Source organism: Halichoerus grypus, chromosome 1 (assembly GCF_964656455.1).
Source record: "Halichoerus grypus chromosome 1, mHalGry1.hap1.1, whole genome shotgun sequence".
NCBI classification, from domain to species: domain Eukaryota; kingdom Metazoa; phylum Chordata; class Mammalia; order Carnivora; family Phocidae; genus Halichoerus; species Halichoerus grypus.
The window spans coordinates 2,133,367-2,189,751 of record NC_135712.1 but is presented as its reverse complement, the minus strand read 5'-3'; the positions used below and the strand labels follow the sequence as shown (position 1 = coordinate 2,189,751).

The 56,385-nt window shown below is 61.8% G+C and overlaps 2 protein-coding genes across 4 annotated transcripts; both read left to right on the top strand.

Moving 5' to 3' along the window:
- The first annotated feature begins 8,921 nt into the window (after nt 1-8,921).
- On the top strand, nt 8,922-20,025 carry AIRE (autoimmune regulator). The gene is made up of 13 exons (XM_036097231.2): nt 8,922-9,167; nt 9,611-9,785; nt 10,041-10,196; nt 11,790-11,903; nt 12,887-13,029; nt 13,139-13,219; nt 14,006-14,121; nt 15,218-15,317; nt 15,844-16,026; nt 16,561-16,679; nt 16,786-16,888; nt 18,537-18,605; nt 19,634-20,025. The coding sequence occupies exons 1-13, from the start codon at nt 8,922-8,924 to the stop codon at nt 19,712-19,714; spliced, it is 1,686 nt and encodes a 561-aa protein (XP_035953124.1). The 3' UTR covers nt 19,715-20,025.
- A 9,676-nt stretch (nt 20,026-29,701) lies between these two features.
- Nucleotides 29,702-54,128, top strand: PFKL (phosphofructokinase, liver type). 3 transcript variants are annotated; one of them, XM_036097234.2, is made up of 22 exons: nt 29,702-29,859; nt 35,158-35,231; nt 37,953-38,030; nt 39,584-39,773; nt 40,346-40,511; nt 41,012-41,056; nt 41,291-41,399; nt 43,291-43,386; nt 44,219-44,311; nt 45,964-46,089; nt 46,998-47,062; nt 47,504-47,567; nt 48,866-49,012; nt 49,362-49,432; nt 49,923-50,010; nt 50,707-50,859; nt 51,748-51,912; nt 52,197-52,258; nt 52,505-52,616; nt 53,172-53,271; nt 53,366-53,471; nt 53,658-54,128. In XM_036097234.2, exons 1-22 carry the CDS (start codon nt 29,775-29,777, stop codon nt 53,803-53,805), a joined length of 2,343 nt encoding a protein of 780 aa, XP_035953127.1. In that variant the 5' UTR covers nt 29,702-29,774; the 3' UTR covers nt 53,806-54,128. The 3 variants fall into 3 exon arrangements, with proteins under 3 accessions (XP_035953127.1, XP_077923689.1, XP_077923765.1); XM_078067563.1 differs by having other exon boundaries at nt 52,487-52,616; XM_078067639.1 differs by lacking the exon at nt 35,158-35,231 and having other exon boundaries at nt 29,727-29,859; nt 52,487-52,616.
- Nucleotides 54,129-56,385: the final 2,257 nt, after the last annotated feature.

The window sequence follows — 56,385 nt, the reverse complement described above, 5'->3', positions numbered from 1 at the left end:
AAAAACCAAAAGAAGAGTAGAACAGATCAACAAAACTAAAAGCTAGTTCTTTGAAAGAATTAATAAGATTGATAAATCCCTGGCCATACTTATCAAAAAGAAAAGAGAAAGGACCCAAATAAATAAAATCATGAATGAAAGAGGAGAGATCACAACCAACACCGAAGAAATACAAACAATTTTAAGAACATATTATGAGCAACTATATCCCAACAAATTAGGCAATCTGGAAGAAATGGATGCATCCCTAGAAACATATAAACTACCAAAACTGAAACAGGAAGAAATAGAAAACCTGAACAGACCCAGAACCAGCAAGAAAACTGAAGCAGTAATCAAAAATCTCCCAACAAACAAGAGTCCAGGGCCAGATGGTTTCCCAGGGGAATTCTACCAAATATTTAAAGAAGAATTAATACCTGTTCTTCTGAAGCTGTTTCAAAAAATAGAAATGGAATGAAAACTTCCAAATTCTTTCTATGAGGCCAGCATTACCTTGATCCCAAAACCAGACAAAGACTCCATCAAAAAGGAGAATTACAGACCAATATCCCCGACGAACATGGATGCAAAAATTCTCACCAAGATACTAGCCAATAGGATCCAACAGTACATTAAAAGGATTATTCACCACGACCAAGTGGGATTTGTTCCTGGGCTGCAAGAGTGGTTCAACATTTGCAAATCAATCAATGTGATACACTACATTAATAGAAGAAAGGACACGAACCATATGATCCTCTCAATAGATTCAGAAAAAGCATTTGACAAAATACAGCATCCTTTCTTGATTAAAACTCTTCACAGTGTAGGGATAGAGGGAACATACCTCAATATCATAAAAGCCATATATGAAAAGCCCACAGCGAATATCATTCTCACTGGGGAAAAACTGAGAGCTTTCCCCCTAAGGTCAGGAACATGGCAGGGATGTCCACTATCACCACTGCTATTCCACTAGTACTAGAAGTCCTAGCCTCAGCAATCAGACAACAAAAAGAAAGAAAAGGTATCCAAATAGCAAAGAAGAAGTCAAACTCTCACTCTTCACAGATGACATGATACTTTATGTGAAAAACCAAAAAGACTCCACCCCAAAATTGCTAGAACTCATATAGGAATTTAGTGAAGTGGCAGGATACAAAATCAATGCACAGAAATCAGTTGCATTTCTATACACTAATGATGAGACAGAAGAAAGAGAAATTAAGGAATTGATCCCATTTACAATTGCACCAAAAACCATAAGATACCTAGGAATAAATCTAACCAAAAAGACAAAGGATCTGTACTCAGAAAACTATAGAATACTCGTGAAAGAAATTGAGGCAGACACAAAGAAATGGAAAAATGTTCCATGCTCATGGATTGGAAGAATAAATATTGTTAATATGTCTATGCCACCCAGAACAATCTATACATTTGGTGCAATCCCAATCAAAATACCATCAACATTTTTCACAGAGCTGGAACAAATAATCCTAAAATTTGTATGGAACCAGAAAAGACCCCAGATAGCCAAAGGAAAGTTGAAAAAGAAAATCAAAGCTGGTGGTATCAGAATTCCAGACTTCAAGCTCTATTACAAAGCTGTAATAATCAAGACAGTATGGTACTGGCACAAAAACAGGCACATAGATCAATGGAACAGAATAGAAAACCCAGAAATGGACCTTCAACTCTATGGTCAACTAATCTTTGGCAAAGCAGGAAAGAATGTCCAATGGAAAAAAGACAGTCTCTTCAACAAATGGTGTTGGTAAAATTGGACAGCCACATGCAGAAGAATGGGAACTGGACCAATTTCTTATACCATACACAAAAATAAACTCAAAATAGATGAAATGTGAGACAGGAATCCATCAAAATCCTAGAAGAGAGCACAGGCAGCAATGTCTTTGACCTTGGCTGCAGCAACTTCTGGCTAGACACGTCTCCAAAGGCAAGGGAAACAAAGGTAAAAATGAACTATTGGAACTTCATCAAGATAAAAAGCTTTTGCACCACAAAGGAAACAGTTGACAAAACCAAAAGACAACCGACAGAATGGGAGAAGATATTTGCAAATGTTTTATCAGATAAAGGGCTAGTATCCGAGATCCATAAAGAATTTAACAAACTCAACACCCAAGGAACAAATAATCCAATCAAGAAATGGGCAGAAGACATGAACGGACATTTCTCCAAAGAAGATATACAAATGGCCAACAGACACATGAAAAAATGCTCAATATCATTCAGCATCAGGGAAATACAAATCAAACCCACAATGAGATACCACCTCACACCAGTCAGAATGGCTAAAATTAATAAGCCAGGAAACGACAGATGTTGGTGAGGATGCAGAGAAAGGGGAACCCTCCTACACTTTTGGTGGGATGTCAACTGGTGCAGCCACTCTGGAGAACAGTGTGGAGGTTCTTCAAAAAGTTGAAAATAGAGCTACCCTACGACCCAGCAATTGCACTACTGGGTATTTATACAAAGGATACAAACACAGTGATCTGAAGGGGCACCTGCACCTCAGTGTTTATAGCAGTGATGTCCAAACTATGGAAAGCGCCTAGATGTCCATCGACAGATAAATGGATAAAGAAGATGTGGGGTGTGTGTGTGTGTGTGTGTGTGTGTGTGTATACATACAATGGAGTATTACTCAGCCATCAGAAAATGAAATCTTGCCATTTGCAACGATGTGGATGGAACTAGAGGGTATATGTTAAGCTAAATAAGTCAGAGAAAGACAGGTACCACATGATTTCACTCATATGTAGAATTTAAGAAATAAAACAGGAACATAGGGGAAGGGAAGGAAGAGTAAAATACAATAAAAACAGAGAGAGAGAGACAAACCATAAGAGACCCTTAACCATAGGAAACAAACTGAGGGTTGCTGGAGGGGAGGGCGGCAGGGGGTTGGGGTAACTGGGTGATGGGCATGAAGGAGGGCACATGATGTAATGAGCACTGGATATTATATAAGACTGATGAATCACTGACCTCTACCTCTGAAACTAATAATACACTGTGTTAATTAATTGAATTTAAATTAAATTAAATTAAAAACAAAGAACCTAGAAGAAAAAGAGCAAAATAAGTCCAAAGCAAGCAGAAGAAAAGGAATAGTAAAAATAAGAGCAAAAATCAATACAAGTGGTAACAGGAAAATAATAGAGAACATCAATGAAACAGAGCTGGTTCTTTGAGAAATTTTTTGAAAAATCAACACATATCAGGGCATCTGGGCAGTGCAACCAGTTGAATATCCGACTCTTGGTTTCAGCTCAAGTCATGATCCCAGGGTCCTGGGATCGAACTCCATGTCTGTGCTCAGGGGGGAGTCTGCTTGAGATTCTCTCTCCCTCTCCCTCTGCCCTTGCCCCTGCCCCTGCAGCTAATATAATTCTGATACCAAAACCATACAAAGATCATAAAAATAAGGCAAACAAACCAACAAAATCGTATAGTCTGATATACCTCGTGAAAATCCTTAAGAAAATATTAGCAAAAAATTCAACAATATATGAAAGTAATTATACACTGTGGCCAAGTGGAGTTTGTTCAAGGGATTCAAGACTGGTTCAATATTCAAAAATCAATCTGTGTAACCTACCGTGTTAACAGACTAAAGAAGAAAAATCACATGATCATATTGATCAATGCAGAAAAAGCATCTGACAAAATTTAACACACATTCATAATAAAAACTCTCATAAAGATAGGATTAGAAAAGGGCTTTTTAAAATTGATAAAGAAAACTTACAAAAAACCTGCAGCTAACATTATACTTAATCTGCAAGAGGTTGCTTTTCCCCTGAGATCAGGAACAAGGCAAGGATGTCCACTCTCATTACTTCTATTCAACATAGTGCTGGAAGTCCTAGGCAGTGCAATAAGGCAAGGCAAGGCAATTTAACAGTCATATAGATCAGGAAGGAAGAGATCAAACTGTTTCTATTTACAGATGACATGATTGTATTTGTAGAAAATCCCAAAGATTCTATAACAAAACAAAACAAAATAAAAACACTTCTAGACCAATAAAGCAAGTTCAGCAAGGTTGTGGGATATAAGATGAACATGCAAAAAATCATTTGTATTTCTATATACTAACAATGCACAAACATGTGGACATCAAAAGTAGAATCACAAAACTATTTACACTTGCTCAAAAAATTAACTGCCTAGGTGTAAGTCTAACAAAACATGTATAGGACTTGTATGCTGAAAACAACAGAACACTGATGAAGGAAATCAATGAAGCTCTAAATAAATGGAGAAACATACCATGTTCATGGATTGCAACACTCAACATAATAATGATGTTAATTTTCCTCAAATTGGTATATAGGTTTAATGTAATTCCTGTCAAAATCATGGCAAGATTTTTTATAAGTAGAATTATTCTAAAATTTATATGGAAAATCAAAGGAATTAGAGTAACAGAAACAATTTTGAAAAAGAAGAATAAAATGGGAGGAGATGGGGGCACGTGAGTGGCTCAGTCAGTTAAGCGTCTGCCTTCGGCTCAGGTCATGATCCCAGGGTCTTGGGATGGAGCCCCACATTGGGCTCCTTGCTCAGTGAGGAGTCTGCTTCTCCCTCTCCCTCTGCCCTCCACTCTCCCTGCTTGGGCTCTCTCTCCCTCTCTGTCAAATAAATAAATAAAATATTTTTTTAAAAAATGGGAGTACATGGTCTACTGGATTTCAAGATTTGTTATATAGTTTTGGTAGTCAAGACTTTGTGGTACTGGTGCATGGATAGACGCACAGATCAATGGAACAGAATAGAGAACCCAAAAACAGATCCACACAAATATGCCCGACTGATTTTTAGAATGAATTTTTATTTGCGGTAAGATAAACATATCATAAAATTTACAATTTTTATCATTTGAAAGTTCAAAATGCAGTAGTAATTAGTATATCGTAATGTTGTGGAACCCTCACTGTCAATTTCCAGAACTTCTTCATCACCCCAAATGGACACTCCATACCCATTAGCAGTCACCCCCTCCTTCCCCCAGCTCCTGCAAACCACTAATCTGTTTACTGTCTCTATGCATTTGCCTATTCTGGGTATTTCATATAAATGGAACTGTACAATGAGTGGTCTTTTAGGTCTGGCTTATTTCAGTTAGCATCATGTTTTTGAGGTTTATCCACATTGTAGCAGGTGTCTGTAATTCATCTTTTTTCATGGCTAAATAATTTTATTGTATGAATAGGCCACATTTGATTTATCCATTCTCCTGCAGATGAACATTTTAGTTGTTTCCACCCTTTAGCTGTTGTGAATAGTGCTGCTATGAACATTTGTGTACAAGTTTTTGTTTGAACATCTCCTTTCAGTTCTTTTGGGGGTATACCTGGGAGTGGAATGGCTGGGTAATACGGTAATTCTTATTGAAGAATTTAGCATACTGGGGCACCTGGCTGACTCAGTCGGTGGAGCATGTGACTCTTGATCTTGGATTTGTGGGTTCGAGCCCCACGTTGGGTGTGGAGATTACTTAAAAATAAAATCTTTAAAGAAAAAAGAATTTAACTTACAAAGGAACTTACTGAGGAACCACCAAACATTTTCCTCAGTGGGTGCACCATTTTGTATTCCACCAACAATGTAGGAGTATTCCGATTTCTCCATATCTTCGCCAACACATTACTTTCTATTTTTTGATGATAGCCATCCTGGTGGGTGCGAGGTGGTATCTCATTTGGCTTTCATTTGCATTTCTCTAATAATTAGTGATGTTGAGCATCTTTCATGGGCAAACTGAGGCTCAGAAAGGGTCACTCAGCTAGCTGGTGGCTGATACAGCTCTAAAGTCCTGGCAAAGTGTTACCAGGAGACTGAGCCTCCCCTGATGCCCTACCAGCTGGGAAGTCCCCAGCGGGCAGGGCCCAGGCCCCTCCTGCCCTAGTCCCCGAGCTGAGGCCTACATCCCCGGAAGCGCTCCGTACCTCCTATAACCGCTGGGAGCCCAGCCCCTTCCGGGGGCCACACGTTCTGAAGCCTCCATCCGCGGCAAGGCAGAAGATCACCCAGTCCAGGCTTCTTTGAGGGAACCAAGGCCAAGCAGCCAAGGAGCAGGCCCCCTCCGGTCCCTGCCCTACCCTGCCCCACCCCGATCTCTGGGCATGTCACATGGGAAGCATTTCCCCCTCTTTGTACCTGACATGGCCTGGGCACATGAACAGTGTCCTGTGTGCTGAGAGTGTGGACCCGGACACTATCCATCCAAGGCCATTTACTCGCAGTGTGACTTTGGTCAAGTTCCTTAGCCTCCCTGTGCCTCAGTCTCCTTATCTGTAGAATGGGATAATAATAACGCTGACCTAGCGGGGCAGTTGTGAGATGCAGTGTAATTGCAAAGTACTCAGAACAGGGCCTGGAGCGTAGTGGGCTAGACGTGTCTGACGTAAAATAACCACGCTGGAGGAAGAGATCCCTTGCAGGTGAGGACAGAGGCTTGGAGATGGCCGACCAAGCGGCAGGCATATTGCTGTGCCCGGTGCCTCGTGGAGGAACTGAGTGAGCTCAGCCCTACAACGGCAGTGGGCGGCTGATGGAGGGCTGGGCCCCTTGCCCTGGCTCCTCTCTGGGTGTCACAGGCCACCCCCACCATCCCTGGCGGCTCCAGGTCACCTGCAGCAAGGGGCCGCCAGGGAAACCCCCCACATGGTGGAAAGTCCAGAATTCTCCAAGGAGCCTCGTTGCTGATCTCTAAGTGAGAAGCTGGGTGGTGCCTGCAGGCCAGGCTGGGCTGCTGACCCAGGTGCACCCACAAGGCTTTCGTAGCTTGAGAAAAGTGAAGTGAAGACTTGATCTTCTTGGCTATTTTTAATCCCCTGGACCGTTGTCTTGTGGTTAAAGTGTCCCTTGATGAGCAGCCACTGGGGGAAAACTGCTGAGTGTGGAGTGGCGTTGGAGGACAGCTTGGCCCAAAGGGGAGGGACACTGAGCTGCCGGAGAGGTGGCTGCTGGTCACCCTAACGCCACAAGCACGGGTCCCCAGCACCCCCGGGGCCACTATGTGGAACCCTGCAGCTTGCTGGCCCAGCGGGTGCCGTTACATGTGGCACGAAGTGGCTCCGCTCCCTGAGACCTGACCCACATGAGCGAGGGGACGCGGGGCGCTCTAGGGGACCCTAGGTTCAGGAGTGACTTTGACTTCTGCTTTCTTTCAGATGCCACGGTGGATACATAGACATAGAGGGGACGGGGTTTGGCGGGGGCTGCGGGGGTGCTTCCTCTGGGCATCTGTGGATGGCACAGGGCGGGACAGCCTGGCGCTGCCCCAAGTCCCACTCCTCCACGGCCACCCCCCAGCATTGCAGCCGCTGGGCTCGGAGCCCCAGAGGTGGGCAGCTCGAGGGCCCTGCTCCCAGGTCAGAGGCCCCAGAACATTCCACAGCCGCACCCATCTGTCCTGACCCTCACTGCTCTCCGGGTCCTCACACAGGTCCCGGCTCTCTGGGTGACAACCCCCACCGCCCGAGCTCAGGCTTGTTCCCGAACACCCCAGAAGCCCTGCCCAGCAGCAATCTCAGCTTGTGTGGGACTGAACTCCCAGGGACCCAGGCCCGGAGAGGGTGAGAAACGCACACAGGACTCCGTGGTAGGAGGAGGGGGCCCTCAGCAGCCCCCCACCCCACAACCCCCACCTCAGTAGAGAACATAGCGACCTAAACTCGTGAGAAATCTTGGCGACACCCCCATGGAATCTGTCTGGGCCCCCCTCCCCCTGCCCAGGCGACCCCACCCAGCCCAGCACTGCCCAGACCCCAGGCTTCCTGGCACCCGCACTCACCTCCAGCCCCATCCAAACCTGACCAGGTTCTTCTTCCAAAGACCTCCCGCAGCTCTGAAGCCTGGCTGCCCGGACGGGCCTTTCCTCTGTGGCCCTTGTCCACACTGGGCCACTATGGGTCCCGCAATTTGCCAGGCCCCTGTCCCCTGCGCTCGCCCACCATAGCCTGGGATGCGGGTCCCTCTTCTGCTGCAACCCCCCTGGGACCGCTTCCCCACTTTCCTACACCATCCTCCAGCCTCTGTCGCCAGCCCTAGGAAGGCTCCTGGGGCATCCCTCCCCTGGGCTGTGAGCAGGACAGGACAGGAGCTCCCGGGACCCATACTCAGGGGCATCAGTCCACAGGGTCAGCTGCCTTCTCCAAGCTTTTTTTGAACACACCTGCAGGAAGGGGACGGTAGGTTGCAGCTGGGTCCCCCAGGGTGATGTGCTCATGTTAAAGATGAGGGGGCTGAGTCTCAGAGAGGGAAAGCGATTGGCCCAGCATCACACAGCCTCCGGGCAATGCCCAGCGCTGTACCCCCTGGCACAGACTCAGTCCTCCATCAGACAAGCACTCCTCCATCTGACCGTCCTACAGCCCAGGCCCAGGGCCCTGAGCAGTGGGGGTGGTCATGCCCATTCCCCACCAGCGGCCCTGCCCCAATCAGCCCTGTGGTCCCAGCCTGAGAGCCGGAGCCCCTGGGCAGCCCCGTGGGTCTCGGGTGAGGCGGAGGGCACCTGTGCTGGCTGTCGCGTCCCATCTGAACAGAACCGCAGTTCTGGAACCGAGAGCCTCCCAGCCCTCTCACAGAGGGGCTGGGCCCTGGTCCCGAAGCCTCCTTTACAAAGGAGAGAGACGCCACCAGCTTCCTGGCAGGTGTGGAATTGGGGTGGCTGGGGCCTTGTCTTTACTGGATTACAGAGAAGTTTCCATTCCTGCCCCTCCCTCCGGTCCTGATTGGCTCTGGGGAAACACAGGCTTTGCTCTTTCGGGGCGGGGGGGGGGGTCTTGCTATAATAGAGACTGGGCTCCGGCTGGGCTCAGCCCTGCACAGGTGCTCGCCCAGGTGCACCGCCCAGGTGCCCGGCAGGGTAGGGGCTGTGCAAGGGCCAGGAGGCGGAGATGGCCCAGACGCCCCACAAGTCCAGCGGCACCCCAAGGCCGCGGGACCCCAGGCGGGGAGAGGGGGCTCCCAGCCCCGTGCCCCCGGGCCCCGCGAGGGTGGGCGAGGCCCAGGCAGGGGGGGACGCCATTCTGCGCCGTCTCCTGAGGCTGCACCGCACGGAGATCGCCGTGGCGGTGGACAGCGCCTTCCCGCTGCTGCACGCGCTGGCCGACCACGACGTGGTGCCCGAGGACAAGTTCCAGGTGGGCCCCAACCCAGGCCCCCAGTGCCCCCCAGCCCTCCCCAAGCCCTGCTGTCCAGCCAGGGGCAGTGTCTGGGAGGACGAGCTCCAGATGGACCCTAGCTGCCCCCACGAGTGGGGGCCAGGGGGGGTGGGATGGGGGCTGCTGATGTGAAGAGGGGATGGGGCCCGGTCTCCAGGACAAGTTCCTGTCCTCCCCAACGCCCCCTCCCAGCCCTCCGGAAGCTGCCCTCCAAGCCAGGGGCGTGGTCCCCTAAGGTGAGTTCTAGGGGGGCCTCCCTCGCCCCCAGCACCCCGGGCACCCCCACGCCCACCTCAACCCAAGGGCATGGACACGGTGCCCGGGTCTCCTGCAGCACCCTCTGGGGGCGGTGGCAGGAAGTGGGGGTGCTGGGGAGGCAGGAGGCAGGAGGCAGGGCCTCCCACTCCCCACTCCTGCTTCAGGAGACGCTGCGTCTGAAGGAGAAGGAAGGCTGCCCGCAGGCCTTCCACGCCCTCCTCTCGTGGCTCCTGACCCAAGACACAGCTGCCATCCTGGGCTTCTGGAAAGTTCTCTTTAAGGACTACAACCTGGAGAGATACGCCCGGCTGCAGCCCATCCTAGACAGCTTCCCCAAAGGTGGGGAGGGCACTGTGGTGGCGGAGGGCCGGGGGCTGGGATCCCACGGGGCTCAGCACCCACCCCCGCTGGGGGCCTGGGGCCGCTGGAGTCAGCCCAGCTGGACTGAAGAGGGAGGGTCGGGGCGTGGTTGGGGGGCCCCTGGACATCACCGAGGACCGTCCTGGCTTCTGCATGCCAAAGGGCCGAGGTCTCGCCCACCTTGCCAAGGTGTGGGTCCGGTCTTGAGGCTTGGCCCCCACTTGCACCCTGCAGATGTGGACCTCAGCCAGCCCCGGAAGGGGAGGAAGCCCCCGCCGGGCCCCAAGGCCCCAGTGCCGCTGCCCAGACCCCCCACCAAGAGGAAGGCCCTGGAGGAGCCGAGGGCCACCCCGCCGGCGGCACTGTCTCCACGGGGCACCTCCAGCCCAGGTACTTAGTTTGAGGAGCTAGTTGGCCACAGGTTGCCCTGGGGAGCCCGACACCCCCTGAGTGCACCCTCCCCACCCCCCCACCCCCCCACCCCGGCTCCGGAGCACCAGCCGCCTGGCCCGGAGCCAGCCTGGCAGGGACTGCAGAGGTCCCCTCTGGATGTTCGGATGGATGAGCCTAGCTGTCCCTTGTCCCAGGGCCCCGGGAAGCAGGCAGGTGGGTGTTATGTCCTTTTACAGGTGTAGACACCAGAGCATGGTAAAGCGAGGGGACCCCGGGAGTTGGGGAGGCCCCAGCTGGGTGCTCTCCCGCCCCCGCCCTCGGCCGCTGGCTTTGGCCCCAGCGGGGAGACCAGGGCCAGGCTGGTGCGCTCCCCCTGCAGGCCCCCAAGCAAAGGCCAAGCCGGCCGAGAAGGCCTCCCGCCGGGAACGGTGGGCCAGGCCCCCAGGCCTCCCAGCTCCTGGGCCGGGGTCAAGGGATCAAGGGCCTGGGCGGGGTGCTGCCCTCCGAGGGCCTGTCCTGGGGGCGGGACCATGCTGGCCTGGCGTCTCCTCCCAAAGCCTCCGCTGGACGGACGCACCAGGGGCAGGGGGGAGCGTCTCAGGTCACCCCACGTGTGCCCGGTCCGCGTCCCCGTCCTACAGGCCCGGCTCAGACTGTGCTTCTGCCAGAGTCCTGCTTGGTCCGTCAGCTGAATGACGCCGGGCCCCCGTCTGTCCCCTCCTTGCCCCTTCCCCGGGGTACCCCAGAGACCTCCTGTGGTCGCCTGACCTCCGGGCGGCCCTGAACTCGGCCTCCTTCCCAGCACATCCCAGGGCCAGGTCTGGGGGCCCTGTTCACCCCGCCCGCCGTGTGCAGTGAGCTCCCACACGCACAGCGTGCATCCCACACCGCATCCTCACACCACACACACACACACACACACACACACACACACTCCACACAGCGTGCATCCCACACCGCATCCTCACACCACACACACACACACACACACTCCACACAGCGTGCATCCCGCACCCTACAGCACATCCATACCACACAGCACACATCCCACATCGTACACACACACACACACACACACACACTCCACACAGCGTGCATCCCGCACCGCATCCTCACACCACACACACACACACACACACTCGACACACTCCACACAGCGTGCATCCCACACCGCAGCCTCACACCACACACACACACACACACACACTCCACACAGCGTGCATCCCACACCGCATCCTCACACCACACACACACACACACTCGACACACTCCACACAGCGTGCATCCCGCACCCTATAGCACATCCATACCACACAGCACACATCCCACATCGTACACACACACACACACACACATGCACACAGATACATACCACACGTACCCATGGCCTCTCTCTGCAGTTTCACACGGGCTGTCTGTCTGTCTGTCTGTGTGTGGAGGGGCTGGGCCCCCTCCAAGGCCTGCCCTGGGCAGAAGGAAATAAAGATCCCACAGCCCGGGCACCTCTCACTCCCCACTGCCTGCAGGAAAGAGGTGTTCAGGGGTCCTCTTTCCAACTGATGACCCCCCATCTGGGACTCCCTTCCCCAGGAATTCAGACCATGTCCACTTCGGTCCAGAGAGCCGTGACGGTGTCGTCTGGGGACGTCCCAGGAGCCTGTGGGGCAGTGGAGGGGATTCTCATCCAGCAGGTGTTTGAGTCAGGTAGATGGATGGCACCACCAGAGGGGCCGCGAGGGGGGATGCAGGCCCCCTCGATCCATGTCCCTCCTTTGCACCTGGCGGCCCCAGCGCAGGTGGGACCGTGGCTCTGCTACCTCGGGAGGGGCGGGATGGGCACCGAGGGCTGCCCTCAGGGCTGGGGGACTCCTGGACTTCTGCAGGGCCGGCAGTCCAGGGCCACATCCTGGGTCACCTCTGTGTGCTCAGATGGGCCCCTGAGAGTCCTGGGCTCACCCCCCCACCCCCAGGAGGCTCTCTGCAGGACAGCCTTCAGCACCTGCCCCGCCCCCACACACCTCCCTCCCTTCCCTCTGGGCTGGGCACCTGCCGGCGGGGATGCCAAGGACAGCCAGGGCCCACGCTGGCCCTGGGGCCAATGCGGGCCCCGGTCTCACCCCCCAGGGAGGGCCCCGAGGACCCTGCAGTAGTTCGCTACGGCAGTTATAACTAATGGCCACAAACTGGGCAGCTTAGAACAATAGGAGTTCCAAAATCAAGGTGTTGGTAGGGCCTTGCTCCCTCCGGAGGCTCGAGGCTGGTTGCTGGCAGGCCTGTGCCCGCCCCATCACTGCAGCCTCTGCCCCCAAGTCACAGGGTCTCCTCCCTGTGTCTGTCTGTGTCCTCTCCGCTCTTCTTGGGGACACCCGTCATTGGACCCAGTGTCCCTCGGGAGCCCATCTTAACTAATCCTTAACTAATCCCACCTATAAAGACCCTACTCCCCAGTAAGTCTGCGCTCTGAGATTCCAGGCAGATGCGAATCTGGTGGACACGCTTCACCCAGTACAGTCCCCGCAGGAGACCCCTCCTGTGCCCAGGACCCTGGTCACAGAGCTGAGCGGGGCTGAGTGCAGTGGGGGAGAAGCAGGGGAAAGCTGCAGAGCGCCCAGCCTCTGCACCCAGCCACCCACGGCGCCCAGGCCAGGAGTGCAGCTGTGCAGGGCCCAGTCAGCCTCTCCTCCCAGGTGGCTCCAAGAAGTGCCTCCAGGTTGGGGGGGAGTTTTATACTCCCAGCAAGTTCGAAGACCCCAGTGGGGGGAAGAACAAGACCCGGAGCAGCAGCCTGAAGACCCTGGTCCGAGCCAAGGGGACCCAGGCTTCTGCCCCTGTAAGCACCCCACTTGACACCCCTCGCCCAGCACCCACAGAGCTCAGCTGGGGCTGGGCCTGCATGCGGGGGCTCCTCACTGTGGTGACCCCCCTCTCCCCCGCAGCAGGGTGCAGGTGAGCTGAGAACAGGCCAACAGGGCAGGGTGCAGGCCCCTCCTGCCCTCCCCAGCGAGCCCCAGCTGCACCAGGTAATGCCCGGACCTCGGATGGAACTCCTCCCTCCCCACAAACCCGAGGGCGGCCTTCTGCCGCTCTGTCCCTCGGCCAGGCCACTCACTCAGGTGAGGAGGACAGAGGCCTGAGCTCCTGTTCACAGAGTAGAGCTTTTGTTTAATACGATTTTTTCTGATAACACAACTGTAAAAATTCAAATAAGTCAGAGAAAGTGAGTCCTACCAGGCTTTGAACACCACGGGTCTGGTCGAGGCACCAGCTGCCCCTTGTCTCACCGGGGGCCGGCGGGTGGGGAGGTGGCCCCTGCTGGGAGCCAGGGAGCTGAGCGTCAAGCACGTCCTTGGGCTCTGAGCACAAGGCAGAACCCATCCCAGATCTGACCGCCCCTCTCCCATGCCAGGCGCGGGCGGGGCCCCAGGCACCCAGGAATGAGCAGGATCCCTGCCTGCCCCCAGGGGCTCCCCCGATGGCAGGATCGGGGGGATTATTACAATGAGTGTGCTCGTTGCTGTGCAGGGCTGCCCGGTCTGCTGGGCTTCTGAAGAGGTGGCACCCCGGAGGGGACCGTGGCACCGTCAGGCAGGGTTGTGCCGTGGGGCCTAGAGCCTCAGAGATGGAGGGCATCTTGGGGGAGGGCAGCGAGCCGGGGCAGAATTTTAGGCATGGGCCAGCAGGGAGCAGGCAGGGGACTAGGGTGCCCCTGGGGAACGCTGCAGTGGAGCTATTCTGAGGGGCTCTCGGGGAGGGCGCTGCCCCGTCCCGGGATCTTCCAGAGGACGCGTGTGTCTTGCCCGCGTCAGAAGAACGAGGATGAGTGTGCCGTATGCCGGGATGGCGGGGAGCTCATCTGCTGCGACGGCTGCCCCCGGGCCTTCCACCTGGCCTGCCTGTCGCCGCCGCTCCGCGACATTCCCAGGTGAGCCACCCAGGCCGCCCCCCACCTGGCTTCATGGCTACTTCTACCCAGCTGACCCTGAGCACAAAGCTGCCCAGAAGACTCTCTGTTCCACAGAGGGAAGTGGGGCCCACCTGGGAGGGAGGCCTTGGTCCACATCACTGGGCAGTGGGGCTGGGGCCTGGGTCCTCGCACCCCCCCTCCCCGTGTGGCCGCACTGCCCGCCCCCCCCCCAAGCCTGGCCAGCAGGGCCCCAGAGGGCAGAGAAGCAGGATGAAGGCTCCCGGTGAAGAACGGCCATTCTGTCCCATCTCATCACACACCCCCAGCCCAAACTCCCAAGAGCAGCCAGTCCCCCCTCTCCAAGCAAGAAGTCAGGCTGAATGGGTGCCCGTCCCTGGCAGGGCACGAGTCCTCTGGAGTCTGCCTCCTGGCGCTCCCTTCCCCCACCCTCCCAGCCCTGCCCTCTCCCACCAGCTCCCGCGGGACACCGCAGCCGTGGGGAAGAGTCTGGGTGGGAGAAGTGAGCCCCCTTCTACTCTGGCCCTGCCCGGCTCCCTGAGTGACCTTGACTAGGCTGCTTGTCTCTGAGCCCCAGATGCTTGTCACTAAAATGAAAGGTTTCGGCCAGGGTCATCCCTCAGCTCCAGCGATGGGGCTGCTGTCTTCCTTCCTGCCCTTGACCATGTCCCCTTCTGCTGGGCACCACCCCCCTTGTGGAAACGTGGGCCTGGGGGGTATAAACACCCCAGTTCAGAGAGGTCCCACTGACGGGGCGGGGCCCATGAGAGCCACACACAGGCCACTCCAGGTTAGCAGGTGTCCGGGATTCTCGGGACTCATCAGAGAAGCTCTCAGACGGGACACTGACCAGGCTAGCGAGGGCCACCCCACCAGGGGTAAATTTCCCAGTATCCTGGGCTCTCCTGCTGACTGGCCAAGGCAGCGCTTCCATCGTGGCTCTGCCCACTGTCCTGCCCGGGCCTCAGTTTCCCCATCTGTAAAGGGAAAGGGCTGACTTAGAGGAACCCTCGGGTCTCCCCTGCCCTATGTGTTTGGGAGTCTACTGTCCCTTCTGCTCACCTTGCATGCGTCTGGCTGGTGACCACGTGAGCAGCGGGACCTGGAGGTGCTCCAGCTGCCTTCAGGGAAGAGCCCAGCGGGACCTGCCCCGGGCTGAGGAGCCCCGGCCCCAGGAGCCGCCTGTGGAGACCCCGGTGCGCACAGGTCCCCTGCAGGGCCCCCTGTCCAGCATCCTGGCTGCTCCTGTAGGTCAGACCGGCCCCAGCCCTAGAACCGTGCGCCCCCACCCCTGGCCGGGCCTCACCGGCTTGGCTTTCTACACTGGGAAGTGGCCTTTACGATGGCCCGGTTTCTCAGGGCTGACTCGGGGCCTCAGCTCTGCCGGTCCAGCACAGGGGATGCACTTTGGCTACTGAGAACATTCTCTAAAAATGTTTTAAGCATTCCGTTGCAGCAAAGACATGAGTGGTACAAGCCATGCCCGGGTCTATACTGAGTGATCACTGACAGCCCGTGAGGGCCACAGACACCCAGTCTTAAGGGGGGAAAGGCTCAAGGACCTTGCTGAGCCAGGAACTGTACTCAAACCTTTCCAACCCAGTGTGGGGTTCCCCCCACACCAGCCCCCCGGGTTGCCAGGGTCCCGGCGATCACTGACTCCCTGGGTGGTGCCGTGCAGGTCCCCTGTGGCCTCTCCAAGCACTGACCCTCTGGTTCCAGGTCCTTCTGGGACTGAGGTTGGCAGGAGAAGAGGCGAAGGGACTGTCCAGGGAGCCCCCAGCCGGGATAGATGCTGCTGTCCCCTACAAGCACCTGCTGGCCCCACCTTCGGCAGCCCCCTTGCCGGTGCTGGACCCCTCAGCCCTGCGCCCGCTACTGTGTGTGGGCCCTGAGGGGCAGCAGGTGAGGGGTGTGGGGGTTGGGGTGGCTGTCTGCGGGGGGGGGGGGGGGGGGGGAAGGCTCAGGGTCTGCGGAGCAGCCAGATGGAGCTCTGACGTGCAGGGGGACACGGGGCAGTAGTCAGATGGGGGGTTGGGGTCAGGGCTGAGGGAGGCCTTTGCCAAGAGCAGCCAGACTGGCCGTGGAGAGGGCGGCCCAGGGGCGCCCAGAACAAGGACGGAGCGCTGTGAAGAGCTGGGGCAGGGGAAGCAAACTTGCCGAGGGATTCCAGCACCAGTGAGATTCTGTCCCTGATCCTGAAACCCCTCCCCACCAGGCACCACAATAAGGGGGATGGCCCATCACCCACACCCTCCCGCCTCTCCTGGGGGGGGCGGTTCTGGGGTCCCCTTGACCAGCCCTAAAGGGGGTCCGGGCCCACCAAGGGGGAGCGAGGTCTCTCAGGGCTGCAGTCCAAAGGCGCCGGGTGTCCCTGAGCTCCCAGGGGCCGGGGTGCGCCCCTCTCCCCGCCGCAGTCACGGCGCTGCTCCCCTCCAGGGCCCGGCGGCCGCGCGGTGCGGCGTGTGCGGGGACGGCACGGACGCACTGCGGTGCGCGCACTGCGCCGCCGCCTTCCACTGGCGCTGCCACTTTCCCGGGGGCGCCGCCCGGCCAGGGTGAGTGCGGCGGCTGGGGCGCCGGGCCGGGGAGGGACACCGGGGTCGCCGGCGCGCCCCCCCTCCCCCGCCCACACACACCGACACCCTCGTCCGCTGTGCGCAGGGCGGTCCCGCGCTGCCGATCCTGCTCCGGAGATGCCGCCCCTGCCCCCGAGGAGGGGGCCCCCGCCCCGAACCCCGCCCGCGCTGCGCCGGGGCCTGCCAAGGTCAGTGCTACCCGGGGAGGCGCGGACCCCTCGGGGTTGGGGGGCCAGCACACCTCCAGGTCCCCTCCAGGCGCCAGCTTCGCGGGTGTGCACCAATGAACCCCTTGTTCGTTGTTTTTATACAATACAGTTGTTCAAATAGACTCCTTTTTGGTAACATCTGTTTGAAAGGGAAACCCACTAAGCAATAGTGGAATGAGATGCCAGTTGGATGCATCTGTTTCACGATGACCGAGCCCAGCCCCAAGTCCCCCCTCTCCCAGCCCCTGGGGTCACCTATCCCCCGGTGGGGTGGGGGTGAGGCGGAAGCAGCAAGGAGGCTCCACACCTGGGATGAGCAAGCATACTGGACTGCCCGGTGTGACCCGGCTCTGTACTGGGCTCCTAGTCCTCCAGCAGTGGCGGGCTGGGACCCTCTCCGGCCCCATCCTGCAGCCAGCCGGAGCCCTTGGGGACAAGCTGTCTGTGGTCATTACTCTGCCTTCCTGCTGAGCCGCAGTGGTCCTGGGAACCTGGGGGGTGGGAGTCCTGGGCGCTCCTACAGGAGCCTCTCCCGCAGCAGGGGCCTTCCTGACCATGTCCCTGCCCCCAGGACAACCTCTGAGGGCCCTGGGGGAGGTGATAAGTCCTACCCCCATCTATGGCCCACCCTCCTTCCCAGCTGCACCGCGTACTCCCCCGAACACGCTGCGTGGGTACCAGGCCAGCCCAGGCACTGGGGGCCGAGGCCCTGCCCACGAGGGGGCTCGGTGCAACCCCGTGGCTTGGCCCGGCCCACACCCGCCTGCGTGCAGTGTGCAGATCGGCCTGGAAGCCTCCCATCATCCCCACCCTTCTGCACTGAGTGTGCGCAAGCCCTCTGGGGGGGGGGGCACCTCCACCCCCGCCAGGAGGGGGTCCTGCCCTCCAGAAGATGCTTCCTCATTGACACCTGGGGTCTTTGCTTTTAAAAGACCTTGTCCTTGTGATGTAAAATGTAATGACCTTGGAGAGTGACTTGTCCCAGCCCCCTTGACCCCTCCCCTAGCCCCACCTTTCCCAGGTGCAGACACAAGAATGTGGGTGTGGCCCCGGATCTTTTCCCCGGGGCCCCTGCACACCCTGGAGGCTGTGCTCCTCCTTCCCGCCCTGGAGCTGCTGCTGCCCCCGGGCCGGTGTTGATGAGCTGAGACTTGGCTATTTTGAGCCAGAACCTGGCAGTATCCTGGGTGGTTCACCCCTTGCCCAGGGGCACCGTGGGCCCTGGCAGCCTTTGTTGGATGGTTGAATGGCTGGCATCGGACCAGGAACTTTCCTCTCTGGGCCTCAGTTTCCCCATCCATGACAGGGTCCCTGCTAGCTGGTTCTCTTAAGTTGCCTGGCTTTCCCCAGAAGGAGGCGTGTAGCATGCAGAGGCCGGCAGACTCGGAGGCCTCGGGGAACCAGCTTCCAGCGGTGCCAGGACCCTGCCTGCCTGTGCCCACCACCCTGGGAGGAGCCGGGTGTTAGAATTCAGATCCTGGGGCCCTGGGCGGGGCAGCACCCCCACTGCCCTGGCATGAGCCTCTGCCCCCAGGCCCCTGTTGCCTCTGCAGGGAGTCCTGCTTTGTTTCGGCCGTCCCTAGCAGGGGTGCGGAAGTCAGGCTGACCTCCCTTTCCTGGGCTCCAGGCAGGAGACGGTTCTGCTGGTCACGAGCCGGTTCTGCACAGGGATGACCTGGAGTCCCTGCTAAGCGAGGTAATGCATCACCCCGCAGGCCTTCCACCAGCCTCTCCTCCTCCAGGCTGGTCTCCAGGCTGGGCTTCCACCAGCCCCTCCTCCTCCAGGCTGGGCTTCCACCAGCCCCTCTTCCTCCAGGCACCCAAGCCTTGGGGCGGCTGGGGGATCCCTGTCTCTGGGTGCACTGAGCACCACAGGCCCATGCTGGCCCCTCCCCGCATATGCGGGAGCCCTGAGCACACAAAGGAACCCAAAGGGGGCCCTGAGCCCTTCCTGCGTCTAGCCCTGTCCGGAGGTCCTAAACCCCCCGGGGCCATGGGCTGCAGAACCTCAGCACCAGCACTGTGGAAGCCTGATGTCCCCGAGGGGTGGGGCGGGCAGCCCGGAACCTCTCAGTGGACCACCTTCAGTGGGCCTCTCACGGCCCCCTATCAACCCAGGCCTCTCTGCCCTAAGATGAACAGCTACAGTCACTGGGAAGAAAATGGGGCTTTTAGGGATTCCGTCTTCTTTTGACAGGAGGTCAGACTCCTCCAGCCATACCCAGAGCCAGGCGGCCCACATGTGTCCTCCTTGGGACGTGGGGCCCTGCCCTGTGCGGTGGGCTGGGCACAGGGGTTCCCACACAGTGCAGGTGTCTTTGTGGGGGAGCCCAGACCCCATAGCTCTGGCTGGGGTGGCCGCCTGAGACCGTTGGAGAGAGGGGCAGACTCACCAGCCCCTTCTGGTGCGGTCACCCCACTCTGCTGGAATATTGGGCCTCCTCATGACCCCTCCATCCTGGGGGAGCGTCAGGCCCCCGAGCACAGTGAGGGAGAGAGCCCCAGAAGAAGGAGGCAAAACAGCCGCAGTGGCCATGCCCTGTGCTTACAGGACGCTATGACGGAGCACTGGATGAGGAGCCCTCCCTCGACTGACATGTCTTGTGCCTCGGGCCTCAGTTTCCCTACCTCTGAGTAGGAGGGTGACCCTGGAGGCCTGGGTATACACACCTGTCCCCTGGGGCTCTGGCAGGTCCCCGAGGCCTCTGCTCTGCTGTCTTGCAGCACTCCTTTGACGGCATCCTGCAGTGGGCCATCCAGAGCATGTCCCGCCCGCTGGCCGAGGCGCCCACCTTCCCCTCCTGATCCAGGATGGCCGGGGTCTGCGGGGCAGCACTGGGGGAGGGGAGGCCCCAGGAGACGCGGCCTCAGCTGAGCGCGGACCCCCTCTCCCATCTCCGAATCAAGAGATGCCAGTGAGCTCCCACTTGTGCTCGTGGTGGCCTGCTCTGAGAAGGACCAGCAGGACACACTCCCCACCCCGGGAAGCCAGGTTAGGACCAAGAGAAACGGAAAGGTCCCCGCGTTGTCCACACTCGGCTTGTAGCCTGCTTGTCTTCGTGGACACACGAGCCATTGCGTATACTCAAATAAACGCCACTCCTGTGGGGGTTTGACATGCTCTCCAGGGGGCTGTGGGTCCTGCATTTCCGGTGCCCCAAGTGTAGGCCGTGCTGGTGGGAAGGGAGAGGCCCATGCGCGGGAATGGCCCCGAGAAGTGGACGGCGCGCTCCTTTCTCTGCTGGCTCCCCTCCGCCCCCAGTGAGATCCAAGCCCGAGGTCTGGGCCCGCCCGCCTCTGCTGCCCCCTCGTGCCCCCACGGCCTCCGTCCCTCCCAGAGCCTCCAGGGCCCAGAGCTTCCTTCCCTCGGTGCTCCACGTCCCACACGTCTGCCCCAGCGCCACCTCCTTGTTCAGTGAGACATTTATCCAAGAAATGATCTTCCTTATCGTGCATATTTGTCCAGGCACGGGGGTCCAAGAGGGATATTCCAGCTGGAGGGACAGATCGCGCGCGCAAGAGGCAGGTGACCACTGTGAGGCATGAAGCAGGACCGGGGCCGGGGCGGGAGGATGCTGGGGGTGGAGGTGGAGATGGCAGGTGCAGGGACAGACACCAGGTCAGGTGGTCGGAGTGCAGGGGGCTTCACGGACAGCGCCGCCCCTTACTTTCCTCACGGGCAGATGCTGGCCCACGGCTGGGGGCCCCGGGCCCCAGGACGCTGTCTAGGACACAGCTGCTGGGTCACTTGTGGTGGAAGGAGACGTCGGACTGCCAGAGCCCCCCACCCGCAGGGCCCCTGTGGTGGAACGCCCTGATGGGGAGGGGGGATGGCCACAGGCCGTGTGTGGGCAGCAGAGCTGTGGGACGTGCGCTGACTTGGATGGCGGCTTGCATCCCCACCCCGGGCAGCCCAGGCAGGGAGCAACGTCAGAAATAGGACTCATGGGCTCTGGCTGGCTCACCCCGCTCCTCCGGATACCTCCAGGGCACCCCGGTCCACACACGGGCTTCTTAGGCAGCCCCTTGGGAATGGGGCAGGGAGGGATGGGCCCACCTAGGACAGCTGTGCTTTAGGGTCAAATCAGGGCTGGGGAGGCCAAACCAACGCCCAGTGGTCGGGGTAAGAGTCCCACGATCCTTGGTTGAGTTGCTTGTTCAAACAAGGACGCCCACCGAGGTGGACATTGCTGTTTTGGGAGCAAGCAGGCAGCTGGCCCGGCCAGGCCATGTGGGCAGCAGTGGGACAGACAGACAGTGGGACAGCAAGGCCAGGAGGGGCGCCCACCACATGGATGCAGCTCAGAGGGTGGATGGCTTTTCTGGACTGGGACAGACAGAGACAGGCTTTGGGAGGGAGTGCCTACAAGCAGGCCCAGGCTGGCTCGCCCAGAGCGGGGTGGGGGCACAGAGGGGGAGCCCTCCCCTACTCACAGCACCCTGCTTCCCGAGAGCCCTCTCTTCCCCCGCAGATGGAGCGCCGCTGGGCCCTGAGCCCACCTGTCCCGGCCCCCAGCCCTCACTGACGGGATGGAGTGGGGCTGGACCTTGAGCAGCCGATGGGGTGGCTGTGCTGGGGGAGGGGTTGTGTCGGGGAGCTGACAGGGCGAACCCATGTGCCTCCAACACCATGCCCAAATGTGTCCACATCACTCCCCCCCCCCCCACGAATGCACCCCGACCACAAATCCCTGCTGCACAGACGTGGGCTGGCCTGCCTCTCAGCTCAGGGCAGCCCTGGCACCACTGGGTTGACCCCTGGGGGCTCCGGGGCCTGGAGAGCCCAGCTCGATCAGAATCCCTCTATAGACGGGTCCATGGAGGCCCCCTGGGGGCTCAGGGCTCCCGCTGGTGGCCCACCCTGGCTCATCTCCTCCTGGGGACTTGAGCCCCTGAGTGCCTGAGCCCCCCTTACCCGACCACACCGTGGGCCACACGGCTTCGTGGGTGCCTCTGCCAGGCGGCACTTCCATCCTTGCGAATCCGCGAGTCCTGTCTGTGGTGAGCGCGCCGAGATGCAGAAGGACCCCCGGCCCCGCCCCCAGCCGCAGGGCAGGGACGGCGAGGCCAGGAGGGGGCTCATGTGCCCGCGTCTTCGGTGGCTCACTCCTGGCCGTGAGCCTGCACTCGCGTGGCCGTCGTGTGCCTCGGGCATCTCAGACAGGAATACAGGCGGGCCCTGCGGCTCTGACGGACATCCCACCCGCTGTGGTGCGTCCGCTTGCTCTCGTCCGTCTGTCTGTGGGTTTGGAAGTTTGTCTTGCTCATCCAGCATGGGAACAATGTCCGTCTCTGTAACAGCCTGAAGTGCGTGGCTGCCAAGCGAGCGAGCAGGTGCACGCGGGACTGAGCCGGCCCTTCTGCCCCAGCGCCCGCCACACGGGTTTCCCACGGCGTGGCTCCCGAGGCCCCTCCCGAGGACCCCGTGTCCTCACCTGCTGGGCCCTCTGCGTGGCCCTCTGGCCCTCATCCCCTCGACGCACAGGCCCCAGCAGATTGGGTTAGGACCCACCCCCGTGACCTCGCTTTAACCGAAGCATCTCTGTAGGGGCCTGTGTCCAAATGCCGTCCCACTCTGAGGTGCTGAGGGCCGCCCTCTGTAGGAGCCCTGGTGGGGGCTTGGCCCCAGTGCCCCCACCTTGGTGTTTCTTCTCCTCCATCCACCCTGAAGTGCCCCACCTGCTCCTTGGCCTTAAATCCCACGTCTGGGGCTGTGTTCGGACTTGAGCCCGAGCCCTCTGCCCTGCTGCTGTGGTCCCGGGAGAAGTCCCTTACCGTTGTTAGCAAGCGCCCTGAGTATTTTTTTCTTTAGCGAGGACACGGCAGGGCCAGAATACCAACATCAGCTCTTCCAATCCAAAGAGTCAGCAGAAGCCTGTGGACAGGCCAGCACTTGGTTGGAAGCTCAGTTGTCACTGTTTCGAAATTAACAATTTATGGGCAAGGGGTCTGAGTTTCATTTTGGGCCGGGCCCTGCAGCCAGTCCTGCCCTGAGGTGCCCGGTCCTGTTCGGTGGACTGAGTGGGACGGACTGGTTCAGGGTCAGAGACATGGCTCACTAGTGGGTGAAGAGCCTGGTGCCTGTGGACATGCCCTGTGGGCTCAGGAAAAGGCAGTATTTCTGGACAAGACTCAAGATAGCAAAGCAGGGCTGGAGCTCCTGCCCGTAACCTGAACTGGACGGAACTCATGCCTCATACATGCACCCTGGGCAGGAACTTTGGAGTCACCCAGCGGTGAACCCTGTGCTTTAAAGACAGTTTTGAGGGCCACGCCTCTGCCGATTTTCACTGGGCTCTGAAAGCCCTTCTGGGAGGGGTCTCACAGGGGCTGCAGGGACGGGCCACTCTGCTCCAGCTGCAGAATTTCCTTCAGCTGCCCACCCGCAAACCAGCTCAAAGCTGCCTGATAACTGGCGAGTCCACGTGATGTGCCCCACGCAGCCCAGCCAGAGGGCCTCAGCCCCCTGGCAGAGACATACCGACCAGAGGAAGCCCGTTCCTGTGTGTGATGAGGACACAGCTGCACCCCCGTCCCACGGAAGCCCCTCGTCCTTGTCCACACCCGCCTCTCCGTCCCTCAGCCCACACTCCCGTTGTGACTGTCTTTTGTCTAGTTACTTGCTCACTGCCTGTCCCCTCCAGACCGTGTGTGCCGAGGGCAGTCTGTGTTGTAGACGGTGCAGAGACCAGGCTGACCAGGGCCAGTGCAGGGCTGGTCGGCAGATACTTGCAGAATTAGTGAATACTTTGAAAATGAACCAAACATTCAGTATTCAGGGAATATTTTGAGAAATAGTGTTATATCCACAGATTGGGATATTATCCAGATACTAGAAAGGCTGAGTACAAGCCTGGTAGGGAAACAGATGAGTATTAATTTAAATTAAATGTATTTACTTACATATTTATATATTTTTATTTACATATATCTATGTGTGCACACATACGTACATAGAATACATGTATGTATAAAGAGAGAAGGTATATAGAGTGTAAATGTACAGGATATATACAAAAAGAGAATATACATATGTGGATAAATATATGTACATATGTGCATATGTGAATGTGCAAGTGTGTGTGCACACGCACAGGGAGAGAGAAATACTAGGAGGAAACACTAAACAACGAACACAGGTTGTTACAGCAGGGATTATGGATGATTTTTCCTTTGTAAGTTGTTCTCATTCAGATTGTTTTTAAATAACTGCAAGAGTATGATTTCTGAAAGGCACATCCACCTCATGCCGGACACGTGAGCCCCCGTGGGTGGGTGGTCGCCCACCACTGCCCCAGCCCAGGCCTGCCAATCTCGACAGAGCCTGTGCACAAGTGAGTGAATAAGTGAATGAATGAGCACCACCTTGCACTCCCCATTTCAGCATGGTGCTTCCTACGGCGGAGCTGGGGCTCCCGCTACCTGTTCTCTGAACAGCCCTCATGATGCCCACAGGAGCTGCCTTTACACAGAGATGAGGGGCAGCCGCGGGATGAGGCAGAGCAATAGCCCTGCCACAGCTGAAGGGCCTCACGGGAGGGCGGGGTGGGTCTCCCAAGTGGACCTCCAGCAAGGTTGGCACCAACACTGTCCCACCCTGTGTCCCCAGGCTTTCTGGTTGGGCCTCCTAAACACCCCATAGATCCGCCCCCTTCTCTGCCATCACCACCATAGAACCAGCCAACACTGCTGGTGCCTGCAGGGATAGCCACCTGCCCCCACTGCCTCTACCCCTAGAATCGTCCCTCCCCTCCGTCCTCCACCCAGAGAGGCCTTCCTGAAGACCCTTCAGAGGAGGGGATGGGGTGAGGGGCATAGGGGGCCATTCTACTGCTCTCTCTACTCAAGTGCGTGCTTGAAACCCAACGCAGCAAAATGGGAAATGAAGCCCACGAGCAAAGACAAAACCCCAACGACAGACCCTCAGGTCCTTTCCAAGCAGCCAGAAGGTGATCACAGTCCCCAGTTCAGCCCGTAGCCAAGTCAGCTGCCCATCTTCCCAGAGAAGCCTCCCAGCACTCACTGTTGACCCGCGCCACCTCCCCGGGCAGGTCCCTGCCCTGCTCCTCTCTCAGGCTCTGGACTGCATTTGTAGCACCTGTTGTCTCCCCATGGCCCACGGACCATCAGCCAGGGACAGGCAGACGAGGCTTGTGTTAGGAGCCCTGGCTTAACCTACCTTAACCACGATGGTCAACATTCCCCATACACTCCTCTAACATGACCAAGAGCAAGAAACAAAAAGAAATAAAGCCGAGTGGATGAAAGAAGAGACTTGGAATGGAGGAGAGGATGTTAAAAAAATTAAATGAAACGAGCAAGATCCTTAGGGAGATGGGTCCTCTATTTATGAGATAAGAACAGGACTCTGTTAAAAGGAACGTTCCGAGAACAACAACTCTTGAAAGTCAAAACCATGCCAGCAGAAAAAGAGAACTTCACACAAGGTTGAGATATCAAGTGAAAGAAATCTCTGAAAGTAGAGCAGAAACGAGTTAGAACATAGGAAAGTACAGACAATACACAGAGGTGATCAGCCCAGGATCCAAGCTGTAAAGGGCGGGAGCTCCTGGAAGAGGGAAGGGGAGAGCAGAGCAGAAGAAGTCCTTGGTCAAACAACTCAAGAACTTGTCCCAGACGGAAAACATGCACCGCTGCATTGGGAGGATGCAGCGCGTGCCCAGCCCCGCCGTGGGAAGCAGACCTGCTGAGGCACTTCATCGTGGAATTCCACAACACCTGGGAAAGGAAGATTCTACAAGCTTCTGGAGAGAGAATATTGGGTTGTGTGCAAATGGTGAGGAGTCAGAGTGGCTTTGACTTCTCAATAGCAACTTTGGAAGCCATAGAACAATGGAATGCACCTCCCCAATTCTGTAGGAAGATGCTTTCTAACTAAAATTCTATATACAGCAAATCTCCATTTGGGTGTCAGGGTAGAGCAATGTCAATTCAAACACGTGCAGAGCCTCAAAAAATGCCTCCCATGAGCACTTCATCAGGAAGGAGCATGTGCCCCATCCAGATTTGGGAACAGGTAGACATGAGATGCACAAAGGACACTGATGATGACAGAGATCCTAGGGCTGACAGGTGCACACCTGATGGGGATGGCCGCCATCCACACTGGGGCAGCAGACCTCAGGGCACAGTTTGAGGGCTGCCTTTCCCCCAGAAAGACATTGTCCCCACCATCGTTCCATCTTCATAGTCTGAGGGCAGACGGCCAGGTGAGTGGCCCAGATTATCTGTGCCTGACTTGGTGTCACTGTGACCGATGAGGCTCTTTTTTCCCTTCTGTGATAATAGGAAATATATATTTGTCCTTTTTCTCCCAGATTCCCGACACAAGAGCTTCTAAAACCCTGGGGATTTCCTGATGTATAGGGCCGAGAGGAGCACCTTGTGTTACTCAAAACAAGCCCCATTCAACCACACCTGAGGATATGTCAATGAGGTGACTCTTGGAGGATGGGAGACTGGTCACCAGAAGCAACCAGTGATCAGAGAGTGGGAGCTTTCAGCCACCCCCAACCTCAGAGAGAGGCGAGGGGCAGAGATTGAGTTAATTACCAATGGCTGGCGATGTAATCAATTGTGCTAGCATGATGGAACCCCCATAAAAACCCTAAGCACAGGGGTTTGGAGTGCTCCTGGGTTGGTGAACACACGCACCTGCCAGGAGGGTGGTGCACCAACTCCTTGAGGACAGAAAGCTTCTGCACTTGGGACCCTTCTGGACCTTGCCCTATGGACTTCTTCATCTGGCTGTTCATCCGCATCCCTTATCATATCCTTTCTAATAAACCAGCAATAGTAAGTAAAGTGCTTTCCTGAGTTCTGTGAGCTGTTCTAGCAAATTATCAAACCCGAGGAGGGGGAGTTGTGGGAACCCCCAAAATGTGGCCAAGTCAGACAGAAGTGTGGGTGACCTGGGGCCCCACCACTTATGACTGGCATCTGAGGTGGAGACAGTCTTGTGGGGCTGAGCCCTTAACCTGTGGAGTCTGACCCTAACTGGGTAATTAGGGTCAGAATTGAATTAAATCATTGCCCACCCAGTTGGTGTTGGAGAATTGGTTGGTGTGGGAAAAACTTCCAGACACACTCCATGTCAGAAAACATTCGATGTTTTCTGTGCAATTGGGACATGCATTTCATCTTCTGAGAGCCAGGAGGGGGCTCTCAGTTTGCTTGGCAGCAGGAAAAACCAGCCCATTCCCCAATTATATGCCTGCCTAATGTCTAGGACCTGCCCACACCACAGCCCTGCTGACTTGTCTCCCTGGAAGGGACTGGTGGTGGCTTTAAATCATGTCACCACATTCTTTGATCTCCATTTCTTCAAGAGGGGGAGCTCTCCCCTTGAGTGCGGGCTGAACTTAGCAACTTGTTTCTAAAGGACAGAATGTGCTGGAAGTGCCATGTGGGACTCCGGAGTTTAGGTCATTGAAAGCACTGTGGTTTTCCCCTTGGATCGCTTTCTCTGGGGCGAGCCAGCACCATGTTTGAGGACACTGAAGCGACCACAGCCACGTGCGGGTGCCGTAGCAGAAGCAGCCGCTCCAGCCCCAGTCGAGCCTGCAGATGATGCAGCCACCCTCACGGGAGATCCTGAACCAGAACCATGCAGTGGAGCCACGCTCTAAGCCCTGGCTCTCAGAAACCATGAGATCATAAATGGGTGTCGCTTTACAGGCCTCCAAGTTTCGGGGTACTTTGTCACGCAGCAACAGTATCTGATGCTGCAGCTCTCAGGGAGATGGGCGGACTGTGGCCCAGAGAGCATTCCGTTTCTGCGAGAGCTTCAATCCAACAGCGGTTACAGTGGCCTTTCCTTGCCCAGGGACCTTTGTGTTTGCCACTTAGCTTTGCACAGCTAAACCATGCGTTTTTAAGCACACACACACACACACACACACACACAGGCATACATACACACGTGTAAAACTAGAAGAAAAGCAAGAAAATGGTGAACAAAAACATCAGCATATTGGTTACCCTGGAGGGAACATCCGGTGTGTGGTTCACACTCTCTATCCTGGACATAGCGCTTGCTGTGTTCGTACTTTCTGCGGTTAAATAAGATGCGCGGTGGTCTCTGTTCACACTCACCACTCCCCCGGCCCCCTGCCCCCTGCCAATCCCAAACCTCTACTCTTTCCCAATATTCCACACAATGGAATGGTTTTCTTGGAACAAAATTTTTTTAAATGCTGTTAGTTACCCTCTTTATTCATTATTATCATCATTATTTGTGATAAAAAGACTTAGCATGAGGTTTTTTTTTTTTTTTTTAAAGATTTTATTTATTTATTTGACAGAAAGAGAGACAGCGAGAGAGGGAACACAAGCAGGGGGAGTGGGAGAGGGAGAAGCAGGCTTCCCGCGGAGCAGGGAGCCCGATGCGGGGCTCGATCCCAGGACCCTGGGATCATGACCTGAGCCGAAGGCAGACGCTTAACGACTGAGCCACCCAGGCGCCCCAGCATGAGGTTTTTAAAAAAGATTTTATTTGTTGGAGAGAAAGTATGCACAGGGGTGGGGGAGAGGGGCAGAGGGGGAGGCAGAGGGAGAGGAAGAATCTCAAACAGACTCCGAGCTGAGCATGGAGCCCGGTGTGGGGCTCAATCCCGCCACCCTGAGATCATGATCTGAGCTAAAACCAAGAGTTGGATGCTCAACCAACTGAGCCACCAGGCGCCCCAGCATGAGCTTTAAGGGTACACTGCAGAATTGTGAACAGGTGCCGGGCAGGACCGTGGAGCTCCAGGACTCATTCATCCTGCAGAACGGATCTCTGCCCCCCTTTGACTAATACCTCCCCGTTTCTCCTACCACAACAATGGAATCTCTTTAGGCAAACCTTTTATCAGAACATAACACATAAAGAAAATGCACAAATCATAGGTGATCAGCATGCGGCATTTTCATAAAGCAACCACGCCCTGTCACCACTCAGCTCAGGAGACCCAATGTTACCTGCATCCCAAGACTCCTCGTGGCTGTCTGGGCCTTCCCAATCGCCAGTCCTGGGTAAGGGCTCCTGCAGGATGGGCGCTTTTCTGGGGAGCCCCTTATTTGGTTCACAGGGATTCTCGGGACAAGTCTCCCTGAGGGTGGGGGCCAGGCTGTTTCGCGTTCTGGCTGGTCCCCACTCCTGGGGTCCTGGCTCACAAGAAGGGCTCCATCATTCCACCTGGCTGACCCCTGGACCATGCAAGGTGGAGGTCATTGTCCTGATCCAGGTCCCGGCCCCCATATGACTTAGGTGTGCAAGTTTTCCAAGGGTCCAGCAGGTGTTTCCTGAAGCAGGAATGAACAAGTGAAGGCTGGCTGGTTTTGCTCTAACTTCCAGTCGGCATCCTAATCAAGCAGCCGCACCCTCTCGGCGGGCCTGAGCTACAGCCTGAAGGCGCTCCCTGGGTGCCCGAATAGGACGGAGGGGTACTTGGGCTCCTGCAACCAACTTCTTGACAAGCAAAGTTGAAACAGACCGGGCCTAGAACTGCAAATACCTCGCAGGGTTGGGCAGGGGACCGGCCGTCTGTAAGGCACTTGGAAAGCCTGGCTGCAGGTCGGGGTTAATAGCCCCTGGACTCGTGGCACGGACTGCGCATCAACGCGCCGCGTCTGCCAAATTGAAACACCGTGGCCCACTCGGTCAGAGGTCGCGGTGGGGATGCCGCCCCGTGTCGTCGGACCGGGGCCCGGGGACCGCCTCGCGACCGCACTCCCCGCCCCTGCCCGCGCCCCCGGCCGGTGACCTCACACGTGGCGCGGGGCGGGGACAGCGGCGCGGGGGCGGGCCCGGCGACAGTGCGCGGCCCCGGCGGGAGCGAGCGTGGCCCGTCTCGGCGCCGCCATGGCCACCGTGGACCTGGAGAAGCTGCGAATGTCCGGGGCGGGCAAGGCCATCGGCGTGCTGACCAGCGGCGGAGATGCGCAAGGTGGGCGGGGGCGCGGGGCCCGTCGCCGCGGCGGGGGGGTGGTTTCTGCCTGTCCCTGGGCCCCTCCGGCCGCGCTCGCCCCCTCCCCCCCCGGCTGCGACCCGGGGGCGCGCGGCCGCCGACCCCGCGCTGCAGCCTGCGCCCCCAGGGCCGCTCTCCCGGGCCCGCTGCGGGTCCCCCTGTCGGCGCCCGCGCCCGCCCCCCTCCCCGCCAGACGCGCCCGAGCTGCCGGCGGACGTGCCGCCCGCCACGGCGTCCGCGCCCCGCCTCCCGGCCGCCCGGGGGTGTGTCTGCGCGGCGCGGTGGCCCCGGGACGCGCGCGAGTGGCGGCGTCACACTGGCGCCCTCGCCCCTCCGGCCGGCCCGGCCGCTCCCCGCGCCCCTTTCCGGGCAGCACGTGTCCGGACCCCGTTTCCTGGAGGTCACGCTGAGCGGAGGTCGCCCGGGGCTGGGCAGGTCGCCCCTCGGGCCCCGGAGCCCTGCTCTTCCTGGTTCAGACACGCTACCTGGGGCCGTCGTGCTGCCCCGAACCACCGCCTCCCCTTCGGGGCCGCTCAGACGCTGCACCCCTTCCCTGTCCCCTCCTCCATCCGGGCTGGCCGGGCTGGGAGTGGCAGACGGACCAGAACAGCCGTTCGGGTGGAGGCCTAGGTGGGGAAGAGCGGCGGGTGGGAGCGGCGCTGGCTGGGCTTGGGGACTTTTCTTGCGCGCAGACCCGTTCTCACCCCTCCGTGCAGGGGAAGCCAGCTTCCTGGTGGCCTGCTCCCTGGGCGGCCCCGCGGCGGGGGTCTGGTAGAGCGCGTCGGTGTGTGTCCCCGCAGCCTGGTCTCGTCCTGACTGTTGCTGTCCAGGGCCTCGGGCCTGGGGGGCCGGTGTGGCACCTCCCCTGCTCAGCCAGCCAGCCCCATGCCTGCCCGGAACCCCGGGAGGGACCTCAAGTAGACCAGGACGCAGACTGCTGCAGGGATGGGCCGGGTCTGCCTCCTTGCACGTCAGGGGCTGCAGACACGCTCTCTGCTTCCCTCCCCCCCCCCCGCCCCCGGCTCCCCATTCCCCCTTCAGAAGCAGGGAAGAGGTAGGAGGAGGAGGCCTTCAGGAGCCCAGGAGGGCAGAATCAGCCGCCCTTGGCGTGCTGCCCTGCGCAGGGGCCCTCCTGCAGCTGGTGCTGAGCCCTCTGGGCCTGGCCCTTGTTGCCTGTTGGCTGGGCAGTGGGGGCGGCCTGAAGCACGCAGGGTGAGGGGCGCAGCCGTGGAGCGTGGCCTTGGGGAGGCATCGTCCCCGATCAGACCGTGGGAGAGGCCGGGTGTAGGCGGGGAGAGGCACATCCCCAGACTCCCTTGGTTCCTGCTGGCGCAGAGCTGCCCCCCCTGCCCCCCACGCTGCCGTCTGCACAAGGAGACAGGAGACCTGAGGGGCTGGAGAAGGTGAAGCGGCACGCATTAGGGACGGGTGCAAAGCCCTGTGGGTGGCATGCCCCTGCCCTCTCCTGGCGCAGACTAAGCCGAGGATGGGGCATCAGGGCGGGCGGCTGAAGGGCCAGGGAGGAAGGGGCCCTGGGCGCGAGGGAGCTGTCAGCCCGGACGGGTGGGCCAGATGAGAGCAAAGCCTGTGTGCGTTGCTGGTCTCCACGCGGCCAGCCTGGCCCTGGCTCTCACCCAGAACGGGCAGGGCCTCTCGGATGCGGCTGGAGTGTGGCCGGCCCTCGCCGCCTTGCCTCATGCCCTTCTCTGCGAGTGTCCTCACTTCCCAAGAGCACGGGCGCTCTCTCTGACGTGGAGACAGGGTAACCTGGGGTCCGATGCTTGGAGCTGCCACGGGGGGTGACTCCACACCCTTCCCAGTTCGGGGCTCAGGGCCGATGCTGGAAGGAAGATGCAGGGGCCAGCAGGTATTCCAGGGGGAGAATGGAGCCTTTCTGGTGTGTAATTCCTGAGACCAGTCCGTGGGTGCAGGCCCTGGGCTGGCTCGCCCTCCTGCCTGCTCTGCCCCCACGATCTGGCTCCAGAGGATGGGTTCTCTTAAGTTTAGGGGGCCCCGTTGCCTTCCAAATAAAGGCTGAGCTCACAGGGCCCCGATGACGCACCCGATGACACATGCCCTCCGGTGCGGGTGCCGGGCTGACAGCAGCCATGGAGAGTGGGGACCTTGGGGTGCACTTTCCTCCTGGATGCAAAATTCTGCATTTGTTGGAATGCGTGAAAGCCACCAGCCTCATGGAGTAGAGGGCCAGACCTGGTGGTGGTTGGGCTGTGTCGATGTGACCCAAGCATGGCCCTTTGTAAATGGGGGAGGGGGCAGAGCATCCTCTGCAGGCTCCAGCCTCTCCTTTCCTTTTTTTTTTTTTTAATTTTATTTATTTGACAGAGAGAGACACAGCGAGAGAGGGAACACAGCAGGGGGAGTGGGAGAGGGAGAAGCAGGCTTCCCGCGGAGCAGGGAGCCCGATGCGGGGCTCGATCCCAGGACCCTGGGATCATGACCTGAGCCGAAGGCAGACGCTTAACTGAGCCACCCAGGCGCCCCAAGCCTCCGCCTTCCTGCCCGCCGATTGAGAGAAGGCGGGGGCGGGGGGGGGCAGACTTGGTGCGAAAGTAAGAAGACTAGGAAAGAGTGGGACCTGCCCCCCCCCGCCCCCGTCCCTGCAGGCGGGACTTAGCTCCCCCCCTACCGCCCCCCACCTTGTGTCGTCCCAGCCAGGCCCCCAGCCTACAATTAAAGTTGTTCCTCCGAGCCCAGTGTCACCACATGGCCACTTTCTCACACATTTATTTTTCGGGGATCGGATGAGGAAAGGTCACGTGAGGAACAGCTGCGTGGACTTCAGACTGCGGTTTGGTTGCTGTGTCCGTGGCCCATTGCAGGGCCGAGGGTCGGAGGCCGAAGCTGCTCTCCTGACCCCGCCCGGGGCTTGGGGCTTGGGCTGCTGCCTAGGGTTTATTTTGAGAAAGAAAAGCAGATTAAAGGACAATGAAAAGGCTCTTTTGAGAAGCAGCTTACAGTGAGGTGTGCAGGGAAAGCCAGCCCTCGGGCCGCGTCCCCACGGCAGCTGGCCCAGTCCTGTTCTGAAATTCACGCCGTCCCATAATATGGTCTGAACGGGGTAGCATGAGCCCGGGGACCCTCCGCTGTCCGGGGCCCCAGGCAAGCCCACCGGCGGGCTCGGGAGATGATCATGACCCCGTGACGGTGGGCCTGGGTCCCTGGCCACTGCCCTCCTGCTCCACCAGTCCCCACCTGTGCTCTGTGTCCTCACCTCCCGGGCCAGAGGTGGGGCTTGGACCTTGAGCCTGCAGTGGGCCCACAGTGGCCTCGCCTCAAGATAGGAGGGAGTGGAAAGGCTGGGCTGGCCGGGGCCTGGGGCAGGGTGGGGGTGCAGGGGTGGGGCGGGGGGGAAGGTTTGCTGCTATCTCATCTCCCTCCCCACCCCCACACACCGGCTGGCGGGTGTGTGGTGCCCTCCGGGATCCTGCCTGAACTTCATTCTCTGCAACCCCACTTCTCCCCCTTTGGGGTCGTGAGACATTTATGATTTCTTCAGCAATGGGATTCTCTTGCTAAAGTCAAAAGCGTAAGCAGCGAGTGTGGCCAGCTCCGGTCCCGGCTGGCCTCTGCTCTGTCCCCGGGTCGTCCGGGTGCCCCTGCCCCTGGAACCCCTGGCATTGGACCTCAGCAGCAGAACCCTCGGCTGCTGGGTGGGGACAAGGAGAAGTCAGGGTCCATCCTGCCACTGCCCTTACCCGCTGGGGCTCCAGCAGGCCCCCTACCCCCCTTCCGGAACCTCAGCTTCTCGTCTGTGGAGTGGGAATAGTGGCTCTCCTGGGAGCCCTGTGCCCAGAGCCTACGCATGGGAGGGGCTGTCTGCTGGGTTCCTCCTCAAGTGCTCTGTGCAGCCCTGGGCCCTGCTTCCAGGCTGCAGACCTGGGAGACTTGTGTAACCAGGGTAGAGGCCCAGAGTCCTCACGCCGGGGTCGCCAGGTGGAGCACACACGCGGTGAGGGACCCCGGAAGCCAGTAGGCCCAGCTGGGGGTGGCCAGAGGGCAGGGGCTTGGGGTGGGGGGGTCTGCCTTCCAGGGAGAGGGCTCCCTAAGCTTGGGACAGAGCACAGGATGTGCGTGTGCGCTCGCAGGCCGGGACTGGCAGGAAGGAAGGAGGAGGAGGCGGTGGTCTCTGGGGGGCACCGACACAGGGCACCTCTGCGATCTGGCCCCCAGACCCGGCGTCAGAGGATAGGACCCAGGGTGCGTGGCACTGGGGCCACTGGCCAGGGTACGTGACCTGCCCATCCGGCCGCCTGGAGGCTCGCTCACTGGGCAAGACCCCATCCCCCCCCATCAGCAGCAGCAGGGGGCCGCTCTGCAGGCCGCCCCGGAGGGCTTGGTTCAGCTTCACCTCGTGAGCGCCCACTGTGCCCCGGTCCCCGAGGACATGGAGGGGACCTCAAGCAGACACCTTTCTGTCTGTGGGCTGCAGTCTCAGAAGCAGCCGTGAAGAGGGGGGCTGAGGGTCCTCTGGGCGTGGAGCATTTCCCACACGCTGCCCCTTCTCCTGCCCCGGGAGGGCTCATCTTTCCAGGGTAGCTGCTAGGGCCAGGGGGCTGGGGCTGGGCGGCCTGCTGGAGTCTGGTGGCTTCTGTTGGCGTGTGTGGGCTGGAGGGCAAGAGCCGGAGCCCAGCCCAGCTGCACTGCCTGAGGCTGCCGCACCCCCCCGTAGATGCTGGCCAGCGGGGCACCGTCCTGTCCTGCCTCACAGCGCCCTCCCTCCAGGACAGGGGGCAGGGGGCTCAGACCTCGGGGCCAGTGGGCACTGCCCTCGGTGGGCTCCCTGAGCTGCGCCCTGCTGTCGTGGCCTGGGAGTCGGCAGCAGAGCAGGAGAGGTGGGTTTGGAAGGTGCCCCCGTGGGCGCCCCCTTTCTATCTTGGGCCAAGCACTCAGCTGCTCGTTCTCACCCCCCGAGGGCGGGGCCTGGCCCTGTGGGGCGGGGGGTGGGGGCTCTGCTGAGCAGCCCGTGTGGGACTGGATGCGGCCCGTAAAGGGTCTGGAGCGTTTGCACCCACCTGGTCCCCGGCTCAGGCCGAATCAGGCCGGGCGCGGGTTCTCCTGGTTTAACCCTAGGGGCACCTTATTTCTGAATGCTCAGAAGCTGAAACAGCCCTGCAGTGGTTCACCCTGTGCCTGACCGGGCCCCCAGGGTTGACCTTGAACTCCTGGCTCGGTACCCCCTGAGATGCAGGGGACGATGGTCCCGGGTCCCGACATGTGTGCGCCTCCACTGATGGGTGTTGCCCCGCCCCCTCGCAGGTATGAACGCGGCTGTCAGAGCTGTGACGCGCATGGGCATTTACGTGGGAGCCAAAGTCTTCCTCATCTACGAGGTAAGGCACGGGCCAGGGTCCCGGGCCCCCCCCACGGCGGCTAGGCGGGCTGTGTGCTGGGGCCAGCACGTGGGGAGGAAGGACAGACCCCTGACCACCACTCATGGTTCAAAGAGCAGGGATGGGGACGTGGAGGCCGGTCAGAATGTGTTGGGTCGGGAGGCGCTGGGCCCCGGCTCTGGGGTGTAGGTGGGGAGCCCACCCTGGGTGCTTGTGGGGCGGGCCATGGCCCTTGAGGTGCAGGGTGGGGGGGGAGCTGTGGCCCTCAGAGGCCCAGGACCTCATCCCCACCCACTGTCCTTCCAGCCCCGTCCTCCTTGGACCCCAGCCCTCCTGCACCCTTCAGCACGCACAGGGCAAATGGTGTCCAAAGTACCCATAGTAACAGTGGGGGCGACAGAGCATTCTTGCTCTATCTCTTTCTGGCTGAATGCGGCCCCCTTTGCCTTGCCCCCCCCACCCCATCCCTGTTTCAGATTTGAGGCTGACCCTCCAGCCTGCGGGTTCCCACACCCACGCACGGGCACCAGCTCACACACCCTTGTGGAATGTTGCCTTGTGGTGTTTTGGCTGTTGTGTTATTTTGTTTTCACTTTTTGCATAGACTGTAGCGAACCCCAGCCAGTTCCGTCTCCCCAGCTCTCCTCCTCTGCCTGTGGGCTGTCCCTGTCCCTGCACCTTGGCCCCAGCTCAGGCCGGTCCACACGCAGCCCTTGGCTGCGCGGGGATGTCTGAGTAGGTGAGCCAGTGAGCAGGTGGGCAGGCCCTCCCCTCAGACCAGGCTTGCAGAGTCTCAGGAGCTGGGCAGGGGGCGCACACCTGGTAATGGTCTAGAACCTTCTGGGTGACAGGGGAAGAGTCTCCAGGGACTGGCTGGTTCCATGCACAGGGAGGGGTGGGTCCCGCCCGGGCTCCCTGAGCTTGTGTGCCTGTGACAGGTGTGTCCTTACCTCCATGACTGTGACCTGTTTCTTCGGTTAAGCAGGGATGTTAGGGCAAGCTATTGCAACATCGTGAATGAATGTGCTTTTCACAGTCCTGACACCGGAGGGTCGGGAAGCGGGCCTGCTCATACAGAAATGGCCCGGGAGCCAACACTGGACCTCGGGGCTCAGAGGTGACGCAGGGAGCTGCCGCAGGGCTGGAGAGGGAGAAGGGGTGGGGGGAGGGCGGGGTGACACACCGTGGGTCGAGGTATGCAAAGACATTCTAGAAGTTTCCAAGGCTAGGAAAGGAGGGCTGTGTCTGTCAGACTTCGACTGTAGCTGAACTGACCGGCCACGGCCAGGTCTCCGGGGTGCTGGGTGCACAGCGGGGCAGGGGGGCCAGGCCGGCACTGTGCTTGGGCCCTGCGCCCGGTCCTGGGCTCCTGTGGGCGCAGAGCTGCCTGTTCGTAGCTGCTTGCTCTGGGCGGTGTCAGCTGTGGGTTTTCAGGTCATTTTCTTGCTTTTTCTGGAGCCTGGGTGGGGGGGAGGGGCTGGCTTGTGTCCTAGTGGCAGAAAATTCCTGAGGGAGATGGGGGGAGGGGGGAGGGTCCCGACCAGACCTAAGCGGGAGAAAGCAGCCTGGTGGTCCCTCAGGCCCCCCTGCGACCCTGGCAGGGTGGGCACCTGCCCCCCCACCCCCACCGCCAGGAGCCTTTGCCCTGCCTGCCCCAGGGCCTCGCCGCCCAGGCCCCTGCAGGCCCAGGTGATGGACGACAGGGTGAACTGGCCCGAGGGGAGGAGGCGGGGAGGGCTGCAGGGAGGAGGCAGCCCTGCTCCTCTCAGCGCGGTGGTGCCGCGTCTTTTTGCTGCTCATAAACACACATGCGCTGTGTCCAGACCATATGAAGAACCCCGACAGTTAAGAAAGGGGTAGGCCACATGATGGCAGAATGGGCAAGACGCTGGAGCCCGCCTCCTCCCAGGCCCCCCCGGTGGCTTCTGTCCTAGGAACTTCCAGTTAGAACCACCTGCAGGGACCGACACACCGTCGGAACGGAGACTAGGCCGCGGGGCGGCGGCGCGCACCCGACGTCCGGCCGTGTTGCCCGTTGGCGAGGAGGTGGCCACGAGCACGGGGGGCTCCGTGTGGGCGTGCCGTCAGCCTGGCCACACACCCGGTGACTATGGGGCCCCTGCTCGGACACGTGTGCGTTCTTGGCAGCATGATCTGTGAGCCTCAAGCTGGAGAGCGCCCAGACGTCCATCAGCAGGGGACAGATCACAAGCCCGTGGGGCCGCGGGATGACGGTGGTGCAGGAGCGGACACGCACCCCGGCACTGGCGGTGTGGGTCCCCCAGACGCAAAGGGCAGACACTGTGGCCGTCGGTACCCGGAGGGGGCAGGACAGCAGCTTCCTCGGCGGGAGGCTCCGGGTCAGCGGGCCGCTGGGCGCTGGGCTGCTGAGGTTTCTGGTCTCGGACGTGGCGTGCGGGGCTCGGGAGCTCGTCAGGCCGGCCGCCGGCGAGCCTCTGCCGCGTGTCAGCTCTAGTCAATAGGCTCCCCAGCCCGGCAGGAGGGCTTCTGGAGGGGCCAGCTGGGCGCCCTGGGCTGCTCCCTCTGATAGCCCGAGACCGCCGGCCAAGCCCAGCTTTATGTCCCCAGGCCCCGGGCGTGGGGGAGCCTCGGCGGTCAGGACCCTGCCAGCCACATGGGGTTTGGGCGCCACGTCCCAGCGCCCTGTCCGGCCGACGTGCCGTGGGCGCCTGGCTCACGCGGGCCCCCCTCTGGTTTCAGGGTTACGAGGGCCTCGTGGAAGGAGGCGAGAACATCAAGCAGGCCAGCTGGCTCAGCGTCTCCAACATCATCCAGCTGGTAAGGCCTCAGTGGGGCGACCCCTTGGTGCCCGTGAGCATGCCCATGCACGCACACATACACGGGCGCGCGCACACACACAAGTACACACGAACGCCATCCCACAGCGGGCGGGCTCCGGGCTGACCGGCCATCGGCTGTTCCGGGGTCATGGGGACACGATGGCTCCAGGATGGCTCTGCTGCGAGATCACGCTCAGTCTTCAGCGAAGGGCGGGCAGGGAGGACAAGACCCTTTGGGCAAGGTGTTCCACGGCCTCCGAGCGGCCTCTCCCACCCTCTACCTGGTCTCCCCCTCGGTCATCGTGCTGAGCTTCCCAGTGACCGAGGCAGCAGGCAAGCTGGTGTCTCTCCCCAGCTCACAGAGGCAGGGCCATTCAAGTGGCCGATCATCATTGGAAGGCACAGGTGGGTCAGCGGGAGCAGTGGGGGGCCAGGGCTGGACCCTGGTGCCCAGTCACGGCCAACCCCGCGGGCGCTGCCCACCCCTCCTGCCCAGGGCAGGCATTCCTGATGGACTCCACTCCCCCAGGCACCTGTGGGATAGGCCCACTTTGCCGTCCCTGCTCTGGTCTGTCCACTGGGACGTGGATGAGCCTCCTTCTTGGGCTTCACTAGACACCCCCCCCGCGCCGTGTCCTGGAATGGGGCTATGGCCTGGTCCCTCAGGCCTCAGACCCTGATCTGGCCATTTGCTCTGCTCTAACCCTGTGTCTGAGGATGGCCGTGGCCTCTCTGTTCTGGGTGAGCAGCCCTGGGGAAGGGGCTTTAGGCTGAGTACTAAGCTAGGCTGTGAAGCAGCATCGAAGGCAGGCAGGTGGAAGGGGCCGGAAAGAGCTGGTGTTTGGGGAGGAGTGGGGGGCCCAGGGCATGGAGGCAGGAGGGGACAGAGGGGCAGAGGGGGCAGGAGGGGCTCTTGGGAGGAAAGCTGAGCACCTTCAGGAGGGCCGCCGGGAGGCTCCCTGCCATCCCCCCTCTCCGGCCCCAGAGTTCACTGTGGGGGGCAGACGAGGGGGGATTTGGCCTCTGCCTCCAGGCTGGGGCCGCTGCACCAGCCCCGTAAGTCTGGGGCCCGGGGCCCGGCCTGGCGGGTCTCACGAGCAGCGTGGCGGGACCCGGGGCGCTCTGCTCTCCAGGTCTGGCCGGAGCACAGCGGGCCTGCGGGTGTGCGCCGTGGCCGCGTCCTGGGGGAGCCCCGGACCCAAGCTGGCCAGGGCCGCGCTGCTGAAGGCGTGTTCCTCTCGCGGCGGCTCAGGGAGCTCCCTGCGCTGGTGGCCCGGTGGCCGGCCTATGCGCGTGCGCGCGTTACAGATTTCAGGGCCTTCTCTCTCCACCACCTTGTTTGAACTTCTGAGCCTGGCACGTGGGCATTCTTCTCCTCACTGTAAGTGCGAGGAGGACCCCGGAGCAGGGGCACCTGGCCAGGCTTCCAGAGAAGCCCCTGGACTCCTCTCTCTCTGTCGGTTCTGCGAGGCCCACCAGCCCCTCGCTGCGCAGTGCCGGGGTCCCCCTGGAGCGCCCGCGTACCCCAAGGCTGCCGTCTCGTCCGTGCAGGGCGGCACCATCATCGGCAGCGCCCGCTGCAAGGCCTTCACCACCCGGGAGGGACGCCTGGCGGCGGCCTACAACCTCGTGCAGCGCGGCATCACCAACCTGTGTGTCATCGGCGGGGACGGCAGCCTCACGGGCGCCAACATCTTCCGCAGCGAGTGGGGCAGCCTGTTGGAGGAGCTGGTGGGGGCAGGTGGGTCGGGGGCCCGGCACGCAGCGGCCGGGGCGGCAGGAACGGGCAGGACGAGGTCATGGGGACGTGAGGATGCGGGGTGCATCTGCCTGCTGGCTGGGAGCAGAGGGCCTGGCCCGGCCCAAGGTCAGGGCATCCCTGGCTGTGTCCCAGAGCGCCAGGTGGTTTCGGCCAGTAGCGAGACGTCAGTGTTTGGGGGCGCAGTGGCAGGGCCCCCCCGGCAGCATCCGCGCTCCTGGGGGTGGACAGCAGTCCCGGGGGCCATCCTGTGCTGTGTGGACACGTTCTGTCTGTAAGTGATTCCCGGACGTGGGTTACACACCTTGTCACAGTTTGAGGTCGGAAAGTGGTGTCTGGGAGTTGCGTTCAGTCCTTGTGAGGCCCCAGGGAGGGGAAGGAGGGGTGCACTCTCCCAGGCTGCCCGGGAGGTCTCTCGGGCTCAGCCTCTGCTGCAGCCGCCCCACCCCTGCTGCAGGACCCGGGGACTGGGCGGGGGGCTCTGAGCCTGGGACCTGCTGGGGCCCCACAGCCTGGGGGCTGGGGCGGGGCCTCAGGGCTGGCTCCTCGCCCAGGCAGGATCTCGGAGGGCACGGCGCGGACGTACTCGCACCTGAGCATCGTGGGCCTGGTGGGCTCCATCGACAATGACTTCTGCGGCACCGACATGACCATCGGCACCGACTCGGCCCTGCACCGCATCATGGAGGTCATCGACGCCATCACCACCACCGCCCAGAGGTGAGCGGGCCCCCCCGCCCCCCCACGACCGGGCAAGCCTGGGATCCTGCCTTCCAGCCCGGGGCTGAGGCTGCTGCTCTGCAGGGTCAGCAGGGGCCCCAGCTTTGTATGCGGTCTTTGTTAGGCTGCCCGCCAGCCCCGGGGCAGGGGTGCACCCCTCGGGGCGCTCAGACTCCTGGCCAGGGATGGCCAGGCCCAGCGAGTGGCCCTCCGCCGTGGGAGCAGCTCCGTGGAAACCGGCCCAAAGGCTGGGGGTGAACCCGAGGCAGAGGTGGCCTTTCGTGCAGACACCCGGCTGCCCTGGCAGTGGGGTGGGCTGTCTGTGCTTGGGCAGCTCCTGAGTCTGCTGGGTCGCCAGGGCACCTCCGGGGCAGGGCTGGGGCCGTGGGCGGCCGCTCCCATGCCCCGACGCTATTAATGCTGGGCCGGGCTGGGCCGGGCTGGGCAGACAGCTCACCGGGCTGCGGACTGACGGATTCTACCCTGTTCCCTGTCCACAGCCACCAGAGGACCTTCGTGCTGGAGGTGATGGGACGGCACTGCGGGTACGGGGGGCTGCCCTGGTCGGTGGGGGGAGGGGGTGTTGGCACCTCCACGGTGCCTGGAATGGGGCAGGTGCTGACTTGACGCCGGAGGAGTGAGAGTTCAGGGCGTGGCGAGTCCCGCTTTTGGGGCCTGGCTGTGGCTCAGGGCCGTACCTCCCCCGTGACCCGGGGTTCGGACCGTGGCGCCGGGCTGCACCCCGCCGCCCACGGTAGCACCTAACCCTGTTCTTCCAGGTACCTGGCCCTGGTGTCCGCCCTGGCCTCGGGGGCCGACTGGCTGTTCATCCCTGAGGCACCCCCCGAGGATGGCTGGGAGAACTTCATGTGTGAGAGGCTGGGTGAGGTGAGTGGGGACGGTCTTCTCCCGGAGGTTCCCGCTGCGAGCCGCCCAGACAGCACAGAGACAGATGTCCCCCAGGGTGCGTCCTTGCGCGGAGGAGGACGGCGCTCAGGACAGTGCCCCGGGCTCAGCTCCTCGTGGTCAGTGCTGACTTGGGGAGGGGGCAGGAGCGGGTCACGGTCATGCTGGCTTCCTGGGGGCCGTGGCCACAGCCTGAGCCAAGGGAGGTGGCCTCTTGAAGATGGTGGATGGGACATGGGGCAGTGACCCCAGCAGATGAGGCACCAAATGGGCCGTGGAGGCGGGAGGGGATGGAGAGGCAGCTGGGGGCTGAGGCCTTGTCCGGGGGACGAGCGGAGTGTTTGGGACGCAGCTCTGGCCCCTCAGGATGGAGTCGGGGTGCTGATGTGGAACGGGCAGACGCTCTGCCCTGGGGAGCCCCAAGATGCCCCAGCCAGCACAGGTTGGCCCTTCGGCCAGGGCAGGGCTCAGCGGTGGACAGGAGGGCCCTGAGGTAGGGAGGGGGGCCTTCAGATCAAGGGGCTGTGGTCTGGATTTGAGGCAGGGGGCCCCCTGAGATTGAGCCCCGAAGTTCACACTCAGGCTCGGCCTGCGTCCCCAGGGTGAGCACCGAGGCCGCCCAGGGGCTTGCCCCTTTCTTCAGTTTTGAAGCCCTGGGAGGTCAGCATGCAGGCCCTCTGTCCTCTGAGGGACAGGTGGGTGGGCCCGGGGCTGGCGCTCAGTGTCCCTGTCCCCGTGGGATGGTGGCAGCATCAGTCCCATCCACTGCCCGTGCCGCCCACCGGCCCCTTGCGTTACATCTCTGCCCAGGCTCAGCGAGGCCAAGGGCAGGGCCACGTGAAGCCCAGCGGGTGGGGCTGGCCAGAGGCCCATGTTCTGTCCGTGGGTGGAGTTCTTTCCTTCAGCAGGGGCCCCGTGGCCTTGACCATGTGGAGCGGGGCTCGGTAGCATGGTCCCTGGTCGACCTCGGCCTTGGCTCACTCGCTGCGAACGTGGGGCCAGGCCTTTCTGGAAGGGTCTTTCCTGCTCTGTGAGACCCTCGGGCCCTCCCTCAGCTTCCCCGAGCCTCCAATTCCCCACCTGCGAGGTACAGATATTATCCCCTCTCTGCCCCCTCCCCCCCGGCTCTTCTGCTCCACCTGCTGCCGTCTCTGCCTGTCCCAGCTCACCTGCACCAGTGTCACCTCCTCCAGGCAGTCCTCCACTCCCACCTCTCCCTCCCTTGCACTGGGGCTCACAGGAGCTGCTCTGGCCGTCTTCCTCTCTGAGGCTCTTTGGATGCTGTGGGGCAGACGGGGGGCTTGTGGGCCAGAGTGAATGTTTTGAATATATTTGAAGAAATGAAGGCTTGGGAAGGGCTTTCCCCAGAGAGCTCGGTGCCGCCTTCGACCCTCCACGGCCTGGGGAGGGGAGGGGGTCTCGCTCCAGGAAGCCCTGGCTGGTGGCCGGCACCGTGAGGTCACCCATTCTAAGGATAAGGAAACTGAGGCTTGGAGGTGACCTCGGGGTCCCAGGTTAGCTGCTGGCAGGATTGGCTGCGAGGCTTAAGTCGAGGGCCCCTCTGCCCTGCATCCCGGCCGGCAGCCCCGAGTCCTGGGGAGGCTGCCGCGCCACGTGGCTTCCTGTCGTGACTGCTTTCCCGGGAGCACCTGCGCCGAACCCCCGCTGTGCCGTCTGCCTGGTTCCCAGCTCTGAGGGCGCCCACTCGGCGGCGCTCCTGCAGCCCTCCCCACCCCCTCATCTCAGTCCACCCCTCATCCATGCTGTGTGGGCTGCGGGCCCCTGGGCGTGGACCCTGGGGAAGGCGCAGATTGCAGCGTCGGGGGCAGGCGTCTGCAGGCTGGCCGCTGAGCCCGGGGCCTCTCTGACCTAGACGCGGAGCAGGGGGTCCCGACTGAACATCATCATCATCGCCGAGGGCGCCATTGACCGCAACGGGAAGCCCATCTCCTCCCGCTACGTGAAGGACGTGAGTTCTGGGGAGGGGGTTGGGTCACATAGGATGGGTGGGGCCTCCGTGGGGGCGGACACCCCTTTATCTCCAGTCCCCAAGTGCTCCTGCTGGGGCCCATGGACACCAGGCTCCTGGAGGGTGCTTCCTCGTTCCCGACGATAGCCAGATGTGGGGTGGGCATGCCGGGGGGCTCCCTGAGAAGGCTGGCCCCAGAGGCCGAGCTGGGCCCCACATCAGTTGGGAGCCACCCATCCCCCGGCTTCTAGTCTTTGTTCAGAACATGTTCCCTGCAGGGCAGGCCCAACCCCCATCCCAGAGGCCGAGTCCAGGCCCCAAAAACATCCCCATGACAGGGCCCCGCCCCTGCTGGCCCCTCGGTGACAGTGACCCCCACCCAGTGCAGGACTCACAGCGGTGGGGAGTCCTTTCTTGTGACCTCCACCCATCTGCTGCCCTCCACCCCAGGGCCCTGGGCCCCCATCCTCCTGCTAGGGCACAGCCTGGGGAGCCTCTGTGCCCCCTTTCTTTGGCCGCCCAGCCTCTGTGTTCCCAGTCAGGAGCCAGTCCATCCGCTGAGTCTGCACTGACGGCCCAGAGCCACAGGCCTGGTGGAGCCTGACGAGGGGCTGAACCAGGACCACAGGCCGCAGGGACGCTGCCATGCACACCCACACAGGGAAATGGCCACACTCACGTACTGTGGGCATGAGTCCTGGGCTGGCTCTGCAGGCCCGGGGGGGCTCACACCCCAGCATCCCTGAGGATGGGGAGTGGTGAGGACCAGGGTTAGGGGCCCGTGGGGTGGCCACTAAACCCAAGGACCCCCTGACTCTCTCCCAATGAGCAGTTGGTGGTCCAGAGGCTGGGCTTCGACACGCGTGTGACTGTGCTGGGCCACGTGCAGAGGGGAGGGACCCCTTCGGCATTCGACCGCATCCTGGTAGGTGGGGCCCTGCTCTGGCCCTGGGTGTGCACGCGTGGGTGAGTGTGGTGGGCATTTCCTCGCCGCTGCTGCCCTCGTAGATGAGACCGATGTGTGGCCCCTCCGTTTCTGTGGTGGGCAGTGTGGGGCTAGGGTCCTGTGTCTCGACAGCCTCCATCCCCGCCCCCCACCTCAGCAACCTAGGCTCCCAGGCCCCCGGCGATGGCTTTGGCAGGAAAGGAGGGGGTGCACAGAGGACAAGGCGCACGGCTCAGCCCTTCCAGGGTCTGACGTCTGGTGGTTCTGAGTCCGGCACCACAGCCCTTAGGGTCTGGGGGAGGCCCTGGGGATGCAGAGGCCTGGATTGTGGCCTGAGCGCCACCACTGTCCTGATCACTGCTGGGTCGCTCCTGGTCCTCTGCCACGTGGGAATCCTGTGCCACCAAATGGGGACAGGGTCTGGGGGCCCGGAAAGGCCCCATGGGTGGTAAAGTGCCCACCCACGAGGTCTGGTCACCCTGGGCCTGGGGCCTGCGGTGAGATGCACCTGCCTTCCCCAGGAGGCCCCGGCGTGGTGTCCCCCGCCCCAGTCCCACACGGAGCAGCAGGGACACTGACCCACCTGGCTGGGCGCTTTGTGCCCCCTACGTGAGGCTGCTGGGGTGTGCTCAGGAGAGCCTCCCGAGGGTCCCGGGACAGCAGGGCCAAGCACTGTCCTTCCACTGAGCCTGGGGGGGCAGAGATGTGCGGGGACGGGCTTGGGTCTCCCCTCCCTGCAGAACAGACTGGGCTGCCAGTCTGTGGAAGCTGGCAGAAGACATGAGATGCCCGGGTCAGGGACCGAGGACAGCTAGAGCGGCGGCATTTTGTGCTGGTCCCGAGCCCCGTGCCCACGGGCCACACCTGCACACGGTGGACGGCACCGGGGGCGAGGAGCCTGAGCTCAGGGACCCCAGATCCCCTTAATGGGCTGCCCATGCCGTGCTCCTGAGCGGCACAGGAACGGTCTTCCCTGGGTGCTCCCGATGCCGACCTGAGCAGTCGGTGCCTCGCTCGCAACGTGCAGAAAGCCTCGGAGCCCGGGAGCATCGTCCGGGGGTGCGGCCGGAGGCCGGGTAGCACGCACCTGACCTCACGGGGCAGGCCACAGTGACCGCAGGCCTTGCTTTCTTGAGCACGGGCTGGACCCGTTGGCCGTGCCGGGATCTGCATGTGTGATTTGTCCCCAAGGAGGGCCGTTCCCACATGTTTCAGCTCGCCTGGCCTGCCAGCCCGTGTCCATCGTTGGCTCGTGCACGAGGACCACTCTGCACGGGCCCAAGCGAGAAGCCTCGTCATAGCGGAAAGAGCCCTGAGAACGGGCTCCGGCTTCCACCTGTGCCGTCAGGCGGTGACTCTGGTGGGGACGAGCCTCCCTCACAGGGCTGTCCGAGCCCCCTGAGGGGCTCTCGTGGACAGTGGTCATAGGTCATTTCTGGTGCCACCTGTTCTAGGAGCTTCGGCCAGTGTGTGTGTGTGTTGGGGGCGGGGGATGAAGGTGAGGGTGAAGGGACGTCGGGTGCACGGTGTGGGGCCAGCTCAGCGTGGCCCCAGAGCCGAGAAGGGTCATGTGCACGCGGCTTGGGGGGGGCGCACCTGCTTGAGACCCGCCCGCCCCTCTCCCCGCTCAGAGCAGCAAGATGGGCATGGAGGCGGTCATGGCGCTTCTGGAAGCCACACCGGACACGCAGGCCTGCGTGGTCAGCCTCTCGGGGAACCAGTCGGTGCGGCTGCCCCTCATGGAGTGTGTGCAGGTGGTAAGTGCTCGCCTGCCCAGGGTGGGCCAGCTGGGGGCTCCTGAGAGAGACGCCCCTGCTCTGCGCTGCCGGCCCCCTTCCCCACAGGCCCACCTGTCCCTCCAGGGCCTCTCGGGGCCCCACCCAGCGGGCCTGCTGCACAGGCCCCTCTGCACCCCGTCTGCCTTCCCCAGGAGGCCCTGGTGTGTCCCCCCAGTCCCACAGGAGCAGCAGGGACACCGCCCCACCCGGCTGGGCGCTTTCTGCCCCCCGGACACGCGCGGGGCCCTGCTGCTCCTTTGTTACCTGTCGTGGCCTCGGGGCATCGGAGGCCTGCAGTCCTCTGGGTTGGAGAGGGAGGTGCGAGCATGTCCCCGAGGTGGGACGAGCCCCGAGAGAGGGGTGGGAGCTGCAGAGAGCCGGGGCAGCCAGGGTCACGGAGCTTCCTGGAGCCGTTGGCCCTGGACTGACCTTCCAGGCTGGGCAGGGTGGGATGTCCGGGGCAGGATGGGAGGCAGGAGGACGAGTAGGTGGCCAGAGCCCCTGTGTGGACTCAGCAGGCGTGGGGGGACATTCAGGGACGCCGGAGCAGAGGGACTGGGGACACTGGCCCTGGCTCTGCAGGCGTCAGGGGGTGTGGAGGTTTGGCCTCCCCGATACTTCCCCTGGAAGGCCTCTGGCCTGACTGCTGCCGACTGCTGCCGGCCCTGCTTCTGCTCTGGTGCCGAGGCCCTGGCGGGGCCCCGTGGAGCTGAGGAGGAGCGGGCCCTGCAGGGAAGACCTGGTGGCCGCCTGGTCTCAGCCAGCCCTCCCGGCTGCTGGCCTTGGCAGTGACCGCGGCCCGGCAGGTGCAGGACAGGCCCCCCGAGTCGGCGGCCGCTGTGAGTGTGCGCCAGGCCTCCTCCAGCCTGTTTCTCGTTTCCGTTAAGACAAAGGAGGTGCAGAAGGCCATGGATGAGAAGAGGTTCGACGAGGCCATCCAGCTCCGCGGCAGGTGAGGGCCTCCCGGGGCCTGGAGCCACGGCGGCCGTGTGGGTGGGGGGCCCACTGCAGACCTTGTGTGGCTTGCACACGGCTGTGCCCTGAGGCCCGTGCCGCTGAGTGGGAGTGGAACGGCAGGAGCAGGGGCTCAGTGGTCCCTGCGACTGGAAGCCGGCAGGCTGTGGGGTGGACCAGAGCTGCCGTGCTGGGCGGAGGGGAGAGGGCGGCTGGGTGGGGTCTGGGGGGGGCGTCCACAGAAGGAAGCAGCAGGGGCAGGCCTGGAGGGGCCCGGGGGACGTGCTTTGCTGAGCGGGGCGTGCGGGCCGCGCGTTCTGCAGGGCTGTTCTGCCTGCCCCCAGCTAGGGCTTAGGGTGGGGTAGTGGGCCGCTTCTTCGTGGCTGAGTGGGGTGGCCGTGGCTGTGGGCTGCATGATGCACGACGGCTTCCTTTCCAGGAGCTTTGAGAACAACTGGAACATTTACAAGCTGCTTGCACACCAGAAGCTCTCCAAAGAGAAGGTGAGGTGGTGTGAGCCGCAGGCCCCTCGGTCACTGTCACCTCGGCGGCCGCGGCTGAGCCTGCCCCCGCTGCCAGGGTCTGCCCCTGTCTGCCCGCCCGCGGGGTCGGGGCCTGCCCAGGAAGCAGGGAGCTCCGAGCTGGCCCGGGGAGCCCGTGGACCCTCCCTCCCGTCGGGGGTCTGAGCCGTGAGCTGAGAGGCGCGGCTACTGCTTGACCAGCAGGTCCTGGGCCTGGACGTGACCCTGGCCGCTTGCTTTGCCAACAGCTGAAGGACATTAAGTCAGGCCCACAGGTGTAGGTCAGGACAGGAGGAATCTAGTGCTTATGAAAGGTTCTAAAATAGCTAAAAGCCTCATGAAATGGGCTTTCCTCAAAGTAAGGACGACAGCAGGACTTGTTTCCGAAACCCCGGGGACGAGGAAAGGGTCCCGTTGAGACCGTCCCGGACAGTGGGGTCCTGGCCCCGGCTCATCCCAGGAGCTAGTCAGGGATGGGCCGCACCCCCGGCCCAGTGGCGTGGTCTCCCCGTCTGGGACTGTGGCGGTGTGACCGCGTCCGGGGCGGCAGGGCTGTGTTCCCAGGACCCGCTAGAACCACGCTGCCTGGCAGAGCCCCTGGCTGGCCACGTGTGGCCACGGAGTGCTCAGGACACGGCTGCCCAGCGAGGGGGGCTGTGTGTGCCCAGCACGCGCCGGGCTCTGGGACACGGTCTGGAAAGCTGATGTGAGAGCCTGTTGGAGTCTCTCACGTTGATTCCAGGTTGAGGTGATACTTAGTTCGTCAGGTTAAACCAACCCTGTTACTAAAATAGGGTCACCTGCTTCTTTGCACTTGATTAACGTGGCTCCTAGAAAACTTCCGTGACCTCTGTGGCCCCCTTCGCTATGCATCCGTGCCGCTTGCCAAGTGCATGGGGCACTGGCTGCCTGAGCCCGGAGTGTGGCGTGATTGCTGGAAGCTTCCAGACAGGCACTGATTCTGGCCCGCACCCTCACCGCCGCCCCCACCAGCATGCTTGGCTGGGTGCCACCACAGTCCCGCTGACGCCTTTGGCTGAGGCCCTGGCGGGTCACGAGCTGGGCTTGCACCATGGCTCGTCTGGGTCTTGGCCAGACACTCGTGGCGTCGTAGGGCAGACGAATGTCATTCCCAGCGGTGTCCACTCAGGGAAATGTGCAGGCGGCCACGAGACCCCGGGCCCGGTTCCGGAGGCCGCGCTCTCGCTGACTTCCGTCTGGGTCTGCTGGTTCCTCCCCGGCCCCGTGCTCACCTTCCTGTCCCCTTTCCTTCTCTGAAGACCAACTTCTCCCTGGCCATCCTGAACGTGGGCGCCCCGGCGGCTGGCATGAACGCGGCGGTGCGCTCGGCCGTGCGGTCCGGCATCTCCCAGGGCCACACGGTGTACGTCGTGCACGATGGCTTCGAAGGCCTGGCCAAGGGTCAGGTGGGTGCGGGCAGTGGGGACGCGGCCCAGCTCCTGCCGCGGTGGCCCATGTGTGTCGTGTGACCCACCCCCAGCTTGCTCACAGCGGACAAGGACCAGGGGGCTCAGGGGACGGAGTCACAGGCGATGGCCCAGCTCAGGTCCACAAAGAAGGGGGGTAACAGGCTCTCTGGAGAGGGGTTAGCTCCCCTGGCAGGGGGCCCGGGACCGTGCTCTGACCTGCAGTGTGCCGCTCAGCGCCTGGCACAGCTTCTGTCCCCTCTCAGATGGGGACACCTGTCACCTGAGGAAGAACGGGTGAGTGCCCCCAGGCTGTCCCCCTGAGGCTGCATGCCCCCCTCCCCTGCAGGTACAAGAAGTGAGTTGGCATGACGTGGCCGGCTGGCTGGGCCGTGGCGGCTCCATGCTGGGGACCAAGAGGTGAGCTGCTGGCCGAGGGCCCGGGCTCCCTGGCCACCGTGGGCAGTGGGGGGCGGGAAACCCAGGGAGCAGGCTCAGGAGGGGTGGGGGCTGCAAGGAGACTCCTGCCCCGTGGCCGGGGACTGGGTCCCCACTTCTAGCTGATGGCCTGCCCGGAGCAGGCTGCAGACCCTCCTGCCTTCCCCTTTGTGGCCGAGAGCGCCCCGAGGTCACCTGTGCAGGGGAAAGCTGCCCGGGAGGCCCCACGCCGGCGAGAGCATCCTCTTGGGCAGGGAGTGGGCTCCCGGGCGGCAGGAAGCATGCGCCCCCTCCCGCGCCGGTGCTCGGGACTCCGTGTCCCCCCGGCGCTGAGCCTCTGCCTCGGCCTCTAAACGGGCATCACAGCACCATGTCCAGGGCCCGCCGTGCCCTGCGGTCAGCTGCCGTGTGGAGGCAGGTCCTGGCAGCCTGGCGTGCTGCACCACGTTCGTCTGATTCGTGTCCCCTGCAGGACGCTGCCCAAGAGCTACATGGAGAAGATAGTGGAAAACATCCGTACCCACAACATCCACGCCCTGCTGGTCATCGGTGGCTTTGAGGTGAGGGCCGCTGCCGGGTGCAGGGAAGTCCACGGGCCACAGCCGGACTCCTGGGGGCCACGGGGTCCAGTGTAGGCTTCACAAAGTTTAAATTGGTGCTGGCAACCGGGCGCTGGTGAGGAGGAGGTGGGGGGGCAGGGGGACGGAGGGGAGAGGCAGGGGGAGGTGCAGCAGCTCCTGGTGGGGGTGGGCAGCCTGGCGCGGCGAGCCCCACGGCCTCCTCGTCCGTCCCCTCACGGCTGTGGCCCGACCCGCCTGTGAGGTGGGGTCCCTCGTGCAGCTCCCGGGCGGAGGTCTGAGCACCTTGGCCCGCGCCGGGGTGACACTGGCGCTCAGCCAGCCCCCGTAAATGACACCTGCCCGTTCTTGCCCTTTCCCGGAGGGGCCCCGGCCCCCTGCCGCCTGCACCACGGGGATGGGTCACAGCAGGGCGGGCAGGCCTCCTTCCCGTCCTCCTCGGAGTCCGGCTTCGCTGGCTGACGGCCGCGCAGCCGGCTGGGTGGGGTCCGCCTGGTCGCGGCCCTGGGGTGGGAGCAGCTGGGTCCCGGCACCCCGCCCCAGGCACTCGGCGGGCCAGCTGGGGAGGTGAGCCGAGGACGCCTGGCCCGGGAGCCCGCTTTCGCCTCGCCCTGCCTCCTCCCGGCCCCCCCGGCCCCGCGGGCGGCCCTGAGCCCCTGCCCGCCCGTGCGCCCACAGGCCTACGAGGGGGTGCTGCAGCTGGTCGAGGCACGCGGGCGCTACGAGGAGCTCTGCATCGTCATGTGCGTCATCCCAGCCACCATCAGCAACAACGTACCAGGCACCGACTTCAGCCTGGGCTCGGACACCGCTGTCAATGCCGCCATGGAGGTGACGCCAGGACGCGGGCGGGCGTGCGGCGGGCTCCCGGGGGGCTGCCGCGGGGAGGGAGGCCGCCTGGGTGTCAGGCAGGGCTGTGGCTCTGGGTCCTGCGGCACGAGGCCCTGGGCTGTCAGGGCCAGAACCGACCGAGCGGGGCTGATGCCCGTGTGGGCCGCGGGCCGTAGTCCCGTCCAGTGAACGGCCGCACGTGGACCAGCTGCGCATGGACGCGGGAGAGCCCAGGCCCCCGGCTGGGACGTGGGAGGGTGGGTGACCTTTTTCTATTTTTTTGCCCATTTTTCTCTTAGTGAGTTTTTTATTTGTAAGTGCTCTTTACAGACAGAAGTAGGATATTGATCCTTTGGCAAACACTGGAGCAGTTTTCTCGACTTTGCTGGTTGTCTCTTACTTGGGATTTAACCTCATGGTTCAGACCCCAGTAACCTACTGGTCTCATTTTTCTTTTCTCAGTTCTTTAATGTTATAATTTCCCTTTCAAACTCTGACGCTTTTGGGCGTCACGTCATTGTTGGCATCTGCAGAGTGTGGACTTTGTGTCACCTGGTCCCCTGTTCCCACGACCCCACAGTCCCATTGACAGATGAGAAAATGAAGGCCCAGTGTTTCCCTGGCCCAACATGAGAGCCTCGTAGCCCCGTCCCTGGCCTGCACCCCGTAGGTGCTGCTGACACGCCCTGTGCCCGGGTGCACAGTGACCCCAGTGAGGACCCTGCTTCACAGGGCCCTGTGGGGAGCGCGTGGGGAGGGCTGTGACGCCCTAGGCACGGCGGGCACGGGGCTGTCCTGGCCTCCGCCCCCCCCCACAGTCCACCCCGGGGAGGGTCCTGGGTGGGTCCCCTGGCCCACGGGGAGGCCCTGACTGCCCCCGCCCCCTAGAGCTGTGACCGCATTAAGCAGTCGGCTTCGGGGACCAAGCGCCGCGTGTTCATCGTGGAGACCATGGGGGGCTACTGTGGCTACCTGGCCACGGTGACGGGCATCGCGGTGGGCGCCGACGCCGCCTACGTCTTTGAGGACCCTTTCAACATCCAAGACTTGAAAGTGAGCTGAGCCCCGAGCCTGTCTCCCGCTGCAGACCCCCCGGCAGGGCTGAGTGGGGTCCCCTCTTAAGGCGCACGCAGTCCCCCCACCCTGTGTTTGCGTTTCGGCCGCCGTGGTCTCCTGGCCTGGCCCCCTCAGCGGGGCCCTGCCGCCCCCAGCTGCGGCCCGCAGGCCTCCCCACGGCCCCTGGGGCACCCAGGCTCCAGGGTGGGCCGGCCTGGGGGACTCCTGCCCTCATAGCCGGCTGACTCCTGGCTCACGCTGCCTTTCCCCCGCGCCCTCAGGCCAACGTGGAGCACATGACGGAGAAGATGAAGACAGATATCCAGAGGGGCCTCGTGCTCCGGTGAGGCCGCCGGGAGGTGGGCCGGGCAGGAGGGGGTCTGCCTGAGCCACGGTGGGGCTTCGGGACGCAGGCTGCGGGTCGGGGCCGCTGTGGAGGGGCAGCTGGGCAGAGCCAGGCCGACGGGCCTCTCCAGGGGCACCGTGCCCTCTCCCAGAACTGGTCTGTGGCTCGGCCCGGTGGGGGCTCAGTGTCTGGGACGAGACCCCAGCCGGCTCCCACTTAACGCAGGCCCGGCCCTCCTTCCAGAAACGAGAAGTGCCATGAGCACTACACCACGGAGTTTCTGTATAATTTGTACTCGTCTGAGGGGAAGGGCGTGTTTGACTGCAGGACCAACGTCCTGGGCCACCTGCAGCAGGTACGGGCGGGGGGCGGGTGCTGGCCTCTGTCCCCGTCTGCGCCTGGGCTGCGGGGCCGGGAGGCTCCGGCAGGATGAGGGCCCCTCCCTGTGCACCCGGCCACATGCTCCTCATCCCTCAGCGCAGGTGCGGAGGGCGAGGCTCCGGTCCCGCCGAGGCCTCAGCACTAGGACGGGCCAGGCCCGGCCCCCTCCGTGCTTGCCCTCCTCTGGGCCTGCAGGGAGCCCGAGCTGTGTGGTTTCCCAGCCCACGGAGGGAGGGCCCCCCTCCCTGGGGGAGTCCGTGCTCGCCGGTGGTGGGCCGCGCCTGTCCGATGGGGGGCCCACGGAGGCCACCCGACTGGATGAGCAGGCAGCCCACCCGCCGGCCTCTGGAGGTGGTTCTCCGGCCGGATTTGGGGTGGAGAAAGAGGGAACGGACTGGAAATACAGGGGGGTGGGAGGGCACGGGCTGTCAGAAGCTGCCCGGGAGGGGGGCTTCCCTGAGGTCACGGTGGGGCCAGGCTGCTGGGCTCCTGGAGCGCCCACCTGCCTCCTCCCCCGCTGCGTTTCCAGGGCGGTGCTCCGACCCCCTTTGACCGGAACTACGGGACCAAACTCGGGGTGAAGGCCATGCTCTGGATGTCGGAGAAGCTGCGGGCGGTCTACCGCAATGGTGCGTGGCAGGATGGGGTGGTGGCCCTGGGCCTGACCTTGCCCTCTGCCAGGGCCCAGGGTTCAGGGCTGCCAACGAGAGTCTGTGCCCACAGGACGAGTGTTTGCCAACGCCCCCGATTCGGCCTGCGTGATCGGCCTGCAGAAGAAGGCGGTGGCCTTCAGCCCCGTCACCGAGCTCAAGAAGGACACGGACTTTGAGTGAGTGCCTCTGAAGAGAGCGCTGGACCGCCCATCCCCATGCCCCGGGCCACCCCACGCCTCCCTCGCCCAGCCGGCCTGTGCCGAGCCCGTCCTGGGGGCAGACGCGGGAGGGACGGCCCTGACAGCACCGCGGGGCTGTCCCCGGGGGGGCTGCCCCTGAGCCCCGATCCCGCCCCGCCACAGGCACCGCATGCCCCGGGAGCAGTGGTGGCTGAACCTGCGGCTCATGCTGAAGATGTTGGCGCATTACCGCATCAGCATGGCCGACTACGTGTCCGGGGAGCTGGAGCACGTCACCCGCCGCAGCCTCAGCATCGACAAGGGCTTCTGAAGCCGCGGCCGCACCTGCCTCTCCCGGCCCCCTCCCCTCCCTCCCCGGAGTCTGCGGGCGGGTGGGCGGGGGGCGGGCAGGGCTGCGGCCCTCTCGGTCTGGCTCCAGGGCGTTCGCGGCCCTGGCTGCACCCACGCCGCCCGCTGGGCTCTCCTACAACACGGAGCCACCCGGACACCCACCTTCTGATCCGGGGGCCGTGGGGGCACCTGTGCGGGGACGCCGTTCCCTGTGGGCCTCGCCACGCCCGCTTCTGTGCGCACTGGCCACCGTGCAGCGTGGAGCTTGCCACCTTTTCTAGAAATAAAATCACCCCGACTGTGGAGTGTGGCCAGTCTCTGGACAGCAGGCCCTGGGAAACCTCCTAGGAGGGTGGGCGGCTGGTGGGAGCCCCGGGCTTGCACACACGGGCCTGCCCTCCCCCAGTCTTGGGAGGGCGTCTGAGCCTGGTTCCAGGCCCTGGGTCTGACCTGGAACGTTCCCTACACTGCCTGGACTGGGGTCTCAGAAACAGCCGAAGACCTGGGGCAAGTGGCTGATGGAGCGAGCACCGCAGGGAGACCCTGGTGGGGGGTGGGCGACTGGGGGAGGCTGTCAGAAATGCTGTCACCACTGGGAGCCAAGGGCCAATGCACCACGAGCTCTGGGGGCGGCATGGAGCCTTGCTCTGCAGGGTGGTGCCGGCACCAGGGTCCCCGGGAGGACGAGCTGGACCTTAACACCATCTGCACTCTCGGGGACCTCCGTCCCTCCTGAGCTCGCCGCACGATCCACTTCTGTTCCCACCGCCGTTACCGGGGCACTCAGTCCAGGGCTGCTCCTGGCCTGCACTCCTGTCCTTGGCACCTGCAGAGGCTCAGGGGGAGGGTCTGGGACCCATGAGGTTTTGTGGGGAGCCCCTGGCCTTGGGGGCTCACAGGCCGTATCAGGGGCTCCTGGCAGGGGATGTCCTGGTTGGGCCTAGGGACCAGGCTGGGGCCCTCTGTCCTTCCAGCTGCCTTCACGTCCCCAAGACCTTGGCAGGGTGCCTTGGTCACTCCAAGGAAGCAGCCGGCATGGTGGGGGCCAGGCCAGGGGACCCCGCCCTCCTCACCGTATGGGCCCCGAGCCTGAGGGCTTTCTGGAGCTGGGGTCCCTCTGGTCTACTCTGCCTGCCAGGAGTGTGGGTGCTCCTGGGGCAGGCCGAGGAGGGGACAGTTCCCCAAGGAGAGGGTCCCAAGTGTCTGAACCTTGACAGACCAGGGACCAGTTCCTGGGTCCCAGAAACCTGAGTGTGCATGTGAGTGCATACGTGTGCACATATGTGAATGAGTGCATGTGTGCATGCCTGATCGGATGTGTGTGCATGAGTGCATATGTGTGCACGTGTATGAGCGTGAGCGCATACATGTGTATGAGTGTGCGTGAGTGCATACATATGAGTGCGTGAGTGCATACGTGTGTATGAGTGTGTGTGCATACGTGTGCATGCCTGAGTGCATACGTGTGTATGAGTGTGCGTGCGTGAGTGCATACGTGTGTATGAGTGTGTGCATGCATGCATACGTGTACATGCCTGAGTGCATACGTGTGTATGAGCGTGTGTACATGCATACGTGTGTATGTGCGTGCGTGCATACGTGTGCATGCCTGCATGCATACGTGTGCATGCCTGAGTGCATACGTGTGTGCGTGCGTGCATGCATACGTGTGTATGAGTGTGTGTGCGTGCATACAGGTGCATGCCTGAGTGCATACGTGTGTATGAGTGTGTGTACGTGTGTGCATACGTGTGCATGCCTGAGTGCAGACATGTTATGAGTGTGCGTGTGTGAGTGCATATGTGTGCATGCCTGAGTGCATACGTGTGTGGTGTGCGTGCATACGTGTGCATGCCTGAGTGCATACATGTGTGTGCATGAGTGCATATGTGTGCACGTGTGTACAGGTGAGTACACGTGTGTGCTTACGCGTGTCAGTGGGGAGGCTGCAGCTCAGAGGTGGGGACTCCCTGGGAGGACCCTGGCTGTGGCAGAAACACCCTCCAGTGTACAGCCACGTGTCCATCTGTCGAGCACACAGCCGCACTCAGCCCAGACGCCAGGCTGGCCCAGGCCCTGCTCCGTGTTGACCCCTCCCTCGCCAGCCCCCCGGCCCCCCCCCCCCAGTGCTGGTCAGGCCTTCCAGGGCACCAGGGCCTGGCCCGGGGAAGGGAGCCGGGGAGCCTCGGGAGCCTAACTGCGGGATGTTCTTACTGGTTTTGCCTGAGCGTGTGGCATCTGGAGATGGCCTCTGCTTCCTGGAGCACGGCCTCCCCCGCCTGCCATGGCCGCCATGCTACAGCCTGGGAGGCGGGGCACGCACCGGCCCGGGCCTGCGGCGGAAGGCCAAGGCGTCCGGGCCCGGCCCCTGCTGTCCCAACACCCCCTCCTTGAAGCCAGGCCCTGGCTCCCCAAGCAAAGGGGGGCTCGTCCTGGAGGAAGCCCCCAAGGCTTGGCTGTCCTGGGGCCATCCCAGGCTGGGAAGCAGGCCCTGAACCCCAGGCCCAGTGGGCTCTGCCCTCCAGCTCATCCTCTAGGACACAGCATGTGGGGTGTCCAG

What these genes read in the sequence shown, in the direction of transcription:
- AIRE (XM_036097231.2), top strand. Translation starts at nt 8,922, where the DNA reads ATGGCCCAGACGCCCCACAAGTCCAGCGGCACCCCAAGGCCGCGGGAC. An exon ending in ACGGGGCACCTCCAGCCCAG is followed by an intron (nt 10,197 to 11,789) that starts GTACTTAGTTTG and finishes TCCCTTCCCCAG; the next exon opens with GAATTCAGACCATGTCCACT. An exon ending in TGGGCCCTGAGGGGCAGCAG is followed by an intron (nt 16,027 to 16,560) that starts GTGAGGGGTGTG and finishes GCTCCCCTCCAG; the next exon opens with GGCCCGGCGGCCGCGCGGTG.
- PFKL (XM_078067563.1), top strand. Translation starts at nt 29,775, where the DNA reads ATGGCCACCGTGGACCTGGAGAAGCTGCGAATGTCCGGGGCGGGCAAG. An exon ending in CTGTCAATGCCGCCATGGAG is followed by an intron (nt 50,860 to 51,747) that starts GTGACGCCAGGA and finishes CCCGCCCCCTAG; the next exon opens with AGCTGTGACCGCATTAAGCA. An exon ending in CAGAGGGGCCTCGTGCTCCG is followed by an intron (nt 52,259 to 52,486) that starts GTGAGGCCGCCG and finishes CACTTAACGCAG; the next exon opens with GCCCGGCCCTCCTTCCAGAA.